Below are 72,089 nucleotides of genomic sequence, written 5' to 3'. Positions count from 1 at the left end.
CACTGTTGGGGAGTATGGCGCTCGGCAGCTTCCTGTGAATATAGACGTATATAGTGTACGCTTTCCTTCAGAAAGAAAATTTTATCATAGTAGTAGTCGCGCTCTCTTCACTGAATTTCAGAGGATAATGCGATCAAATAATGTTGTAGATATTGCAACCGATACAGAGTGGGTTTCCAAGCGGTGAGTATAAAGCATCTCCAATTAAAGTTGGTGCCGTGAAAGTCCCCGCAGATGAGAAATTAGAAATACAGAAAACGTTTTGTCCCGTTTTTGATCTGATGTTAGAGAAACAATGAAGCGGCACCGAAACAGCCTTAACATACGAAATGTGCCTGCAAAAGAAAAGTGTATAAAAAAACAACAAAAAAAGCCACACGAGCTGTCTTCTTGGGCCCGAAGCCATGCACCAGAGTATGAAAGGAGGCCAGGGTGGGAAGGAAGTACAACTATAACCCTTCTAAAGTAAATGATTAATTGTGCGGTTTAACGCGCCGACGCAACGCAGGCGATGAGGCGCGCCGTAGTGGAGGGCTCCGGATTAATTTTGACCACCTGTGTATCTCTAACGTGCGACGAAATCTCGTACACACAGGCGTTTTTGCTTTTCGCCTCCATCAGAAAAGCGGCCGTCGCGGCCGGGAATCGAACCCGCGACCTCGTGCTCAGCAGCACAACGCCCTAGCCACTGAGCCACCGCGGCGGGTCCTTTTTAACTAAATGAAAATACAAGTAAAGCAAGAAGTTAGAGCACAGTGGTTTGATTGCTCGTAGTTCATATGGTGCAAGATATATAATTACTGACTACAACCATAGTAACTATTTTTCGCGGGCATGCGCATTCGAGGGGAAAAGTAAGTTCATTGTACCTCTTAGAGAGCCGCTGCGTGAAGCTAATAACCGCAGATCAGTTAGGATGGATACTGGAGAAGATAAACACCTTATTCAACTTTTAGTCCACAATTTTTAGACTGCCCATCATGGCTAGTGAGTGTGGTCTGTTGTTTCATGGAAGCTCTTTGTGATCCTATTATATACCAGTTGCAAGCAAAGGGCATTGGCTGAAATATTTCTTTCAAACATTTTAACTTTCAAAATGGTGTACGTCAATTTTATAACAATAATGTGCATACTCACCGTCCGGTCGATGCAAACTGTGCGCGAGAGTATCCCCCTGGCTTTGTTCCAACAGTGAACAGTTTGCGTGGGGTTAGCATTTGGCCTTCTATCTTGCTTAGCAAATTTACCCTTTTTTCCTCTTACAGTGACATGGAGAAGACAGCTTCTTTTCTTAAGTTCTACCCCATACCACAGGCGCAACCAAGAAATTATTCTAGCGTATAAATGGACGTCATTACACCCAATATAAAAAAAACGCGACAAATGATTATGAGAAGCAAATCCTAGTATGCATGCAGCGTTCGTTGGATGGCTAGCCCCAGCCGAGCGTTCACATGACAAGATCTTGTATTGCCGACGAGCACGGGACAAGTCTAGGAAACCTTGACGTAATCCTTGTATGAGGTTTATACAGCAATTTCTACTGTGGCCTAGTGCTCAACCGAGTGCACATTTGTGTCTACTATAGTGCCTTGCGTGGCCGCTTTGCCTCTTCCGGGTAATGAAGCGACAGGCTGTCGTTCACACTAAACTTTTTTGCACCCTTTTAGCCAGAAAGGGTGTAGCATAAGTGGAAAAAAGGGTGTTGGGAGGTCTTTACACCCTTTTTCTTGAGTCTCAACACCCTTTTCCTAGCTCTACGCCCTTTTTGTTTGAAAAAAAGGGTGTTGATCAACTTCAACACCCTTGGTTTTTCTTAGGGTGTTGAAAGGGTGTGGAAAAGGTGTTCAGCTGTTCATTGAATAAGGCCATGTTCGGATGCATAATAGCGCAGTAAAGAAGAAGACATCCCCTCATATACTCCTCTACTCGCAAGGAATTTTCAAATGCAAAAAAAATTGCTCTTATGCAATGATCGCTCGTTTCCTTATTCGGTGCACCACATGCCCCAAGTTTAGCTTTGGCACGTGAAACACCAATTTGAACCTTGAAAATTAAGAAGACTGTAGTCGTGTGGCGAAAAGGATGTTTACCAACTGCAACACGCTTGGCTTTCTGTAGGCTGTTGAAACGGTGTGAAATAGGTGTTCAGTTGCAAAAAAAAAAGCAATGGGGAGCTGGGGGCCGACCTAGTTTCTTCCGGTGTTGCTAAGTTTTGTTATGTTTGCTAAGTTTTACAATGTTCTTGCTAAGCCAGGATGACCGCTCAGGAATGAGGCCAAATTTAACCGGATTTTACAAGGCTGTTCCGGTGTGCCCCCCTCCCCCCCCTCCCCATTTCCAGGAGATCCAAGAGGGAAACAAGGTAGGTCGGCCCCAAGCGTTGCTGTTTCTCCAGCCTTGCACCACTATTGCAAGCTGCGCGAATTTTTTTACCTTTTAGTATCCAAAAGACTAGTAACTTTGAAATGGTAGAGTAAGAGGTGCGGATACGCATACGCCCCTTGTGCTCACACTCTAACAAGCTCGAAAGCTGACTTCACTGTTATAATACCCTATCTGCGGCGGTGCACCCTTTACAGGTGCCCCAGTTCTTTTTCTTTGTATTTTTTTGCTAATGCCACCGAAACTACCTCCTGAAGCTTAAAGAGCTTCACTGGTAATAAATTATGCCAATTCATATTGCTGTAAACATCGTGAGGTACAACCCCCCCCCCGGCCCGTTTGTAGAGAATGTTCAGTCCACCCGTGTAAACAGGTACAAAATGCCTCCAAAATTGGAGGTCTCTCCACCTTTTTTCTTCGTTGGCGGTCTTTTCTTACACCCTTTTTTCCTTTACGCCCTTTTTCTTAGTTTCGAACACCCTAATTTGTAGCTTTACACCTTTCTGGGAAAAAGGGTGTTGAAATAAGGGTGTTGAGGTGTTGAAGGGTGTTGAGGTGGCGGGGAAGATTTTTATGGTATTTAATAAAATTCTATAAGTTACGGATCAGAAAAACTACCGCGTAATTAAAAAGTTTTTGCAAATCCGCGTTTTGATTTGTACATTCTTGTAGTAAAATCCATACTTCGAAAATTCGCGCTAAATATTAGTTTTTTGCGACAAGCCCACCGATTCCATCTGGGGACTTTCCTCTGCTGGGTATAAAAGCAAGAACAGCACATGTATTGCTAAGTAAGTATGCACTCCCTGTACCGCTTGCATCCCGTGTTCCCACTGTAACTTGTACGTATTGGCTGTTTCTGTTGAATGCTGCGCGCTCCGCCGTTTGACATTGCCTCTGCGCATGCCATCAACTCAAAAAAAGGGTGTGAGACTCAACACCTTTTTTTAGGGTGTTGAGCATCCTCAACACCCTTTTTAAAGGTGTTGAGCTCAACACCCTTTTTTCATCCATACACCCTTTTTTGCCAAAACACCTTTTAAGGGTGTTAGCCATGGGACAAGATTTTGACACCCTTTTCGGCCAAAAAGGGTGTAAAAAGTTTAGTGTGTTCTTGAGGCGGTAATGCGCTAACCCGTCGCTGTATACACTATATACCTTGGCATTTTCTCCACTTCGATCAGCTGCGAGACGTCGCTGCCATTTTCTAGTGTACAAAACTACCGTCCAGTTAGAGGAAAAAATGAGCGGAACATGAATGTTCTGTTCCTCGGCGTTGCAGAGAGATCGCCTGTTTTTGTCCACGGCAGGTATTGTTCTGCCAAATTCTGTCAGTTTACGGCTACGATGGAACAGTACATGTTCTGTTTGTCAAAGCTACCGCCAATGTACAGTTCGAGACCCATAAAGGTCACTGATCTGTGAAATTCTGACAACTTACGGCAAAGAAACATACGCAACGGCACCAATGCCGTTAGCTGCCCTGACGGACAATCGGCAGTCGGTGTTGCAAAACGGAGACTGTTCTGAAACATCCCCAACAATTTACGGCAAAATGCAATGGAATAACTTCCGTGCGCTAGAATTCCGACGATGCGGATCCCATTTGTGTTCGAAGCGGTCACTTCTCAGGTTGAATTGATCCTGTAAGTATACTTGTTTGTGTGTGCGCGCTTCGTTGAGAATTCCTTGAGATGATTCGTTGAGAATTTCACGAAAGGAGGTCCAGTTCGTCAATCCTAACGTTTTTGTCATCCGGATTCGCTTACCACGAAGGGAAATTGATATTGGAAAGTGATAACTGCCCCAAGTGGTGTCGAATGTTTTCCACGTAGTTACTAGCCCCGGGGACGCAAAGGTGAGGTGTCTTTCTGGGAAGCGTGTAATCCTATACTCGCTGCTTCGAAGGGGTCATTTAACAGCATCAGATTGTTCGTCTCCATCGTATCTTAAATGCCAGCGTGCAGTTATTACCACAATACCTATGATTTTATTGCTGCCCTCTAAGCCTCACTCCTGCCCATATTGCTTCACGGTAGCGCAAAATTGAGATTTTGAATATATATGATGTCTTTTTTAGGGCACAGCCCTCTGGCGGCCGTCTCTGGGCTGAGCCGCGTCGTCGTCGTAATCGAGTGAACGATGGCAAGATCGAACAGTGAAAATACCGGGTGAAAGATGGCAAGACCGAATAGTGAAAGAAAGCAGAGAGGGAGACTCGCGAAATTGTGAAGGGAGTGCGGTTCGCCGTGGCGGCGCCAGCGCCACCAGCGGCCACCATCTTCTGCGACTCCCGGCCGGCGCTACTTCACCTGAGGAAGGCATTTGCATCACGGGGGCGAGGTGGCTGCCTCGAGTTGCCAAGCTGCGCGACCTGCAGGGACAAGGCTGCAACACCCCACTGCAGTGGCTTCTTGCCCTCGTTGGTATACCGGGGAACGAGGCCGCAGACGATTTAGCGAAAGCAGCCCGCCACTCCTAAATGGCTCCAGTTTCCGCGTCCCTGGTGCGCTATCAGGCGAGAGGTGGCCGCCCGCCACCCCTGCAAACGAGTGGCCACCGGTGAGGCCCGGCCGCTCCTTCCCACCAGTGGGATATCCCAAACAGAGCGGTCCCTCCTCCTCCGGCTCCGCACCGGCTGCTACAGCACAGCAGCACGCCTCCACAGGCCTGGTCGCAACGCCACACCCACCTGTGCCCACTGCCCCGACCCCGAGACATTGGATTACGTCCTCTGCTCCTGCCCTGCGTACGCTGGTGCTCGGAACAAACTAGTGGCTGGGTACCGGCGGCTGGGGCTACCCTCAAGCACTGCAGAGGGCATCCTGCGTCCTCGGGAACCCTTCATGCTGCACCGAAAGGCCTTCAGGATGCTCCTCTCGTACCTCGACGAGTCGGGCCTCAATACCCGCCCATGAACTGTCGAAGCCAGACCCCACCCACTATCCACCCCCTGTTAACAATTTTGTGTGCGTGTGTGTGTATGTAAATAGTCTATATATAACCTGCGTATGTATTTATATAGTCTGTACATAGCCTTTTAATAGCCTGTTGTCATATTTAATTTCCATTGCCCTTTCACTGCCTTTTTTTCCTTCTTCAATGGTATTTTCTCCCCCGGCGCGACCTGTGCTCTCTGTCGAAAGGCAAAACTTCGCCTTGTAAATATTTTCAGTTTAATAAACACTTTCTCTCGAAAGTGTGCGGTTGGGGAGGGGGGGAGGGCAGTATGCTGTGCCTGCACGAGACGCTCGTCTGCGCGACGCTGGCGAAAACGTGAGGGGGCGTTCGCGTGACGATGGCGTGTGTTTCCTGCCTAAAGGCTCATTCCCTCTGGCGATTTGCCTCGTCGCGCGACGGCGCGCGTCGCGCGATGAGATCATGAGGCGGTGTTCGCACTTGCGATGAGCGATGATGCGACTGCCTTCAGCGCAGCTGCTTCCCGACTTGTACGACATCCTTGGTGCGTCAACCATTCGCAGTCAAAGGAAATTATGTTACACGAGCGCGACAAAAGCAGGTAGAAATCAAACTAAAACCCATGCTACTAACCTGGAACAATGCCGAAAGCATTGCGGGTTGCGGGAGGAGCAGAAAAAAAAACTCAAGAAGGCTCTTTTCAACACATTATTGCACGAAGAAATGCACACGCTTGCTTTTCTCTTGCTCTTGTTTGCACGAAGAAATGCACACGCTCACGGGGGTATAAAACCCGCCCGGAGGCACAGCGAGCACGGCACTCATCGGCGGCACTTTTCGGATGCACCGATTGGCCCTGTGCCTCTGTGCGAGCCATGCAACGCTTTTATTGCCCTTGTACATACTGTGTATAAATGTTGCTTCAACTTTTCGTCGGCTAGAGAACTTCGTCGCTCTGCTCTGCCCCGCGTTGATAGCGGACAGAGCAAGGCAATGGCAGCGTCGGGATGGCTGATTTTCAACAGTGGTGACAGCGCTGGGAAGGCCAGTCCCAACAAACTACTATTGCGGCTTCCTTACGCATATTTAAATGAACAAAAAAAAATGAACACGCCGATTTATGCGCTCGCTAGATGTATACCCGACGACAGTATCACCTCCCTGTTTTCAGCTCTGGTATGCCGTGTTGAGTGCACAGTTAAACGAAACGAAGATGGCAAAAATTCGCAATTTTTCGTTACATCCAGGTTTTCGTTGCATGGAGGTTTTCGTTGCATGCAGGTTTCGAGTTTAGGCTCACATGAAGGAAACAGAAACAAAACCAAAATGTTACTCATCAGTGACGGTTAACTCACCCTTCAAGGATTTATTTCACAGTAAAAAACTGCGGGATTTGCACCTGCTTTTTTTCCGCGAGCTAAGTCACTACGCCGCACTCCAAAAAAGCAATGATACCCAGCCCCGTATTCAAACTCGTAACCTAAGTATCACTTTTGCATTTTGGCACTCTTTGGTGCCTTAACGCGTTTCAAGTACCAGACTTATGCTGAAAGGGCGCCTGAACTTGCTGTTCCTTTCCGCGCAGAAAATTGGTCAGAGCGTGCTGAAATACTGTACCGGGCGGCGATGTTCTTCTTTCTCGCCGGAGGAAACGGTACGTATTTAAAATATCGAGCTTTTCTTGCAAAGACGACACTTTTCGTTTCTGGCAACAAAAGCCACCACCGACGAAATGACACCACAGATAGCAGTGGAGACACGCGACTACACGCTGACAGGCCGGCCTAGCACCTAACCGACACCACACTCGCACGTGGAAATGCACGGTAGTTTGCGATGCCGACAAAATTCGTAGAATTTGTGGACTTCTCCAGACGATTTTTCAGAAAAAGTGTAAAAAACAACGGCTCGTTAGCGCGGAGAATTCATTACATCAAGGTTAACCGTCGCAACGCCTTCGTTACACATAGATGGCGCAAACACATGGGTTTCAACGAGGCTGCAATGAAGAATAAACAAACTCTGTTAAATCAAGGTCATTCGCTACATAGAGGTTCGTTGCATCCAAATTTAACTGTACACTTATTTAACGAGAGAGGAGGAAGTGCTAAAATACCGCCTCGAGGTTCCATTCGTCGTTTTCGGTCAAACAAGTGGGCAAGCCACCCGCTAGCTCAGTGGCTAAAGCGTCGTGCTGCTGATCCCCAAGGACGTGGGTTCGACCTGACGCGGGACCTGACGGCCGTGCTTCTGACGGAGGCGAAAAACTAGACCGACCAGATGTCAAGATCTCGGGAGCAGTAAAGGACCCAAGGCTGCATAAATTAATCCGTATCCCTTTATTACTGTAGAAGAAGTGACAACTGGGCTACTTGGTATTGGATTTGGAACACCTTGAAGGTAGCGCACTTACACACGGACACTAAGAAAAGAGACGACAAACCACAGCGCTGACTCACAACTAGTTTTTATTAGAACAGACACACATTTAAATACCACAACCTACATGAGGCGCGCCGTAGTGGAAGTCCCCGGATTAATTTTGACCACCTGGGGATCTTTAATGTGCCCCGAAATCTCGTACACACGGGCGTTTTTGCTTTTCGCCTCCATCAGAAGAGCGGCCGCCGCTGCCGGGAATCGAAGCCGCGTCCTCGTGCTCAGCAGCACAACGCCTTAGCCACTGAGCCACCACGGCGGGTACTACAACCTAAACCCCTGTGACCACATGATACGTACGTAAAATCCATCGTAATATTTCCAAAACGTGACAGGCAACAAACTGGGTGGATGAATGAGCGCGTTTTATATTTACGCCAGAGAGCGATTTAAAAATTCAAACTCACTATAATGTAAATGAATCGAAGGCACACTAAAGCACCACACCCCCGTATTTCATATATGCCTCAATAATCTCGCGGGTAAACTTGTCCCTGTGCAAGTTAGTATGATTGTTTCCTGGAACGCAGGCACGCATTTATACTCTACTCCCTCCATTTTTGTTTTGATTTTGTTTTGCCTTTCAGGGCAGGGTGCATGTTTTTTTTACTTGACGCAGCAAACAAGCTTCGCTGTAGAAGTTTGCAAACGCGTGTTTCTGACGACAAAAGAGGACAGGAAGGGAGCCCTTGTACAACCGCACTTGCGCCGCAATGGCGCTTTTCGGCGCGTAGCTCCGTGCAATCCCCGTAAAGGGGAGAAGCTATTTGCACCCTACGTGCGTGCCAAGGAGCGATGCCGCCGGACAGCCTTGCCCGTCGTCGCCAGTTCGCTAGCGGCGAGACGAAAAAGGTGTGGGCAGGTTGGGGGTCCACAGCCGCCAGGCTGACGAGTTCTCCCCCAACCGCTTTCAAGGCTGGAAGCAACACCAGCCGGGAAGCAAGGAGGCGGCGGCTGCGCTCCCCGCAACTGCCACCGAGACGTCTCAGCATTACACGAACGGCTGAAGAATGACCTCGCTGCTTGCCGTAATCGGTCAGTCCTAGAGTATATACAGGAACTCTAGTCAGTCCCAACGCGTATCTTTTCTCCCCTGGCCGTGTTTGGCGCGTCCTGTGAGTGTTCTCGTGAGCTGCAGAAATACGGGCGACCTGCGCAGACATTACCGGTCGAGTGTTGTGCAACATGCTACCTCGGCATCTACCGTATAAACCGGATTATAGGTCGACCCGGTATATAGGTCGACCCTACCTACCCTACCCTAGGTCCCTACCTTGAGGTGGGAAAAGTTGACAAAAAAATAATTTGGCACTAGAAGCGCACTCACAATGTCTATATTTATTTTCGACGCCCGTCTGTCACTGCCACTCACTATGCCTGCCGAAGTCACTCGTCCGAGCTCTCAGAGTCGTCCGAGGATGACTGCTTCGCACTGTCATCTTCCATGCCATCAGGCGCGTTGCTGATGGAGCACTTCCTGAACGCTCGTGTACCCATGTCGTCGGGCAGCGACTGCCCAGAGAAGGACACCCAGCTTGACACGGTCGCAACCGGCCCGTATAAGTCTTTTTGTTGTCGCCGGCTACCCACTCATTTTACAGTTCGCGTAGCCGATCCGCGCATGGCCTCCGAAGCGATCGTGAGCGAAGTTCCCGGACGAAGTCCGCCACTTTGTTCTCTAACTCGGGGTGCACCGCTTGACGTCCACAGAACGATCGGTTTCGGGGGTTGCACGCGCACAGCTTAGCTTTCTGGCTCCGCCAGGAGCGCACACTTTTCTCTGAAACGCCTAACTGGCGTTACGCCGCCATATTCCCATTCTGCTCGGTGACGCATTCGCCGTTAGCTTAAACACCGCGGTGAACTGGTGTCGACTGCCGCCACTCATCTCGGAACAGAGACGTACAGAAATGTACGCACGCACGCGTAATAGACGAGTAAAAGACGAAAAACTAGAGAAAAGTGAAATCAAATAAAGGCCTGATAGAGCGAGAGAGCAGTCCGACACGAATGGCGATTGGCGACGGACTACGCTTGCACATTGTAGCCAGACAACGATTTACATTCTGCCAATGACCGCTATATAAGACGAGGGGTGACTTTTGTGTGGATTTTTTTGGAAAAAAACTCGACCTATATTCCGGTTTATACGGTACTCTGTGGATACTGAAGTCAATGAGTTCAAGTTGCCGGCGAATGAAAAACTGCTCGACGATTGGATACACGCCGTGCCGCGGGAAAACCTTGTCGGCACAGATAAATCCAGGGTAAGGTTTTCTTTGTTGGTTTGTTTAGAATGCCTGTTAGCACTGTAAGGGCAAATCCAATTATCTCATATTTTTGCAGAATAGTTTCGGCTGACGTACACGCGCAATTGTTGTGGGAATGAAAGGCCGCAGACTTGCGCCACTGCTTGGGCCTGTCTTGGTTATTTTTAATTAATTCGGTAATTTAATATTGCAGTCACTGGCCATGAATTGCATGACACTCAAATGCGTGGCGACATGCCGCCGATGTCACTTAGCAGAGAATAATTCGCCGGTCGTGTCCTTCTCCCCCGGAAAAGCAAACTCCCTCTCCACACACCCTATCCGATAAAACAGTAGTGGTTCAAATCTTCCGACCTACGGAGGCGTGCCCTGTCCAGCTTATGCTTGTCCGAGCAGCTTCAACTGGTGGAGCGGGCTGTAGCGGCTTTTGGCAAGCACCCGTGGCAAGCACCAAGCGGCAAGCACCCGTGGCTTTTGGGGAAGTCATGCTCGCATTAAAGGAGTACTGACACGAAATTTCAAAGCTGAGATAACTATGTAAAACGCTTCCTTTTTATCAGGAGATATCTCCCAGCAAGTTTCAACAGCAACCGTTCAGCGAAACATATTTAAAATCCATTTTAATCTTCGCCCGCACGAGAAAGACCAGAGCGGGCCGACGTGACATCATCTGCTACGTGCCCCAAACTGCCGACGTCGGGGCTCCCGTGACGAAGCCGACGCGCTGGCTGTGGTTGGCGCGCGCTGCTCGGGCGTGTGTACACGTCATGGTTTTGGGACTGACGTCATGCTGCCCGGGCCTGTGGGGACGGCGAAGACCTCGGCCGGTCTGGGCGCGCGCGTGCGCTCGCTCGCGCGCGCTTCCAGAGAGGCAGCGATACGGCAAGAATGGTGACGCCATGTCATACATGCTGTCATGGCGGCCGCTCGGCGTTTTTTTGTCGAAACCGAAACTGGCACGAATAAACGACGCCGTAAATGAATGTTTACGCTGCGCTCGACCGTCTAATCTGTCAATCTATGATTAGTGGGCTGATAGGCACGCATAGCAGCGAAAAAAACGTAACATAAAAATTTCGTGTCAGTACTCCTTTAAGTACCAACACACAAACGAGGCCTCGAATTAAAGGGACCATGCAACACTTACCATCGACTACTAGGAATGTATTTTGGGGTATAGTCTATTTTCCCAGCAATCGCCACCCGCAAGAATTATGAAAATCCGTTCACTATCACCGAAACTATGCGCGATGAGAAATCGCGCATAAGTGTTCCCTCTCAACTCCATCGCGGACAACGCGTCGAAAGCTGCGCGCTCTCTCCCGTAGGGGCGTTCTCTTCGGTGTCCTTCGATATATCACATGCCGGGGAGTTTTCTCCCCAACGTGGAGGGGTCAATTCGCGGTCTGGTGGCACAAAAAAACAGGTGTGGCTGCCTGCTCGCAAGTGCTCGCTCAGGTTGTTTGGGCGTTTTTGAAGCAATCAAGTTTGTTGTCGAGTGGCCTCGTTGAAAGGAGTACTGAGTACGTCACTCAAACTCCGCGCGCACTCAAAACACAAAATAAACACCAAACTATGCATACAGGTTCAGGCATAGAAGAGGGTGGAACACAGCGCCGACGACGGCGGATTGTCACAGGAAATGCGAGAAATAGGCCGCGAAGTCGACCAGTGACAGCCAATAGGACAGCCATGCCCAGAAGTGACGTCGTTTAGGCCATGACAGCGGTGCATAATGAGGAGAATTGAAGAGAGCGCGGTTGGTTTTTCTGCGTCTTTCACAGCGATTCGCGCGCTCACCGCTTCACGTGCACGTGTAATATTTGGCTCAGGTATTCCTCGCAGTGTAATCTAAACATCGCGGAGGCTTACTTGCACTGCACAAAAATGTTGCAGGGTCCCTTTAATATTATCTTTGCATGATCGCAGACGTCTTTGACGATGGAGGTTGCAATTGGCCTTACCGGTGTGGATCATTTTTAAAATTCTCTGATATTATATGACCATTTTCTGGAATTCAAACGAACTCATTATCTGCGACACCGAAAATTTGTATTTCGCTTAATTTTTTGAATGCAATATCACGTTGAATAAACATAAACGCTCAAACAGCTACAGTCACCGATACCATCACCGTCGGCGACGAGTCTCCGCTCTTCGAAAAAATATATTCAACGGTTGATAGAGTGCCCATAACGAAGCATGATGATGATTGTAGGGTTTAACGCGCCGACGCAACGCAGGCGATGAGGCGCGCCGTAGTGGAGGGCTCCGGATTAATTTCGACCACCTGGGGATCTTTAACGTGCGCCGAAATCTCGTACACACGGGCGTTTTTGCTTTTCGCCTCCATCAGAACCCATAACGAAGCAGATAGGTATACTTTGGTTACGAAACCATACGTACAAAACGTATAGACATTTGAATATTTTACGGCGTGCGAAGTTGGAGTTAAATGAAGAGTTAAAAATATAGTTCTTGCTGCACTTCTATAGTTGGCTTTACAGGCACGCTACCCCACGCAAGGCAGGGGCTGCCGCGTCGTGTTTCCCGTTATCATGGCTTTTCTTAGTACGTTTCATGACAACGCTTGCAAGCATTGCAACACTTTATTTTGATGTTATCACAGCAGCATGCGCAAGTGAAGAATTATCGTACTGGTGCTGTGAGGAAACGAACGTGCCTTTCCGGCAGATTTTAAAGCAAAGCTTTTTACCTCTACCCCCCAAGGGTTCTTTCACGACCGTTGGTGTCAACAGCAAACTCCCGCGAACAACTAAAAGAATTTCCTGGCGCCGGCAGGAATCGAACCTGGAACTAATAGAGTATCAAAGCGAGAGCCTGTTGTCCTACCGATTTACCTACGAGTCCACGCGGAGACGGGGAAAGCAGGTGGTGTACTTACCGAGTGCATATACGGGTTTACCTCTTGCATTCTCGCTGAATACCCGCCGCGGTGGCTCAGTGGCTAAGGCGTTGCGCTGCTGAGCACGAGGTCGCGGGTTCGATTCCCGGCCGCGGCGGCCGCTTTTCTGATGGAGGCGAAAAGCAAAAACGCCCGTGTGTACGGGATTTCGGCGCACGATAAAGATCCCCAGGTGGTCAAAATTAATCCGGAGCCCTCCACTACGGCGCGCCTCATCGTCTGCGTTGCGTCGGCGCGTTAAACCCCACAATCAATCAATCAATCAATCGCTGAATGCCACGTGATGGCGTCACGTGACCTCTCGCGCCGCTGTGCGCTCCGCCCACGGCCCGTCTAGCGGCCCGGCGCGCGCCTTGCGGATATGCTAGAAATTACAAAATAAAGGACACTCACACCAACGCATGTCATCTCACTTCTAGTACGCCAATGTCCTAAAGCCTGTGGCCTCCAGTGTTCACGCAAGAAATCACCGCTCCTTGTCATCCGCCCTCACACCAAACGACACACCAAGTAACGCATTCAAATACTCATTTATGGCCAGCTAAGAATGTAACTCCGCTTGATGTACTCCCGGACTCTTGGCGACAAGAACTAAAGATTCTCCCTTTGCCCCAAAATGGAGTACGCCGCAGCAGTTTGGGACCCACACCAGAACTACCTCATCCAAAACCTAGAAGCCATCCAAAACCGCGCTGCCAGAGTCGCCTTTTCCGATTACTCATCGTTCACCAGTGTAACAGACTTAAAGAAACGTGCCGCACTCATTCCTCTTAGTCACCGCCGAAAAACTGCGCGACTCGCATTATTCCACAAATTCTATCACGCATCCCCAACGAGCATTTACGTCACCCAACGCCCCCATTTCTCTGATCGTTGTTGCAACACTATGCAAGTTCATTACCCTCGCCCCAAAACTACCACATTTGCAGAATCTTTCTTTATTCGCACAGCTAAGGAATGGAAGCCCTACCAGATACCATTGTTAGCATTCAGGATGCAGAAGCCTTTAAAAATGCCCTGACGACGATCATTGAACCGTAATAAATTGCCTGGTAACTTTCTAACGTGCTCAACTTTTTTTTTCGTGTGACCTCCCATGATATTTCTTGCGTAATGGTTCCTGGTGTCATTTTCCTCGTACGGCGTGTATATATGTGTATGTATATGTGTATATGTAAGTATATATGTGTATACATTCAGAAGAACTGCGAGCTGGGCGTGTTGGTACATGTTCATGTTCATTGTTACTGTAGCGCTTTTCCCACAATGAATGTGTATAGATATGTGTATATGTGTATATATATATATTGTACTTGACAATGTTTTGTACCTTTTAGGTGGTATCTTTTGCCACTGCAAATTGTTTTCATCCACAGTCCACAAACAACTGTACCTGTTCCCTCCCCCTCCTCTCTTTTTTGTTGTTGTCTGTTTCTGCCGCTTCAGCTATATCCTAAAATGTTTTGTTGTTTTATTGTGTGGCACATCCAATTTTGCCTTCAGCAATGCCTTGTATACCCACCCCTCATGTAATGTCCCTTCTGTTAGGGACCCTTGAGGAAAATAAAATAAAATAAATAAATAAATAAATAAAAATACGAACCCCTCACACGACGGGGGTCGCCGACAAGGACGGGCTCAAGTCATCGACTCCATCCTCGGTGGGGATTATGAAGTCGTCTACACATACGCCTCCCAACATCGAGAGCAGCAGTACGCAATCATCATGGCTACCTCCAGAACTAACCTCCTTGCGTGTGCCTCACTCAAGACCCAAGAAAAGACGGCAGAAGAAGAGGCAGCCATCGCCTTGGCTCTCACTCAACCAGGGGTTCGGAAGGCAGTCACCTCTTCCCAAAGCCTACCAAAATTACCAGTCGGGTTGGGTGTCCCGACCTGCACTGCGCGTGCTAGAAAAACACTCTCCAAACGGCTCCATTCAGCTCATCTGGACACCAGCTCACGCTTCAATGGAGGTCACCGAACACGCCCACCAACAAGCCTGCGCTTTTACCCCCCCCCCCTCCCCGGCTATGGAGCTGCACGAGGAGTCACCCGCTCGTCTCGTTCAGGGACATAACCCAGCATTATCGCCTTCATAGACAGACCCTACCTTCGCCTTACCCTGACCTCTCTAGAGAACAACGAACTACCCTACGGCTCATACAATCCGGGTCCTTCCCACATCCGACGTGTCTTCCCTTACTGCACTCGAATCGCCACGACGCTGAATGTAAACTTTGCTTAGAAGTAGGAACACTCCGCCACATAAGCGGGGGGTGCGACTTTAGCCCTGAGCACCCCCCTCTGTTTCCGTCAACTACCCAAAAAGCGATGGGAGATCCTGCTGTCCAGCCCCTCTCCGCCTACCCAGCTTCAGCTGGTGGACAGGCGGCGCGCACTGCATATGGGCTCCAGTGGAGGAGGAACCTCTCCCCTGGGCCGCACTCTGGGCCGTTCAGAAATCTGAATAGAGGTATTTCTTCCTCCTCATCCTGCTCGTTTTTCCTTCTATGCCACCGTTCTCGTCGCCTCCGTCCGCGGCGGCAGAAACGGAGAAGTGAGATCGTTTAACATCGGGTTTGAGCTTCCTTTAATTTTGTAAAAAAAGAGTTTCCACTCATGTGCTACGCCAATACAACTCAACCAACCACCGTTCATACATCATGCAATGATTTATTACTTACCAAGAATATCGCTTTAAAGTAACACGGGTGTGGTTTAGTGCATTTCACTTTTCTTTGGCTTCACTATTTTTACAGCGACGTGAGGTAATTTAAGTGACGCCTCATGGGTGATCGTTGTGGGTGCCGTTTACAGCTTTGCTTTCCAACCAAATTCACATGGTATATTGGCCTGAATTTTTTCTTCAGCTCTTTTTTGCACTCTTTGAAGTTTTTTGGGCGCGAAAGTATCGTTCTTTCAATGCTCAGACAATCTGGCACGACAAATAAATGAGGCGATGCTGGTGCCCTCTCAAGGGCACTAGCATCGCCTCATTTATTTTTACAATGCCAAAGCATCAGCCCGGACCGGCCGACCAAGCTTTCTCCTTCCACTCCCGCCACTCTCCCCCGATCGCTAGCCTTCCCAGCGCTTTAGTCACGTGACCGGTTCATATTGGGCGACGCGTGGTGGAAAGCGGCAACGTTAGCAAAACGTGCTCCGCCGTGAGTCTGAGTTTTCTAACGCTGGCGGGGGCGCTCCTCCTTCGGCAATCTGAAACATCGGTTGCCTTGGCAACCAGGCACAAGCCGCTCTCGAATTCAGTTACGGTCGGGTGATCCCGGTTCAGCTCGTGGCCCCACCTGGCGACATATGGGCACTGCAGGCGTACCGCTCACTCCCATTGGGAAGCGGGCGATGCGTTTGGCGTTGTAAAATACAGGAGGCGATGGCACTAGACAGCTCCGACCTCCCCTCCCCCACCCGGTTTCCCCCATAATGGGTCCCTGCTTAGATACACAACTGTTACTAATATACTCCACGGCGTTTTCTGTGTCACACGGAGAAATCTTTGGTCAGCATTACCCAAGTAACAAGAATTACCAAGCGATTATCACCGTAAACAACTTTGTATTTTAGCCAATCTCGCATGTCTAACTTATAGCACTTTCCATTGGGTGAACAGGAGCACTTCTAACTGCACCCAAAGTGCTCTCGCGAGTTCTGGCGTCTTCCAGTGGTCGGGCAGGAGCAGGGGCGTTGTGTTTCATTGGTCGAGGAGGAGCACTTTTTTGGCGCCGAGAGCAGTTCTCGGTGCTCAGTCGCCAGCGGCGGAGTAACAGGGAACACCGAGGAAGTCACATGACCTCTTTTACTTCATTTATATAGTACACTATACTTCATTTCTGGTTTTATCACCGGGTGGCGGAGGAAAAATGGCGGAATCCAGCAGCCGCGATAGTCACTCAGTGCGTACGGCAGAAGCTAAGCGCGGCCGTCTGGACGATGCTGCTACTTTTAGATGATGAAAGCACCACAGATTCAAGCGCAAACTCATCATCGGACAGCAGCAGCGACGACGACGACGATTTAACATTGCATGAGTTTATGTTCGAGCACCACCCCGCCGGAGCAGCGACCGAAGGTAGAGTCGTATCTGGAAAAGACGGCGGATGCTGTTATCGTTCGCAGCTAATTTTAGGGAGATACGATGGTGACCCTATCATGGACATGAACATCCGCTCGGCTTCTTCATTCGTCGCCATGCGGAAGGCAGACACAAAGCCACCGGCACGTATCTGGCAAAACTGGCGAGGAACAGCGTGCGAACAACACGAGCGCGCGAAATGCTCCGGGAAGCGAGAGCGGGAAAAGTTTGGTCACATGACTCTTGACATCACGCCCTCCCCCTCTTTTCAGTGCTCCCGGAGCAGCGCGAATGTTGCATTCGCGGAACGAAAGCACACGTCCCCGTTACTCCCATGTGCTGCTCTGGCTGCTCGCTCCTCTTGCTCCTGTTCTCCCAATGAAATGCGCCATTAGCTTAGCCTGAAACTATGCTTCAGTTCGAACATAAACGGACAGTTTCCTCCTAAAATACTGTAGATTGCAGCATTTAAGTATGCGGGCCATGCCATTATGCATGTTTTCATGATGCACTGCGGGGAACAAAACGTGGGTGGACTTGATTCGATCATCGACGAACGCCGGAAGCTCGTGCTGGCTATGCTCCGTTTTCTGGTGCACCAAAGAACTTCCCAAGTAATTGAGATTTCTCGCCTCCCTAACGAAATTAACAAGGTTTCTATGAGCCGTACATGCACTAAAAGAATTGCACACAAGTTTAAACGCTGCCGAGAGTTTCATAACTGTTTAGCTTTAAAAACGGTACCGGCTACCGGAGGGAAGCTCAATCGAGGTTTAATCGAGAAGCCCAATCGAGGTTTAAAAACGGTACAGGCTACCGGACAGAAGCCCAATCGAGGCACGCGAACTAGGGCGGCTGCTGCATTTTTGTTTGTCCAACACGTACTTCACATTCAACGAGAGGTTATTCAAGCAAGCTCACGGAGTGGTGATGGGTGCATCTATTTCCGTGACAGTCGCCAACCTGACGATGGAGGCACTCGAGGAGCGTGCCCTCGCCTCTTCTGCACCGCGACCGAGGACGCTCCTGCGTTACGTCGATGACTGCTTCTGTGTGCTACCAAAAGACTCGCTAGTCTTTCACAGCTAACCTCAATGGAATGGAACCGGCCATCCAATTCACGACTAAGGATGAGCCCGATGGGCGTCTGGCATTCCTAGACGTACTGGTGAAGCGTGATTGTGTGGGGCTGTCCTTTACGCTGTTCAGAAAGAAGACTCACACCGGCCGGTCCCTACACTTTGTTTCGGTGCATCCGGCAGCACAGAAGCGGTCTGTGGTCGCCTCCCTTCTCCGCAGAGCCGACAGGATCTGCAGCAAGGCAGAGGACCGGGTGGCGGACAATACGAGAGTACTCTACGAACTTTCATCGTGCGGTCACTCATAGGCCTTCATCAACTCTGTTCAGCGGCAGGGCACTCGCCCTGCGCACGTTGTCGACGTCGGACTTCAAAAACCCGTGGCAATTCCCCACGTGCCCGGCATCAGCCAGGCTCTGTCACGCATACTCCGCTCGTAGAACGTGAAAACTGCGCATGTGGCGTCTCGCAAACTAAGGCATGAACTTGTGAACGTGAAGGACAAATTGCAAAAAGTGGTATCCAGGAGTTGTCTACGTCATTCATTGTGAAGATTGCCAGTACGTGTATATTGGTGAGTCAGGAAACTTTGCAAAGCGCCTGCAGCAACACCGCCACGATGTAAGCAAGAGCCACGTGTCGACAAGCGCCCTCGCCGAGCACTGCGATACCAGATCGCACACAATCAACTGGTCTGCTACACGCGTCCTCGCAAAAGAAAGGAATGCTACCTCACGCCTGTTGCTGGAATCACTTCACATACAGACGACGGAACACACGCTGAATCACAACTCCGGAAACCAGCTGCCGCCACTCTACGCAAGTTGCCTACGTAGCGTTGCGAAACGTATAAAAGGGGTTTATTTCCCATGGAGATTTTAATGTGACCAAGGCTTCCGTGCGGGAGCCAAAACGTTATTTTCCTTTAAACTGAACTAACTTGTGGCCGGCATCCTTGTCTTTCTTCATCAAAATTCATCCCGAGCAGACGGGCTTCCTTCACATCCTTGACTTCAAAACGGTATATCTATAGTGTGTACAGGACTGAATAATGGCAGCGCACGCGTCCGTTAAAAATACATCCGTTCCCAATGTTTGAAACCAAAATAATTGTACTCATAAGTGCCTTCTCCAGGATCCGACAAGAAAATTTCAAACCTGGCAAGAGTTTGCTTAACTTGCACAGAACATTACTACCCGCCACAGCATGATCAGATGCAGCCGTCTTTGAATTATAACAGTAAAAGCTCGCTGATTCGAACATTCAGTTAACTCGAACTGACGCGCGGGTCCTGGCACAACACTGTGTAAATTAAACGCAATAAAACTCCCGCTAATTCGGTCGCGTCGGTGTTCACAGCGGTTACTTCAAACTAGCAGCTCCGGCTTACACAGCCCCTCGAAAGTGGAAGCCGGCCCATAGTGAATGGAATGCGCTGCAAAACCAAACCAGAAACTCAAAACGACAAACGCCAGCGCACGGTGCCTGCACAGCAGGCGCCGCCGGCACCGGCAATGCTCCGGCGCAAGTCGTTGCAAGGCGCTATTTTCTTTATTCTCGAAATCACCTCCGCATCAGGCGATATTAGCGATAACAAGTCCAGTTGTTTCTCTGGGGCAACGCCGCCTGTATTAACATTGCCTGACGCGTCGCGCGCTTTTCAATGGGAAGGGTAGGGCACGGCCTCCGCGATCGGCTGCCGGCGGCGCGATCCGCTATGTGGCGCGTGCCGGCGGACATCTCGCCTTACGTCACTGCTCGCGACCGCAGCACCCACTTCTACGACGTGTGTCTGTCAGCTTGCCTGTTGGGCTTCAAGGGCCGTTTCGCTTACATGTTAGCCGCGACGAGGCGCTAGTTCTGTGGCGCACTGGGGATCTCGTTCAACGTGTCGCTCGCTTCATACTTGCTGCATTTTTCCAAAGATAAAGACGGAGGCGGACTGAAATAGTGTAAGAACATACTGATTGTCGGGTAGACATAAAGCTAACAGAAAAACAATATTTTTGGATGGGGCAGCCATTATTTTACTGATATTTTTCTTTCTGGAGTATTTAGAGAAGAAAAAATTGCGTGCACGTTTTTTGTTCAGGCGCTCACTTCTGCGATTACTTTCCAATAATATAACGTGCTTGTAAACTTCAGAAAATTATAGGAAACAAAAGGATAAGCAGCTGGGATCCCGCTACGCTGTCCGGGCGCTTCTACAGTACAGTCCTCAATTTTAGAAGTGCGTACCGATGCGGAGTGCAAACAGCGCGGTCAAAACAATACCTAAATGCGGAGGGGATAGAGGTGGGATGCCCCACTCAGAAAATTTCAGGGCCTGTGATCCGAGTAGATAAGCGCAGCGCGCAAAGCCAGCATCAGCCTGCTGCAGCGCAAGGGATTTTGCTTCGTGACAAAGGAAGTTTTATCAGTGACAGACCAAGGGCCCTATTCTCGACTGCACAAATTGACGGCATTTCGCCCATGTTTTTTTGCGTAAGAACGACGTAAGCAATCAGTGACGTGCTGCACCTATAGCTATGACGACATGCAGTGTAATTTGACGAGTCACTCATAAAGATCGCTACCAAGGTATCAAATATTGTGCAAGAAAGATATAAAAACACTTGGCATGTACTATAAAAATTAAAACGGTAGCTGAGGCTGACAAGAAAAACATTTCTGGAGGTTAAATTTGGCGTCAACACCACAAGGCAATCGAGTAACGTTGATCCAAAAGCGAGCGAAAGGCGGATGTCGAGCTCAAGAACATCACACAATTTTTTCACCGAATTTATTTATTTGTTTCAATCGCTTTTAGTAACATAGCTGGGCTCTCTGCTTCAATGCAAGCTTTGTTGCGTTATCACCTTCCCTGCCGCCACCGCCGCCACGCCATCGCCTGCTGCTATGTTACAAGTTTATGGCGTGATCACAGAAAAAGACGGCCGATACCATCGCTTGTATAACACATAAGAGCAACAAAGCGCTACGCCTGATAACCGCGGAGCGCACCCATGTCGCCGATACACTCATTCGTCAAGCTCGACTTCAATCAGCGCTGTAATGAACCAAATAGTCACTTTTCTTTGTATTTTTCTCTTGAGTTCGATCTTGTGACCCAACAGCTTACTAGGACGGGTATGGACAAATGCCATGCATTGGGTTCCCTTCGTCATGGAGAGGCTTGTACTGCCCTCTTATGTTGCGGTTACGCCAAACAAATAATTTTTATTTTATTTCCAAACATAAAAGCAAAATACTGCACGTTATTTGTATGCTACATGATCGCTGACTTGGAAGCAGTTGAAACTATAATTTGTTTCGGTAGAAAACATGCTTTAAACAGTGCGCATGCGAAACTGCGCCTGCTGCAAATTGCCGCACATTTCGCGGCGCCGTAAGCCGGGGCGATTTTTTGCCCTATTTTGCTTGTATTTTGTAAAAAAAAACAGCCGCCATTTTCAAGCTGTTACGTAGCATTACGTCACTTTTACGCAGTTGAAGTTGCCAACGCATGACGTAATCGTTCCCGCCAACTGTTTAAATTACGTCACGCCTTCTCAGCCAATCACAGAGGGGGTGTGTATTACAAGCAGTATTGTTGTTGAATAGCAAAGACAGGCTTACGTTGTCATGTCCGCTGCATTTAGTCTAGTTTTTCACTGCCGGCCAAGAATTATGCGCCTTTAGTAACGAGAAATAAGGCAAACTTTAGAACTGGTGTCCGTAAACGACATGAAACGTCAAAATGACGACAGCACACGCAACCGCTTTGTCAACCGGAAGCACGTGACCAAAATTGAAAGCCAATCAGAAAAGACTTCCGGCAAATTGCCTGAATTGCCGGCAATTTGTGCAGTCGAGAATAGGGGCCCAAGACAGACAGGCATGGTGAAAAACAAGAAGGCGTAGGAGCGCCGCCTCGGGAACACTAAACAAACTTTCCACTATTTTGCATAGTTTCCGAGAAGCGGCGCTGGCTGGCGGACACGAAAGCACGCTGGAAGGCTACGGAGCGGGGAAGGGTAGGAGAGAGCAATAGGAGAGGGGCTGTTTAGCCCCTGAAGCCCGCCGATTCGAACTCCGCTTTATTCGAACTAAGTTAAGATTCTCTTCTAGTTCGAATTAACCTGCCATGACTATCTTTTTTGCTAAAATAAAGTTCTACATGCATTTAACAGCGAACATTGCCGTGACTTACTCTACCCTATCAAGGAATGCGACCTAGGCCTAGAGAGGTCGCTCGGCCCAGACATGTTACAAAATAGTACACTCCTTCAGTCAGACCAAGGGCCTTTATGCACCAAGCATGGTAAACCTGGCAGAGAATAATGTAACTATTTCAGAATACCAAAGCGGAACTCATTACAGTAAACTGGACATTGGGGCTGTACCGAAATGTTAGCCAAATAAATATTACTGTGGATGCTGTGGTTAGTAGCCAGGCAATTTCATGAATTCAACAGCCCCAGAACTATGTCAAAAAAGGCTATGCAAGCTCGAATGCTTTGGCAGATCATTACCTGGCTACTAACCACGCCATCGATTGGGATTCCGCAAGCATAATCGCATCAGAGAAGCGCATGTCGTCACGATTACTTTTAGAATCAGTACATATTCAAACAACTGAAAATACGATTAACCGGTCGCGGGGTAATCTCCCCGAGATATACATGTACATTCTGCGCCACCGAACTTACAACTATGTGCGCCCTTTAATAGCCCTCTTCATTGTGACAAAGGGACCCGTAGGGGCCCCGAAACCTCTTTATTGGTTTTCTTTTGACAATTGGCGAGTGCGTGTTTGTATTTCATCTATGAATCACCATCGCCTGACGAGTTTTGGTCGAACCTTGGACTCATATATATATATATAAGCAGTAGAAGAAACTTCTCGAGGAGCCAGAAGAAATAATTGAGAAAATGGTAGACGCAGGATTAAAAACAACAACAGTGGTTTAATGACGTTTAGACTGGTGGACCAGTCTTCATCTTTAGTGTATATATATATATATATATATATATATATATATATATATATATATATATATATATATATATATATATATATACACCACTGGATAGATTCCTCACCGTACCCCTGCCCCCGCCGGTAAAGGAAAACTACCCCTATGCCAAAAACATTGTATGGCTGGCGAATCTTCTGCATAATTCAGCCACACGTCACACCTAGAAAATCGAAGCAATACCCCATGGATATCAATAAACAACACGTAAAAGCGAAACAAATATTGAGAGTACAAAGAAAATACAAAAAAAATGCGTCCTAGCACAGGTTGAAAAGCGAAGTTCAGCTCGGCCGTCGCGCAGGTTATTCCAACTTCTTGTGACGCGGAAAGAAAGCGGCCAGCTGCTACGTAAATGGTTTTCGGGGCTTGTTTCGTGTTTATAAGCATTCAAAGGCGTCACTATACAGAACTGCTCTACGGAACGCCCTAAAGCCGAACCAGTTCGTCAAAGAAGCATTTAAGCACATTCAGCATACAAAATTTGCAAGCGTTCCTCTCGTGAAAAAAAAAGAAGAGCAACCGCTCACAAAACCGATACCGAAGCGAAATTTCCGTCTGTGCGTCCGCAGGCATCAATCGGCTCATGAGATATTGTCGATAAGTAGCCTAACATGCCGACAAGATTACTGAAAAATGTGTTCTACCAAACAAAAAGAAATTCCCTCTAAAGCAACAGCGGGTGATTTTTCTGTTCGACATGCAGCTTTTTTACAAGGATTTGCTTCTTCATAACTTCGACTGAATAAAAAGTGTGCTTATCTGCCGTCCGCAGGGAAGCCGAAGAATTTCGCTGTGCTATTCCTCCCCGAGTTGTCGCACCACACACCAGCGCAGGACGCCTTGTGTCCTTTTCTTGGTTTCACTGACATTTTGTGTTCACACTCACAGACACCAAAATTTCCACCTACAAGGGATACTACAAAACTTCTACGCGCGCACACAATGAAAGCGGGTGGAGCAGAAGAACAGGATGGCAGCAGAAGAGATAAGAGCGAAAGTGCCGCCCATCGGCGCAACCATAGAGTTTCATACTAATATATGCTATGTAGAGGGAAATCTGTCGCTGCAGTCGCGGGCCGCCGTGGGCGGCGCCATTGCTGCTAGCGACGTTCCTCGCCTGCTTGGCCTAGCTAGCCATACGGCTTCTTTTTTGTCTCGAAGCTAAAATCAACAAAAAAAAAGTAATATTTTTTTTGTTCATCGTACATTAAGCTTCTAAAAAACTACTGACATTTTGGAGGTTCAATTATATAATAACAAAACAAATTTCATGAACCATCTACGGTAAAATTGTTGCTTTTTTGCAGCCATAGCCAACGGTTCAGCCTGTTCATGAGCCATGCCAAGGACAAGTGGAACGTACCTGCCGGGTACATGACGGAACGCTCGCTGAAGCGCGGCTCCCCTAGACAGTGGTGCCAGATTTCCCTCTAGTATATATTAGTATGAAACTCTATGGGCGCAACGAATGAAGCAACTAAATAAATAAATAGGCTGTCAAAAAAAGAAACCAGCCAAGACCATATTTTATTTCTGCACATAATAGAATCACTTTACTTTATTGCGGCGTAAATTGAAAAGACAGCCTCATATGCAAAAGTTGCTGCATTTTCGTTTGGCTACCCGCGTCATGGCGACACTTTATTTCCAACACCTAAGATACCCGAAGCACCCTTCAATTCAGGTGAGGGCATCGGCGCAGGCCGATGTCCCAGATTCCAGAAATAGTGTGAATGAATGACGAACGCGGCTATAAGCGTCCCGGCTGCATCAGCGTCATGATTAAGATCACCTTTAATCATCTGAAATGTCTGTGAACAGGCTTAGAAACATCTGCACGAAAATGTTAACTTTCTTGCCAGCGGAGCACCGCGAACTCGCTGTGTATGCCTGAAGTACTTGACCGTGCCGCCCACGTGACAGTAAAAATACCCGTCAAACGTGAAATATTGTTTTTTACTAATTTTTGGCGCAAAAAAGTTTATTCGATCCATCTCCTTTTTTCTCCATAACCAACGCAGCCGATTAATCGGGTTAAATTTTTAAACCGAAGCCCAGCCCTAACTGTATTTTGACGACCACCTCGTTTCGCACAGCATGGGAATGTTGGGCACCAATTTACTTGGGAGCACGCTTTCACGGAAGAAGTTCACGGTTTGTTTGATGACTCCTACGGTATTTAGATTTCGGACATGTCGTTCGGATCGTTTATAACAACATTTCATTTGTTAATTGTGATACATTGTGTTCCTGTTGTGATACATTTCTAAGCACTGTGTATCCCACATATCTACATTAAACAAAACTGGCCTTATTTATCACACGTAATGAATATGTGCCGCGCAGTTCTATCTGTCATAAATTTTGGTGCAACTCTCCTGTTTCTAAGAAACTGGCGTCACACTAGACAGGCCGTTCTGGTAGGTAGAACAAACGGGCTTTCAGTGTAGGCGATGTTGTTGTGTCTCTAAAGGAGGTCTACATTCCCTTGGAAACGTAGTGAATTAGCGTTTTGGTGAGAGGATCAGTAGAAGCAGCTGTGTATTGTGAGAGCCAAAATAATAGTGTATTGCTTCCATCTTTTTTAATATCGTTTATGTTATGTAGGTTTCGTTGGTGGTGTGGGCCTGGATTCACACGAAACTTCCTTAATGGGGGTGAGGTATTTTTCAGGATTTCTTGTTTACTGTGAGCACACTTATTTAGTCATGTGGATATTGCGAACTTTGGTCGTGCTTATGCCGAGGTCATATACGTGTGGGCTGTACCTTATTGTACTCATGTAAACGTGTGAACCTTTTTTTTTCAACAAATTGGCCCGCTAGACGCCTCAATTTCTTTTTTTCAGATTTTCCTGATGATAACAACGTGCTGAACTTGCTTGGGATATTGTTTTGCGTGTTTTTTAGCCAATGAATGCCCTTAAAGAAATGAAATATTGCCGCGAACCATACATTGGGTTTGTTTATTTGTGTTTTGCTTTTACCGCCCGGCTGCGCCGGTCTGCGTTAACTCTGCGCCAGGGAAAGCGCGTGTTCCATTCTTTCTTTTTGTGCCGCATGTGTTATCTGTTGTGATAGGGAGAGCATTCCGATCTAACGTGAACAGCCCAGAATAATCTTCTTGGATCTACTATGTTCTCGATGCGAATCGACGTTTCGAGAACCACGCGCGCCGAAATATAAAAAGCCTGCAGTGCGGACGCCGGGGCATTCGATTCGACGACACTCGCCTGTGCCAGTCACTTTGTTGACCGCTGCTTCGCCGCCTCTGTATTCTTTTGAGTTGTTAGGGGAGCACAAGTTCGCTCCAATAAACGTGTTTCTGATTCAAGGCAACTGCATCGTCCTTGTCTTCGTGACATCTGGTGGAGGTGCTGGGTACGCACCCTTCATGCCCACTACAACCTCGAGAAGCCGCCAAGCCAGTCCAACAAGAGCCAGCCCCCGCCTGCAAGATTTACCACCCGAGTTCGGTTTGATGCCAGAAGGGCCCAAGAAAAGGAACGCTGCAACCAACACCATGGTGCAAGAAACAACGTCGCCAATCGTCCTGCAGCAGCCCCGGGAACCGCCATCGTTCCGGGGAGCCCCCGCTGAAGACCCCGAAGAATGGTTGGAGAAGCTGGAGCGCGTCCGCATCTTCAACAGGTGGGACGACGAAGAAACTTTCCGGCATGTCTTCTTTTACTTAGAAGACGCTGCTCGAACTTGGTTCGAGAACCATGAGAGTTCTTTGACCGACTGGACTCACTTCAAAAGGGAGTTCCTGAAGACATTCACTACCGTTGTGAGAAAAGAGCGAGCTTCACTTTTGCTTGAAACTCGGACACAACACCCCAACGAAGGGGTCGTGATCTTCGTTGAGGAGATGAAGCAACTATTTCGCCGCGCGGACCCCGAAATGGCGGAAGAAAAGAAGTTACGCTTCTTGATGCGCGGTGTGAAGGAGGAGCTGCTTGCTGGACTTGTCCGCAACCCGCCCAAAACCATCGCTGAATTCGTGACCGAAGCCAGCACGATTGAGAAGGCTCTCGAAATGCGTGCTAAGCAGTATGACCGGAACTTTGTTGGCGCGGCCAGTGCGAACTACGTCGACAACATGCGGATTCCGGCTGATAGCCTACGCGAGACCATCCGCGCAGTAGTAAGAGAGGAGCTGCGGAAACTTTTCCCGACGACTCCGCAACCCCAAGTCGCTTGCCTAACTGACGTGATCCGGGAAGAAGTTCAAAACGCTTTGGGAACTTCTGTGGCATCCGAAGTACACTGCGAGCCCCAAGCTATGACGTACTCCGCGGCTGTTCACCGACCCCGCCCTGCTCCAACACGTCGTCAAGAGGCACGTCGTCAAGAGGCCCCGCCCTACCGCCGCCCACTGTCGCCCGCCCGACCCCCGGTAGCACAAACCCAGACGCCGAGGAAGACTGACGTATGGCGAACACCGGATAATCGTCCTCTGTGCTACCACTGCGGAGAGGCAGACCACATCTACCGTCGCTGCCCATACAAGAGACTCGGACTACGTGGTTTCTCCGTCGACGCACCACGCCCCCGACCCGGCCAGCACCCATCTGAGATTGAAGAATACCTGTCGAACACCAGCCGTGGACCAGCCCGTTTCAACCGTTCGCCGTCGCCCTACCCGTACAAGTCGCCGGACCGCCGTAGCAGTGCTGCCTTCGCACGTGGAAGGTCTCCCAGCCCACGCGGGGGAAACTAAAGGCAGCAACTTCTGGAGGTGAAGTTGCACAACGGCGGAAAAATGAAAACCCTCCAACGACGCAGCGACTCGCTGAAGACCATCATTCACGACATGCCCTCAACCCGACGACCCGACCTAGCCCTAACGAGACTCCTAAACACGACGACAGCTACACGGCGCGACGCGTACCCGACCTGACCGAGACGTCCGTTGAGAAGACGACGACAACGACGATGCACAGTGCCCGACCGTCAACACGTACAAGCAGAGATACGACGCCCCGACGAACCCGGAACTCGAGGAAGACTGCATCTGACGTCAAGGTGTCCATCGACGGCTTTGACGTAGTCGCCCTCGTAGACACGGGAGCTGACTATTCGGTAATGAGCGGACCATTTGCGTCTAAACTGAAGAAAGTTATGACCAGATGGGACGGTCCGCACATACGCACAGCAGGAGGCCACCTCGTGACGCCAAGTGGAACGTGCACATCGCGCGTCACCATAGACGGCACAACGTACCCTGCGGCGTTCGTCATTCTGCCTAACTGCTCCCGCGACGTAATTCTTGGAATGGACTTTTTGATGGACAACGGTGCAATAATCGATCTGCAGACCAAGTCAATAACTTTTTCCCCCAATCACTCCATGACGCCGGAACCGAACCCCGAACGACGTGCTGCTGTAAGGATTGCCGATGATCATGTCACCCTGCCACCCCGCGCAAGCTTGATGGTCGCAGTCTACTGTGAAGATGCTGCTCCTGACGTCGACGCTATCGTAGACACCGATCAAAGGGTGCTTCTCAACCGTGGTGTGTCGGTCGCAAGAGGCATTGCGCGCTTCAAGGAACACCAATCCCACATTTTGGTTACGAATTTCACCGAGGAGTACCAGCATTTAAACAAGGGCGCGGCAATTGCATTCCTCGAAGAAGCGCAAGAAGCAAGTGACGTGATCGCGGTCGCCGACTTTGAACGCACACCCGTAGAAACCTTCAAGCTCCCGCAGCCTTTCGACGTGAATCCGGCGCTACCGCAAGAACAACGGAACAAGTTATTGGCTTTGCTGCGTCGCTATAGCGAATGTTTTTCGTCGAGCGCTAAACTACGTCAGACCCCTCTAGCGAAGCACCGAATAATAACCGAAGATGGAGCCCGACCCACCCGACAGTCACCGTACCGCGTCTCTTCGCACGAACGGGAAGCCATCCGGACTCAAGTTGACGACATGCTCAGCGACGACATTATACAGCCCTCGAAAAGCCCCTGGGCTGCGCCCGTCGTACTCGTGAAGAAAAAAGACGGCACATTAAGGTTTTGTGTTGACTACCGGCGACTGAACAAAATCACGAAAAAGGACGTGTACCCCCTCCCCCGAATCGACGACGCCCTCGACCACCTCTGCCACGCGAAGTACTTCTCATCGATGGACCTGAAGACCGGCTACTGGCAAATTGAAGTGGACGAGAGAGACCGAGAGAAGACTGCATTTATAACCCCAGACGGCCTATACGAGTTCAATGTGATGCCGTTTGGGCTGTGCACAGCACCAGCGACGTTTCAAAGAGTCATGGACACTGTGCTAGCTGGCCTTAAGTGGCACACCTGCCTCGTATACCTCGATGACGTAGTGGTATTCGCCCGGACTTTCGACGAACACCTTGCAAGGTTGGAGTCTGTACTCGAGGCCATTCGTACGTCGGGGTTGACGCTGAAGCCTGAAAAGTGCCGTTTCGCATACGGGGAACTCAAGTTCTTGGGCCACGTCGTCAACGCCGCGGGAGTCCTACCTGACCCGGCAAAAACTTCAGCCATTGCGAACTTCCCAAGGCCGAAAGACAAGAAGGGCGTGCGAAGATTTCTCGGGCTGTGCGCATACTACCGGCGCTTCGTCGCAAACTTCGCACGCATTGCAGAGCCACTCACGCGCTTGACGAAAGATAGCACCCCTTTCAGCTGGGAAAACGACCAAGAAGAAGCATTCTGCGAGCTGCAAAAACGCCTGCAAAGACCGCCCGTGCTCGCTCATTTCGACGAAAATGCCGAAACGGAAATGCACACGGACGCCAGTGATATAGGCTTGGGTGCTGTCCTTGTCCAAAAGCAAAGCGGCTGCGAAAAGGTAATCGCCTATGCCAGCCGTGGTCTGTCGAAGGAGGAGAAAAACTATTCTGCCTCTGAGAAAGAGTGCCTGGCTATTATATGGGCGATTTCAAAATTTCGCCCATACGTGTATGGAAGGCCATTCAAGGTTGTAACAGACCACCATGCGCTGTGTTGGCTAGCCAATTTGAAGGACCCCTCTGGCCGTCTTGGGCGGTGGAGCTTGCGCCTGCAGGAGTTCGACGTTACAGTCGTTTATAAATCCGGCAGGAAACACTCCGACGCCGACTGCCTGTCCCGCGCCCCCGTCGACCCACCACCACAAGACGCTGACGAAGACAGCGCGTTCTTCGGGATCGTGACGGAGAGCGACCTAGCCGCCCAGCAGCGTGCCGACCCCGACTTACGCGTCATAATCGAGTACCTCGAGGGATGCAACGTTGCCGTTCCTAGGACCTTCAAACGCAGCTTACCGGCATTCAGCCTGAGAAACTCCGTCCTCGTGAAAAAGAATTTCAGCCCCGGAACAAGAGCGAATTACCTTCTCGTCATCCCCGCGGACCTTCGTGACGAAATTTTGGAAGCGTGCCACGACGACCCGTCTTCCGGACATCTCGGCACAGCGCGCACTATTGCAAAAATCAAGGCGAGGTACTACTGGCCTGGCCTTACCTCTGACGTCACCCACTACGTCCGGAGCTGCCGTGACTGCCAGCGACGAAAAAAGCCGCCGACAAGACCCGCCGGACTTCTGCAACCGATCGCCGTCCCATCGAGACCATTTCAACAGATTGGAATGGACCTTTTAGGCCCGTTCCCTACGTCGCGATCACAGAACAAGTGGATTGTCGTAGCGACAGACTACATGACGCGCTACGCAGAGACCGCCGCTCTTCTGAGGGGGACTGCACAAGAAGTGGCAAGGTTCTTTATAAGCCAAGTTGTGCTGCGACATGGAGCCCCGGAAGTCCTAATCACCGACCGCGGAACGGCATTTACTGCGGAGCTGATGCAAGGAGTATTACGCTACAGCAACACGGATCACCGAAGAACGACGGCGTACCACCCCCAAACGAACGGACTTACAGAACGTCTGAACAAGACAATCGCAGATATGCTGTCAATGTACGTAGACGTTGAACATAAGACTTGGGACGAAGTGCTCCCGTATGTCACGTTTGCGTACAACACGGCTATCCAGGAGACGACGCAGCTGACGCCGTTCGAGCTTGTCTACGGTAGAAGGCCAACTACGATGCTCGACGCCATGCTTCCGCACGTAGAAGACGACGACCTCAACGCCGACGTCCACGGATATCTTCAACGTGCGGAGGAGGCCCGCCAGCTCGCTCGAGTTCGTATAACGGACCAGCAGCTGGCGGATGCGGGCCGCTACAACCTCCGACGCCGAGACGCCGAGTACCAACCAGGGGATCGTGTGTGGGTTTGGACTCCCATCCGACGACGCGGACTCAGTGAGAAGCTCCTGCGACGGTATTTCGGACCCTACGAGATTCTACGACGTGTCGGCCAACTTACCTACGAGGTGATCCCCGATGGTGATTCCGGAACATCACGACGACGCACGCGGCCCGAAGTCGTTCACGTGGTTCGCTTAAAACCTTTCTACGGACGATAACGAATTTTATTTTTATTTTCGGACTGTCGCTTATGTTAGCATCGGGTCGATGCACTCTTAGAGGGGGGTAATGCCGCGAACCATACATTGGGTTTGTTTATTTGTGTTTTGCTTTTACCGCCCGGCTGCGCCGGTCTGCGTTAACTCTGCGCCAGGGAAAGCGCGTGTTCCATTCTTTCTTTTTGTGCCGCATGTGTTATCTGTTGTGATAGGGAGAGCATTCCGATCTAACGTGAACAGCCCAGAATAATCTTCTTGGATCTACTATGTTCTCGATGCGAATCGACGTTTCGAGAACCACGCGCGCCGAAATATAAAAAGCCTGCAGTGCGGACGCCGGGGCATTCGATTCGACGACACTCGCCTGTGCCAGTCACTTTGTTGACCGCTGCTTCGCCGCCTCTGTATTCTTTTGAGTTGTTAGGGGAGCACAAGTTCGCTCCAATAAACGTGTTTCTGATTCAAGGCAACTGCATCGTCCTTGTCTTCGTGACAATATACAAATAATTGTCTCTTGTCAAATCGCCCTCTCCTGATATCAATTAAATTAAATGAACAATTTTATCCTTGATGCCTTTTTTTCTGTTTTGACATTTCAGGATACATGAAACGGTACACACTATATAGGCTTTGTTTGAGATTTGGATAACCTGAATCCTACCCTAAACGTGCGAAATGAGAAAAAATGAAATTGGGTAATCATCAATTGCATGACATCTGATCTTTGAAATTCAGTATTAGACGCCACATAACAGGCTTGTGCAAATACATTTTTTTTTAAATAAACGGGTAGTTCATGAATCCTGTGCTATAACCAGCCATCATTTGTCATTCAAGCATTTTGTTATTGATTAGCATAATCCAGCGCAGTCAATGTGTGCCTGAACCAAAAAGAAATGCTTGAGACCCCTCACTGTTTTGTTTACAGTAGCAGCACGTATATTAGTTTTTATGACTGCAGTGCTTTTCGTAACTTCAAATTTACGACGTAAAAGCGCGTTGTGGGGATGCGCCTGCTTGAGAGCGTTCCTGTTAATTGGTTCCGCATGCTTCTTGGTGTGTTTTATGAAGGAGTGGAAGAACAATCGCGTGATGAAGCCTATCTTGCCAACAACAAAATTATTTCGCTTCCCACAAGCATCTTTCCTGGCCGAATGAAAAAAAAAAAAAAGAATGCGCGCATGGCGAGAAACGCGCGCAAGGTCTTGAACCCTGCAGTAGCAGGTATACGCTTGCTTTTTCATTCGGGTGTTGTGTTTCATGTATTTATTATGGTTGTGCAGCTTTTCTTCCTTGCCTCCGCCACCTCCAAGGATGGAAAATAAAGGAAATATTATTATTTATCAGTCTATCTATCTATTTTATTTATTTGTTTATTTCGTTTTATTCATTTGTTCGTTTGTTTGTACAGCAGACCACTATTTAGGCCCAGAAAGGAGGGGCAACAACAAAAAAAAACTAAGCAACACGAGACTAGCATCGATCGCTTCCGACAAAGCAGGAAGCACATAAGTACGTCAGAATACGTACATCAAAGTAAATCATTTCCATACACAACATCATGATTGCATAGCGGAGTAAGTTTCTGAAGCACGCGCTACAACGATATGGTGCACAGCCGAAGGCGTCAATGGTATCACGCGACCATTGCTATGAAAGCCTATGCTAGCGCCGTTTAGCCTATCTACAGCCTTCCCATATCGAAATACGACACGAATAGTCAGATCAGCTGTTCGTCGCTAGGCTGAGGAAAAGGCGGCGCCAAATGCCTGGCGCTGCACGTTCGAACTTTTTTTTTTTATCTCGATCGGGTATGCGGTGGCAATGCTATTCGCTGTCGACGGCGCGTTCGGACGAGCGGCGTGCCGCCGTTCCGCGTCCACGCGTTTGGCTTCGGGGCCCCGGCGCGCGGAGTAGCGGCCTGGAAGCAGACGACGAGCATGCGCCGCCATTTTCTAACGATCGGGGTGCCACCTGGGGGGAATTTCTTGGGGACTCTGGGGCGAGGAAACGATGACGCAGTGCCAGGCTATTGCTTCGTGCCGTGCGTGGTTATCAGACGTCCTGGCGGCCTCGAAAATTGGTAAGCGCCATTTATTCGGTATGTCATCTGCGACAGGTGTAACAGTGCTTTAAGGAGAACGTTCAAAGCCTCCGAGAGCTGTCAGGTTCGCCCATAAATAGACCCTTTGCAAAATGGCCAAATCGTTGGCGGAAAAGTAGCAAGCCACTCTGGCAACACTGTGCACCAGCTGCGCCGCGATTAGAAAGGAAGCGAAAAGGCTGCGAGCACAGAGTTTCTATGGCGTAGCTACCGTTTACCGTCCACGTAATTGCATACGCGTCTTGGGGCAACAGACTCGTGAATCCGTGGGCGAAAATGTGCAACCGCAACGGCGTTGCTACGACCTGCTTCCTTTCTAATGGCGTCGTCGCGTTCACCACCAGTGTTACCACCGCTGAATTCTCAGTGTTGTCCGCCTTTTTCCAAAGGGTCTATTCCGTTCCCAACAAGCTAAGGCGCCGGTCCACCCACACGCGCTTTGTCCTGACGGAGATTGTCTGTGAGGCTACGTTTCGCCGTGCCAGCAGAACGCCCAACTTTTCATCCCCAATTGATACATTCTGATTTTCTGAATTCTGGGTGGGTTGACGTCATTGCCTTTACTTGGCGATGTACCGAAGCTACTCGTCCGCGCGTGGTTACGCCGTTGTTGGCTACACCAACAATCAGCATAAGCGCAGAGTGCTCATGCAAAAAAAAAACGTGTGAAGTGCATCAACGACCAAAGAAGTGTCTGCGTGTGCGGAGTCTATTCGCTGCACAAATTTCCTGCGTCCCTTGAGTGCCGCCGCGAATGGGTCGTCGCGCTGAATCGATAATACTTCGAACCAAAACGTTGCTTCGAACTCAACAAATTTGCCAGAATAAGTACGGTCGTACTTATTCTACTTCCGGCCATGAGATCCCAAGGGGCGGCCATTGCGGCGCAGCCTATCCGAGGAAACAGCATGGAAGTTAGCGATAAGTAAGAGTACAGTCGCGTGTGACTTGAAGGTATAATGGCGCGAGCTTAGACCGATGAACGACGGCGCGTCTGGGACCTAGTTTATGCTTTCTACTCTCCTTCGGTCGCTGTTCCTTCAGACAGTCATCACTCCCACGGCTAGTGAACCACCTTTTCCGATTTGTGGTGATTTTGTGCGGTTGTAATTACGTGTGCGCTTTCTTCTTGGCTATTGTGAGCTGCGATAGCACCCAGTGTTGTAAATGCCCAGTATTTCCGGACGATCCGTTTGCGCGCACCTTTTCGAGAAGTGGTGTCACTTGTATCGCCTCATTGCTTTCTTGCACGACTTTAGATAAAATTTTATTACCATCTCGTTTTCTTGCGACGAGTGGTGCGCCGTCGCTGCGTGCGCGATTAAAAAAAAGAGGAAGGGGTTACTTGTTTTGCCGCTGGAGTGATGGCTGCTTGAAAAAACGAACGCCATCTCGCCCTGCGAAAGTGGATTTCCAGCAAAGCAGTTGTAAACCACTACACATGCTGACGGGGGAGGGTACGAAATGTTTCTCGTTGTCTCGGCGGGCTTGTCGCTTGGACTAGGCTACTCTGGCGGCAAATGCTGCACAGTAAATGAAAACAAACCGGATGGGGAGTTTCATTAGGTTTATGCTCCGATAAATCCTCCACCAGTACAACGCTTACTCCGTACTGCGGAGTGTATAAAGCACTATACGCCTAAACACTCCGTCAACCAAGTGACGGTGTAAATACGAAGCGATAACATGCCATTGCTCCGGCCGAAGACGGAGTTAGGCACATAACCTCCAAAAAAACTCCGGCTTGGGAGATTCACGCCCAGAAAAGCTCCGTCCTTGAGCGGAGTGTCAGGATGAGCCTCTCCGAGATCTCGACGCAAACGCGAGGGCAGTCGTCAAGATGCCCGCTGTTCCCGGTGGACGTGCAGCGAGACACCGAGCCCCGATATAGAAAGCGTGGCATGCCGCGTGGAGTTTCCAAAAAGTGGTAACCTTGCCGCTTAAAGGGCTGGTGAAGAGCTTTTCAAAAAAATGTTGTTGGGGGCATTACATTATGGTTTTCCTGACTCTGAATTCGAAAAACATGTTTTATTTTATTTGTAAATACACCCAAACCATCTTTTTTTTTGTCAAAACAAACGACCCCTGCCCGCGGGCGCGGTGAGAGCCCTGGCTGCCTTTAGCGATTGGCTGGCGGCAGATGACGTCATATTCGGAAGTGCCGGCGCTGCGGGGACCGCTCGGCCTGAAGATCTCATTCTGTTCCCGTTCAGATACGGGCCAAAAGGTCCTCTGGTGAATGGAGGGCTCACACAATCTTTCCTTAGAATAGGAGAGTCCGAGGGAAGTATAAACGCAACAAGCTCGGTCGCGGCGAGCTTTAGAAAGGGGTTCTCTCCCGACGACTCACGGCCGACTTGTTTCTCGGGTGCAGGGAAGCTGCGCAGATATTGGTTCGCCGCTTTCATTACCAGCGCTAGTCACAATTTTTCAACCCACCATTATCCCCATCCTCGAATGTGGAACTTTGTTTTTACATTTAGACAGGCGGCAACACGCTCTGTGCAGCGGCCTGCGATGCGCACAGGCAGCGTGGCCGCCGCCGGTCGCCGCGTCACGCAGAGGTGCTGGTACCGGGTCGCTGCTCGGCTGGTCAGCGGAACGTAGAATTGCTGCACATACGCATGTTTTAGAATATGGGAGCCGAACGTTGGTCGCCCCCCAAAAGGTAGAGGGACCCAAGCGCAGCACGCTGGTCCCCGACGAACTTTAGAACGTCTTCCCCAACAGCTCCAGCCGGCTCAGGTTGCACGGATCACCGCTGATGTTGGGAACTTTAGGCTTAGCACCAAAAGAGATAGTTGATCGCCGCTATCTCTACAATTGCGAATGACTATCCTTAACACAGTTTTTCATCACACTATCATCCCCTTTCTCGCATGTGGAACCTTATTCCTACGTTGATGGTCATTCTAGCGATCGGTACTGTGCTCGTTCGTGCGCGCAAGTAACGCCAACCGTCGGCCTCTCGCCGCATCTCGTGTTCGGGCAGGTTCGTTTGCTGCCGACGACGAGCCTGCGCGACAGGTCGGCGCTCCGCATTGCGATACAAATTCGATCACCTCTTTCGAAATCACCTTGGATAACAATCCCTAGCACAATTTTTCACCACACTGTCATCCTCTCTTGCACGTTTACCTTGCTTTTCGCGACGGCCTTGATTGTGGACGGCAGCGAAGAGCGGTCGCTGGCGCGGCATGTGTGGTGCGAGCCGTTTCATGCGCCGTACGGGCATGCACGACCGGCGAGTGTGCGGAGCGCTTCCGCGCGCAGAAAACGCATCATGCTTTCAGCTTGCTTGATTTCTTCTTAATATCTAGCTATTCAGCTAAGCTGTCGTCACAGCCAACAACGTTGATCGGGAAAACGAGCAAAAAGTTTGGGAAGCCCAGAGCGCTGTGGTCCCACAAATTTTCTATAATGGATCAGGAACTTGGGGTACCTCCGTATTTGTTTGAGCCCGTCGCTTCGCGTATGAAGCACAGAGCACCCGACGACACGGCCGGCCCCGCAACAACTCGTGAAGGCAATGCAGTAGCCACGGGCGCTAGGGTAGGAAATCTGTGGTATCTAGGAGTCGCTTTAGGAATAATGCAGTAGCATTACTGTTAAAAATCGACGCGGAAGCAACTCTAGACAATGATGACTAATAAAGTGCAGATTACACGCCTGCTTAATTCGGAACTTCGCCCAGAAAACTGGGACACAGCGAAGCGGCGGCGCACGTCGCTGGCCGTCTTCCGAATATGACAATACTTCCGGTCGCTGCCTCTCGGTTTTCGCTCTTCCGGCGATGCGGCAGGGAGCAGTGGGCGGGGCGTAGGGTCAACTTTAGTGACGAATACCGCTGTCCCCAAGCTAAAAATGCCGAAAAAAATTTACAGGCATAAACTGACCAATGTAATAATTGTAAAAAGTAGAGTCTTGCCTGATTTTAAAAGCGCTTCAGTAGCCCTTTAAACGGCACGCGAGGAAGGAATGTATCAGCAAGATCAATCAAGACTGTTCCGACGTATTGTGTGGTGCGCGAGTTCGCTTCGCGGTGGTAGAATGTGGCGGTGGGTGCGTGCGGGAGCACGAACAGGATACTTCAAGTGGCGATCGGATCAAAAAGCGTAGGACTCGTCGAGGCATAACATTGTTGCGCTGTAAAAGCAACCAATCTTCCTACACAGCAAGGTGGATGTCGCAAACGGTAGGGAGGCTTTCTGGCCTATACTTTGTCATTCGGTAGGTGCATACTCGCAAACACCGTGATGTTTGTCAAAGCCTGGAATTTCAATTTTGCTTGAAAGATGCTACCATCGCGGGCTGTGACGCGGTGGTTGTGACGTAAGCGCTGGACACATGTACGATTGGCACAAGCGATTCGCATGCGACTGATCGTTACGATTGATCGTTAGGACCTGTTTTGGCGTCGATCGCTGGTCGGAGTAGGCTCACGACGTGCGACTGGCCGGCCAGATGCAGTCGTGCCATGGTCGCGATCATCGTGGGGCCCCAGCCAATGAGAGCCCGAAGGTGTTGTCATAAGCTGTCGTCATAACGACGTCAGTTTACGCGGGAGCGAAGGTGTGCAGTTCCCTGAGCGGCTCCCGGCATCTTCCCTCTTTGTTCATCAACGACCGAAGATGGACGCACAAGCGGCACGAGCGCAAGAAAACGAGTCTTTGATTGCCCTGATATACAGGGAGCCCGCAATTTGGGACCTGAGGTGCGCGGAATGCAAGATGCTGGACTTAAGAACGTCAAGTTGGAAACGTGTCGCCAGGGGCATGGGGCTTAAAGGAACGAAAGGTGCGTCTACCATTTTATCGCTGTACCAACGACTAGTGTGAAAAGCCTTCCTCACTATTACGTTGTTTCGTGGTATTTCGTAGTTCAGGCGCAGATGTTATTAGCGGATGACATTACAGCCAAGATGGACGTAGCTCGCGTTTACAAAATCCGCTACTTCTAGTGAGATCATAGTGAATGGATGTAAACACAGGGGCTTTTCAACTTGCCGGGCCGGTTTGAATAAGCGAATAAACTATGACCAAGCTTGGTACCTCAAATAAGCGTGCGATCATCATGCCCAGCGCAGTGGCTTGCGCACGACTGCGCTGGGCCCGGGCTGCGTATTCCCAAACCATATCCCGTAGGGGATGTTACGAATCGGCCAACGCCACGTGTTTTCCGGCATCAGCTTCCACGTGCGAAGCCACGACGTTCGCCACACCCTTCAGGCACCTGCGCGTCGGTGAGTCACGCATCGACATACCCGGCTCAGACGTTTCGCTATCGGCGCGATCAACCTTCGATAGCGCGACCCCGGCACCTTTCAAGGACACTCTCTCCCCTCTCTCGGACGCCACGTGGGGCGAAGCCATCAATGACTCACGAACTATGGAAAGAGCGTGTGTGTGTCTGTGATGTTCGTGGCGTGTTACTCTTGGGGGCGTTTGACCTATTGTTGCTTTTGGGTATAAATAGAAGCAGCACAAACGCTGATAATCATTCCTGTCTGAGCAGCGAATCCATGCGGTCGCTGTGCTCGAGTCCTGTATTGTAACCTCGCCCGTCAGGGCATTGTATGTTTTTTTTTGGCTTCGGCTCACCTCTCGCTATGAAGTACACAGTTATGTTATCCTACTGCTCTGGACTTCTCTTCGGCTGCAACAGCGGCTGGCCGCTCGCATCATACACGCTACCCATCGTATGTTGGAGGCCACGGAACTCGGATCGGGTGCCCCCGCCCGGTCGCAACAGGGACCAGGCCGACCACACCCCCTAAGCAGGGGCGCAGCCAATGAGGTTAAAAAAATTGGAATTTTTTAACCTCCTTGGACGCAGCACCGTGACGTCTCTACCTATATGTGCGCGACTTCATGCGAGGTGGATTTTTTTCTTTTTTTCCCCTCCCCTCGTTTCGGCTGCTTGGCAGGCGGCCGACAGTTTCGCTCCGTGGGCGGGGCTGGCCTGCGGTGCTGGGGAAGCTGACGCACATGTGGCAGAAGCTAACCTTTTGTACCTGAGCCCCTGATCTCTCCGCACTCTTCTTGCGCACCTGCAAGTTGACGCTGACCTCCGATCGCGTTCCTAGATAAACGATCGACTCGGTGCTCGAAGTGCGCGAGCGCTGATGGACGCTTTCACGCTCATATGGCAATTATACACGTTCCGGAAAGCAAACACCCTCATGGAAAGCTCATCCTACAGCACACAGAAGGGTATACAATTGAGTTGGGTGCTCTTTCACTATATACACACCTCAAAACACGCTTCGGTGCTGCAGGTAAGGATTACAGGAAAGGCAGCCAATTACCCATGACTACATTTACAAACTGTCCTACTCTTGCGAAATATTACAGCTGCATGAGCTGCTACATTTTGGCACTTTCATAAGAACTATTACATTGAATTTTGTTAACATTAACTTCATTGCAATATTCTTTATCAGGAACAGTGCAACTAAGGAAAACATTGACATTTTGTTGACAGTAATGGAAGGTGTGAATCGTTCTTGCAAAGGTGATACGTTGATAAGAAAGACACCAGCTCAAACGTACACGTTTTACACTGGGTCATAAATTCTCCAAAATTTGCACTGCTGGTCATAACAATTTAGAAAAACAATATCGAAAATATATACCAACCAAGGGCAAAGTAATAGTTGGATTGTACAGCTACTGAAGTACTCGAGGAGTTTGATATATGTCTTCTGTACAGGGCTATTGACCACAGTCTGTTCACTGAAGCCATCAGGTCGAGTTTGATATCAGTAATCATGCGTGCTACCACTCACACAGTTGCCAATGTCGATTAGTTATTTTTAGCAATTTGTGCTTCATGCACACAGAGATTTTGCTGCATAAGATACGTTATTTATAAATAGACCGCTCCAGCAGGATCCGAATGGCGCTGATGCCCCCCCTGTAATCGGGAAGGCCCACCAAATCGTTACCACTTAATTTGGCTCTGTCCATTATTCGACCGTAATCGCCACCACCTTTTAACTCTAGCTCCCGCCCCTGCGACTGAACAGGAACATGTTAGTCGGGTCCGTGACGATCACACCGCACTAAAAGCAATTTCCGAGTACGCCGTTGAAAACAGACTCTACAAATTGGTGTAGCAGCCTGGCCGACTTCCCCGTTCTGTCTACAATGTGAACTGTCTGCAGCATGCACTGTTTTCAATGTGAACCGCATTGTCTACAGTGTGAACTGTACATTTAAGTGTGAACTGTGCGTTTTGCTGCCACTGACTGAGTTTAATGTGTTCATTTTGCGATTAGGACCCCAAGACTGCAACTGTGTTCATTGTGCGAGTTGTGACCTTCCCCTTTTCTCCTCATCCTTGCTCCCCCAGGGGCCATGGCCACTCATTTAATACAGTGTTACACTCAATCAGATACGTATATTCTTTTCCCTGGGACTAATGAGTAGTTGCCCGTGAGCTTGAAGTAGTCGCAGCAGAGATAAAACTAAGTAAAAAAGTTATCTCCTTGGCGCACTATTTTTGCGATAGTGATCTCGGAGTCAAAATAGCGGCAAAAAATTGCCACTTTTAGAGATCCACTGATGGGTATAGATGAGCAGTTTGTGTCTGTTTCCTGCGACGCATTTTTAGCTACCACATATATAGATTTCTGTAGTGTCTGGCCTTTTAATTCGCCAGCATTGTGTCACAGCTCGCGCCTCAACTGTAAGCCACACACACAAAAAAAAGTATACAAATGTATAAACAAGAAATAGCAGGAATAAAAATATAAATAGTACAACACAAGTTGCAAAACGCCGCCTCGCGTACTACAACGCTTCGTTTCGAAAAACATACCTTTCGCCCTATTTCTGGACCTTTTGGACAATCCAGGTTGTGTTGGTGCACCCGCTCTACGTGTCCATGAAGGCGTTGACTGCTACTTCGTCAGACAGGTTCGCGCGGAACACAGAATCATGATTTGTTGACGCGAGGTCATCTCTGACAAGGTCGCGGGTTCGATTCCCGGCCGCGGCGGCCGCTTTTCTGATGGAGGCGAAAAGCAAAAACGCCCGTGTGTACGAGATTTCGGCGCACGTTAAAGATCCCCAGGTGGTCAAAATTAATCCGGAGCCCTCCACTACGGCGCGCCTCATCGCCTGCGTTGCGTCGGCGCGTTAAACCCTACAATCAATCAATCATCTCTGACGACCTCGAGCGGCTGCTCGTGCTTATTCATGAAGCAGAAATTATAAGCTTCGCGACCATCGCGTGAATGCGAGGGGGACGCGCGTGGCGCACACAATTATGATTGATTGATTGTGGGGTTTTAACGCGCGGACGCAACGCAGGCGATGAGGCGCGCCGTAGTGGAGGGCTCCGGATTAATTTTGACCACCTGGGGATCTTTATCGTGCGCCGAAATCTCGTACACACGGGCGTTTTTGCTTTTCGCCTCCATCAGAAAAGCGGCCGCCGCGGCCGGGAATCGAACCCGCGACCTCGTGCTCAGCAGCGCAACGCCTTAGCCACTGAGCCACCGCGGCGGGTCGCACACAATTATGAGAACGGACCCTGTGATGGGCAGTTCTGCGCCAGTGCGAGGCACAGACGAGTATGGCGAATAACACGCTGGCTGATGTTCGCAGCAGACCAGCGACCGACGTACGCGTGTGCTTTCGACCGAATCAGAGCAAACGTTCTGCGCTTCGGTAGGGAGTCCAAAGGACCACCCAAGACAAAAAAAAAAACATTTTTGCCTTCACTTTATTGGGAGTGCTTGCCTTCCGGAACGTAAACAATAACTACATATGTACGCGCAAAAGCATCCATCCGCGCGCGCACTTTGAGCAACGCGCCGAGCGCTAGCTTAACTAGGAACAGCATGGGAGACGAGCGACTGACGGCGCACAAGAGAGCGCGGAGAGCGAGCTTCATCTTCCCAGCGCGTACGCCAGGCTTGTGCTAGGAGCGAAACCATCGGCCGCCGCGAAGCAGCGCGATCACAAAAGATCTTTTCTCTTCATTTTTATGAGAGTGTTTACTTTCCGGGACTTGTATAATTGCCACATGTACGTGAAAGCGTCCATCCGCGCGCGCGCACTTCGAGCACCGAGCCGAGCGCTTATCTAGGAACACGATCGGACGTCAGCGTCAACTTGCAGGCGCGCAAGAAGAGCGCGGAGAGATCAGGGGCTCAGGTACAAAAGGTTAACTTTTATCACATCTGCCTCAGCTTCCCCAGCGCCGCAGGCCAGTCCCGCCCACAGAGCGAAACCATCGGCCGCTCGCAAAGCAGCCGAAACGAAGGGAGAGGGAAAAAAGAAAAAATCCACATGGCATGTAGCCGCGCACATATAGGTAGAGACGTCACGGTGCTGCGTCCAAGGAGGTTAAAAAATTGCAATGTTTTTAACCTCATTGCCTGCGCCCCTGCTTAGGGGGTGTGGTCGGCCTGGGCCCCTACGGGATATGGTTTGGGAATACGCGCCCGGGCTACCCGCGAACGCGACGTCACGTCTAGCGGTGGACTCGCGCTGTTTTATTTCACTTTGTCAACTGTACACCAAGGCCAAATTTACGCCGTTGTTGGTTTTCCAAACAGTGTTGCAATAACACTTTAAAGCAATTACCGCCTGCGTTAGTCAATAGGGGATATTCAAAAAGAGGCGCCATCTATCGAACGAAATGCAAACTATGCGCCGCCATTTTGAGAGCGGCGCCGCTCGACGCGGAGTTCTTCATTCCGTACACCTTCGTACGGAAGCGAGCTCAATCGCTCGACAATTACAATGCCTTCGCACTGCTGCGTGCCTCTGTGCACTCAGCGAGGTACCAGAAACGGCACAGGAGACCAGGTAAGCCCTTATTTTTATTACCAATCTTGTTTAACTTAATGAAAACAAGAGCGAATGAAGGAACCAAAATACAGCATAGGGGATCGCGCGCAGGCTGATCCGAACGGCTTCCGCTGGCGTCAATGTTGCGGCGTGAAAACTAAACACGTAGTAACTCAACAGTAATACAAGTTACGAGTATGTATTGCTACGCATGCATTCCTAACAGCACATGAGTGCGGCGAATGATAGCTAGCTCACGGGCAGGGACGGCTAAATTATAGCCCGGAGCATTGAAATTTCCTCTGTCGCGGCGTAAGGAAATGGCGTTGTTCTGGTTCTTCAGGTTCGCGGGCAGGTGTGTAAATATTTGGGCATGCCAACTGTGCTCTTTCGTAGCGTAACGAAATGTGCGCTTCGTGCGTGCGGTGCAATGCCTCGGCAAGCACGAAACGCACATTTCGCACACACGCCCATCCTTTGGCATTCGTAATGCGAGAGCGTACGTTCCGTTCCCCAGGCATTTTTTAAGTCTACATTTTATTTATCATTGTAGTCCTTCCGAGTAGGTCAAGGTAGGATTGCCGGATTACATCGATGGGTGCGCCCTACCTACATTTAAACACAGCATCTCTTTTCATCTGAGCTCGTGCCGGGCAAAACTAGTGGTGTCGACGGAGCAGGTTTGTTCATTCGTTTTGCGTTTTTAGGTTTTTCGCAAACTTATAACGGGTGTTGTTACGCACATCCGGCGTTATGAAAAAAAAAGGGCAAAAGACGCATTTCCAAATACTAGCCAGTTGCCGGGCTCTCAACGAAAAAAAAAAATGTTAGACACGGCAGTGTAGACTGTTATAAAAAAGACAGTGGCAATGAAGCATACTGCTTTGGTGTTGACAATGCTATCTTCTAGAGCAGCTCATTCGCCAGCATTCGAGAAAGTTCCGACAGACGATGATTTTGGTTTATTTAGCCCTGTGTTCCTATGCGGGTTAAGAGAGTTGCAATGTCAGAGCTTTGTAAACAATATTAATTTGTGTCTGCTTTACACTCCAGGTCTCGTACCACCGTTTTCCACAAGCCTCTTCACTTCGAAAAAGCTGGATAATTGCCATCAAGCGGGACGAGGGCCCATTGTTCACGATAAAGAGCAACACAAAGGTCTGCAGTTCCCACTTCAAGCCAACAGACTTCATCCCTGGAGTGGCAAGCGGAAGGAGGATTCTTCGTGAAACAGCAGTGCCTTCAGTGTTTGTGTTTTCCAAGCCCAAAAAAGAAAGGAAGGCACCGAAGGTGCGTACCCCCTGGCCCCAGCAGAAAAATGCCCAATCCTTTGCTACACTAAACTTGCCCTCGCCTGACAGGGATGCAACTGAGGAGTCTGGAGGGAAAGATCAGGTGGAAGAGGTGGATACAGCCATCGATATGCAAGACAGTGATGAGGTGGAAACACTAAAGGTTGTTGTGCAGAAGCAGGCTGAGCAAATCGAACTGTTAAAAGAGCAGTGCAGTGGCCTGAAAAGGAAACTTGAAGAAGCGCAAAGCCGAGAAGCTCTTCAAGAAAAGAAGCAAGCCGGAGATCTCTCAAAGCTACAGAAACAGTGTGATGGTTTGACGGAAGAGTTGTTGCAAGCAAAGGCTGCTGCCTACAAAGCGGAGGGAGACCTCCTTGTGATTCAGCAGCAACTGGAAGAAGAAAAGTTGAAGAATGCACCTTTTTGCATTGACCGTTTCAAAGGCTCCAGTGAACAAATGATGTTCTACACTGGACTCCCCGACTATGACACCTTTGTTGCGGTGGCAGAACTAGCAGATCCAGGAAGCAACAGCCAGGGAAGGAAACGGAAGCTGGACCGAGAAAATGAACTGTTTCTCGTGTTAGTGAGGTTGCGGCTTGGCCTGTTTGAGCAAGACCTGGCGGATAGATTTGCCATTTCGCAGCCCACTGTGTCGAGAATTTGCTGTGAATGGGTCAACCTTCTTTATGCTAAGGTGATAAAGATGCATATCTGGCCATCCAGGGAAGCTGTGAATGATACAATGCCTGCTTCGTTCACTGAAAAGTGCAAGAAAACCAGGGTGATTTTGGATGCCACAGAGATCAGGTGCGCAGTCCCCAGCTCCCTTGCATTACAGTCAAGCACATACTCCCAGTACAAGTCTGCAAACACCTTCAAGGGACTCATTGGAATAATGCCGAGTGGTCAACTCTCATTCGTTTCCGAGTTATACACAGGCTGCATGTCGGACCGTGAATGTGTAATTCAGAGTGGGTTCTTGGACCTTAGCTTTGACGAAGGTGATGTTGTGATGGCAGACAAGGGGTTCAAAATTGCCGACCTTCTTGAAGAGAAAGGTGTCAGCCTGAACATTCCTCCTTTCCTGCAAAATGGGAAGCTGTCTGAACAAGAAGTGAGAGAGACACAGGAAATTGCCTCCCTGAGAATTCACGTGGAGAGGAGGATACAGCGAATCAAAGCGTTTCACATCTTCGATCGCCCAGTTCCCCTCACACTGGCACCTGTGGTGACTCAAATATGGACTGTAGTCGCCGTGCTAACTAACCTTCAGTCAGACCTGATTGCGAACCCCGGTGTGGTCTAGTCCAATGTTAGCATGAAAACAGATGTGGGTAGTTTAGAGAGCTGAATAATCATAAGACATGTACAGTGAAAGCTCGTTACTTCGAACTTCAATAATCCAAATTTATGGTTATTTCAAATTGTACGATTTGGTCCTAACAAGGCTCCATAGAAGTCTACGTATAAAGAAGCCCGTTAATTCAAACCCCAGTAGGCGCTGCTGCCACGGATAACTCAAACTATGTGCCGGCGCTTCGCACATGGCCAGAGAAACGCACCCAGTGCTTGCACACACTGCTCCATAGAATACAAGATATGCTAAAATCAATCTATATCCCACATGATGGAAGTTTTGGAAGACGCATTCATTGCGAACTACGTGAGGATGCTGTGGTGTGTTGTCCACTGACAGATGAGGGCATCATATGTCAGGTCAGAAGCACTGGCTTTGTGCACGTGTTTATTTCGTTATGCCTGCATTTCCTTGTGTGTGCATTATCTGTGAACCAGCAATCTATTTAAAATGTAACTTTATATTCCTTGTATAAACATAGTGTAGCGACTGTTGATATTTATTGCTCATCTGTTCTTTTTTTTCTTCTTCTTTTGTAATCATCAGAATAGCGTGCAGTGGTATGGGCACGTCGTGTAGTGTTTGTGTTTTTGTGCATCAGATAAAGGTCACCATGCATGATATTTTTATTTTTACTTTTTTTTACAAGTTTCTGAAGGAATATGTTTGCTTCATGGGGCATTTTCAAATCTTCCAAGCGTCCATGTATTTATATTATCCTTTTTCACGTGGTGCTGTCATGTATGCGGCCCTCAGGCACCTTCAAGCGGTAGCTAGCCGCTTTTCCCCTAAGGGACCCCCAACACTGTTGTTGGAAATAAACTGATTTGATTTTGATTTGAACCTGTCGCTGCCAACAACAGCAAGGAGGAGAAAAAACAAAGCATAGTGCGGCCGTCCGCTATGAAGTCATGGCCGTATGGAATGCCGCCCATCTCTTCTGTGGATTTCGAGAAGGCAGAGATAAGGTTTTGGCTACATTTGGTAGAGTAAAAAGTGCCAACTGTCAGGGACAAAAGTCAAGCGGCAATCACAGGCTTTTTCAAGCGTCAAAGTGTTGACATGCCCTACTGCTTCCCCACTGTCATTATTGTTCCTTATTTAGTTTTCATTAATTCGAACTGAAATGGTGTTCCCTTGCAATTCAATTAATGAGCTTTCACTGTACTAACAAATCTGCATTTGGACCTGATTTCAAGCCCAGATGTCCAGTCAGTTGTTGACGGATCGCAGATGTGACTGGTACACAGGGCTGAATTATGTCCAGACATGTTACTCTTGTGTAAATATATTGTGTGAATAAAATGTTTGTCATAAAAGAATGCAACTGAACACCTTTCTTTGATCAGTCATTCTACTTGATGGTAATGCTGACAGGTTGGTTGGTATATTCGCATGAGTTAAAGGGGTAACAGTTTTGTTTCTGGCAGAATAGACGCTGACATGCTGGCTCGCAGGTATGCACACAAGTTGGAGTCTGAAGTTTTGCCCGTGGCAGTAACAAAAACAGTACACGTTTTATTGGAGCACACAAATACGTACCAGATATTTATAGGGCTTGTTTAATGCAATCATTCCTGAACATGTTTTCCTTAAAGAGGCAAATGCAAAGATTCAGACAGTTATTCACTAGCAACATTAAACTTTAGCAGCTCCATTCATGTTAAAAAAAAAGACAGCACACTTCCAAGGTGCTCCTACGTTTCACAGAAGTAACGCAGCATATCGTTGAAAAAAAAAAAATCAAGCCGAGCCTTCATTGCCTCCCACTCAGAGTTTTCAAAGCGTATTCTTTCAATCGCAATCCACTTCTCAGAGAAAACAGCAAAGTCTCCCCACTGACAACCCGTTAATGCCATCTGGCCTACTACTTGCTGGTAGTACTCATGGTCGCGCAGCAGACGGGGTTCACTGCCATTAGTGAACTGCATATAGAAGTTCTCGTTGTCAGGCACGGTTTTTGGGTCAGAACCCGTCAACGAATACGGACACTTCACCTCCAGCACCCCAAACGTGCCTTCTTCAGGGTCGAAAACAAGCCTGTCGGGTGTTGCCCCCAACCACGGAGAGGCAGGGTCGACGAAAAGTCCACAGTGCTCCACAGTGACGTCGTGGCCCAGCTTCCGGAGAACGTTTGTGTAGCGATGGGTTGCAGCAGCTTCATTCCTCCTACCATACTGTATGGGCCGCACCCGCGACAGGTCCTTGGGGTCAAGCAAGTGGTGCAGGCCTTTTTGGGTCCAGCTTTGCCTCATCAGCACCTTGCCAAAGGCCGACGCAGTAAGACGGTGTCTGCGAGCACGAACCCATGTCTCGCTTTGGCTCTGCTGTCGTGTATTCTTTTCCAGGTCACGTGCCTCCTGGATGGATACGGATATGTCCTGAAAAAAATTAAGCCTGCTAGTCAACCATGCTAAAGAATGCTTTATTTCAGTTTTTAAAAATTAAAAGAAAGTTAAAGTTCATGTGCAGCCAGAAAACTCGCTGGGGGAAAAAGTCCCACGGATGAAGTTCTACGACGGAAAAATGAAGGCGCACTGCAGTGCCTACATCAAAGTTAACTACAATATTGGGAGCTTTAAAGTATGCTGACGTTTAAACGCTTTAAAGTATGCTGACCTAACACCCCGGATAGGTGCCATGAAATTAAGTTAAAAAAATTCCACCTTCAACTGACCAACTTCCATGTTTTGTTAGAAAAATCGGTTTTAGGTACTCACATCAAGAATGGCTTTCTCCCGGCTTGAGAAGTCTCCTTGAAATTCATGCTGCACACTGTCCTCGAAGAAGTCCAGTCTTGGCAGAGGGAGTGACAGGCTCTTTCCAGGGCTCAAGTTCCCAAGCCAGGTGGTGAAGCCGGATGGTTGGTGGCCCTGGTGGTAGGTTGCAGGCGAGCCAGACGGTGCAAGACCGAATTTGTTGACACCATGGCTCCAGGATCGCTCAACAGGACAGCTGCAAAAGATGTCTTCCCCAGAGCCATTAACCTCTCGCCAAAGTTCTTGCAAGATTGAAGCACTCGCTCGTCATCCTTGCTTTGGGCACCACACAGATTCACTGACTTCGGGACTTCACGTCCACCCTCATGCACCCTCCGCCAATCCACAGACTGGACACTTGTGGGCTTGATTCCTTCGTGTCGGGGGCGCCTCCACCGCTGGGGCAACTCCGTGCAAGAAAGCACTGGTGGTGGCTCTTTGTAACCATGTTGTTGGAGGAGGACCAGCAAACGCAAAAGTGCAAGCACGTGGCTGCATGCACCCCCACTACCAGCTGGACACTGGCACGTTGTGGCCTTGACGACACCCGAGCTTCTGTCCAGGGTTACTTGAACTTGGTAGGGCGCACCTGCCTTCTTTTGGCTCCTGAAGCATGTGCCTCGAGCGTGGACAAGACCACAGCTAAAAAAAAAAAGCAACAAGGAAGCTTTAAGTTTACTACATACCTTAGAAGAACCCTCAGTTCAATGTCCAGTTCAATGTTTCTTTTACATAAACGGGTGAAGTTTGTACACAATGTGCCTTGTGCTGACAAAAAATACATAAACCATCCATTTGTTCTACACTGACACTTGCTGGGAAACGTACTTGCTGGCAATGTAAAACCCCCGCTACAAGCACGCACGCGCGCGCACTCACACGCCCGCCGCTTACTGCTTTTATGCTAAAACTTCATTTTCCTCTCTTTTATGCCCTCAAACCAGCGCACTTTGTTAAGCAACACCCCCCTTTATGTCTGCCGTTTGATGTCATTACAGAGCCGATAGATGCACGGCAGATGCATTGAAGTTCGCCAAATGTACGAGTTACGTATAAAAAGCACTTCGCATCTTCAAAAATAACATCTTATGCGTCCAAAAACCCTTCTGTAACCCTACAAACCTCTGTTGACGCCGTCGACGACCTCGGTCTAAGCGCTAGAATATGTTTACGAAAACACTAAACACTACGGTATGCTGTATGCTGGAATGTCCTCGGGCGGGTGCGCGAACCATGAAAATGTGTGGTGTAAAGCTTTTGCAGTTTTCGTACGAGCACGAAAATCTATACTTTACGCTCAGTAGTTCGAGCGCTTGCTTCTACCGTGTTGCACTGCAGGTAGCTTCGTAAACAGAACATCCGCAGGTATGGGAACGATCGCCAAGCGGTAGACAAGCAGCGAAACTAACGAATTAACACTACTTATGACATAATCCACAGTAGCACACAAGAAATAGCACTCACCTTACGTCAGGCATACAAGTAGCTACCGAAGACGGCTCGGCGTACGCCTCCACCGTGAAGTTGTACGCTCGCCGCTGCTGCCGTAGGGATGCGTCGTTTTCGGTGCAGAAGTTCGTTACCGTTGCATCGCTTAGTGTAGGAAGGACGCTTAGATCACGGACCCACCGAGAACTTGCCATAGCTAGAATCCACAGCCCGTTAAAACATCGAAAAACACCCGTAGAGCAAGTATTACAGCTAACACACAGCAGGCCGCAAGGTCAAACGACGGCGCCGACGCCGCTCTCAAAATGGCTGCGCGCACAGTGTTGCCAGACCACCTAGCGTTTTGAATATCCCCTATTGAACACATGCCGGACCGAAAGGGCCACTACGTACATTGTGTTGGCCATTTGCGCTCTGGCTTTGCAGCTGTGCATGTCAGGATATAACGAGCGCACGCCTGTGTGTTTGGACGCACGTGAACGGTGCTAAGGTAGTCAAAAGTAATAATCCCGAGCGCTCCACTATGGCGCGCCTAATTAATTGGTGCTCTTAGTTCTACTGCTACAAAAAAAACTTTGCATGCTTGAACAACTGACATATCTAGCTGCTGTTGACATAAATATCCTTCCAAAATAACCCTTTGCCGTAAGTGACTTAAGTGCTGTAACTGTGTGAATGTTTACGCAGTCGACATTAAAGAAGTTGGCAAGCGGTGGAGGAACCTACGAGATACGTTCGCCCGCAAGCTGAAGGAAGCAAAGAAAGCAAGCGGTGCACCCGCTGACGAGCCGGAGCAGCTTTCATCGTCGTGGGCCCACTTCAAGCAGCTCCTTTTCCTGAAGGATGTTATTGAACCAAGGAAGTATGAGAAACCTTTATTTCGCTTTTATTTCGGGGCTGGAACAAGGTGTGTGTATGGCACATACGAAACCTTTCTGGACATTAGAGGTGTAACTAGGCAGCCAGAAACTTGCCAATCTATTGTAGTCGTAGTGAGGCCATTCACATTACATGACGCTAGCCAGCAAGAAAGGCAGTGGCAAAGCATGCGATTTCAAAGCAACATACAGAGCTGCAGAGCAAGTTTGTGACCCTTAGTTGCACTTTTGTAAACGTTGCCTTTTTGAGAGAAGACTACGATTTCAAAGCAGGTAGAGCAACAAGATTTTGTTGCATCTTAATACAGATAAAAGTGTACCAACAGACTTGTAGAGAAAATAACTGTTCATAGCATTCATTTACACATGCGTGAAAAATACAGCATTTTATGTGTAGAATGTCTGAAACAGTTGCCATTTTACATTCTGTGGCCAAGCGGAACAGGTAGCTCTGTAAAATGCCTAGTGGACCAATTCTGTGCACTTAAAGCAGATTTGTAGCTGGGACTGCCTATGTCATACGCCAACAGGCATGCACAAGTGGCATCACGGCTGGCCTGCTGCAGCACCAGTCAAACACCCGTGTGGTCATGTGCTCCATGCATTTCCACTGAGGGCCTGGCCAGCTGGGCTCACTTGTAGCATTTGCTTGGCTGGCTGCAAAGTCACCTCCACATTGCTTAATGGCTGCTCTTTTCGCAACATTTCTTTCAGAATGGCCAATTTTCGACAATCGTTTGCAGAGTTGCATGTTTCCGGCATCACATTCTGGATTTTTTAACCACACTCTAGAAACTTTTCCGAAGGTCACAATTTTCACCCCAGTCGGCCTATACCCTTGAATCTGCTGCCCTTTCTCAGGACCACAAGCAATATGGACCCCGACTTGGCTGCCTCCTCCAACTCTGTGGACGAGGTGCTGCAGGTCCACATAATACAGAGGAGGATGAAGACCGTGTTACGGTGGACGGGCTGCTGCTGCAATGGTACAGGACCACAGCGACAGCAGTTGCCCATCTCCGCCCCCTAGCAGCTTCCCGTCTCCCCCTAGCAGCTTCTCGTCTACAACATTTCGCCGTCCTTCAGCTGCCAACTTTCCCGCTTCTGCCCCAGCTTCCTTCCCCTCTTCTTCCAACGCTTCTCTCTGCAACTCCTTGCCTTCGCCTAACGAGATTTCTTCCGTTCTTTCCAAGAACGCTAACTCCCCCGCGACACCTTTCCGCAGAGCACGCAGGACAAAGAGAACGAGGGGGGAGTCTGAAGAAGACTTTATAATTCAGCAAATCAATGAGCAGCTAGGCGAAAGGCTCACGTCGAGGCAGCACTTCCTGCTCTCTCTAGATGGACCGATGAACAAAGTGCCCGAGCACCTCCAGGGATGCTGCGAGATGCACCTGCGCGATGTCGTTCGCCTCTACGCAAAAGGGCGGGTGCCAACCATGCTCACCCCCATCCCAGACTATGATGACATGGAACGTCAAATAATGTTCCATGCCATTGTTATCAACAGATGGGTGAACGTACTATCTTAATCACAGTTAAAGGGAGCATGGGAGCACATGGCTTCAGGTACTATAAGAACAGATGCAGCAGCAAGATGTCTTTATCGGGGAAGTAGTGCGATGAAAATATCTTGCAGTGCTTCAACACTGAGACGCCGAGCTGATATGATAGTATAAGAAGACATGCAATTTCATGTTTTTTTAACCGTGATCAATAAGTACATGTCACGTGTAACCCCCACCTTTTTGCTGCCCATTCAATGGGGTTTAACATGCCAAGGCTACACTGGGCTATGATGCACGTCGTATTGGATGTAATTTCGACCATATTGACCATGACCATGTGCCGGGAATTTTGACCATGTGCCGAGATTAGGATCTTTAACGAGATCCTAATCTCGGCACATGGGCTTTTTTCAGCTTTAGCCTCCATTTGCAAAGAAGCCACTGCTACCAGCATCAAACCCATGACCTTGGGCTCAGCAGCACAACACCCTAGTCCCTGTGACAGGTTCTTTTTTAATGCCCAAAGCAAACCTTTTATTACACAATCGCTAGTGCATGCTCACATACTAATTTCATCTTTGTGCAATGCTTACTAACATAAATTTCGCACTATGCAAAGAATTGCCACTGCTTGCTTTTATGTTGAAGAGGTCGGGAAGGAATGTTCAGAAAAATTATGCTGTGGGGGTATTCAGGGCCATTGATGTGGGCCATTGATGTACAAACTGCACATACCCGTTTCGTTGTGATATCAGGTAAAACAAGTAAAAAAGTGCAATAACGCTTTCGCTGCTGTTTGCGAAGGGTCAGATAGAGGTAAAAAAGAAAAGAAACCATTTGTGGTTTTTCTGTTGTTTCAGTGGAGTTTAAAATACTTGGTTATGTACATATAAGCCAGTATTTTACATTCACTGTACATCATTTTCTGCATTCCACTTATAATTTTGTATGCAGAAACAGCATATCACTTTTTATATATGTGTGTGTTGCAAATATGGCCATTTTCATCTTTAGATGTGAAGATGCATGCTTTGAGAGTGACGTTTGAATTTTATGCAATAAAGACAAAAAATGTGCTTCTGTGGTCGAGTGGCTAAGGTAACTGCCTCCCAAGCAAGACAGCTTGGCAGCGGCAAGTTCAAATTGCATGCAGGGTCTTTTGTTCTTCCTTCCTTTCTTTTGTTTGTGAGGCTTAGTGTCATTGGTACAAAAGTAAGATTCTGAAGAGAATTTGCAAACGATCGTGAACTTCAGCATGAAAACTCTGTACAAACAGCCAGCAGGTCTGAGTTTTACAACAATGGTTGCCAGACTACTGAAGTGGTTGCACCACCAAACTGAGGAGAGAGAACTATGGCAACCAATAAAGGATGCTGTGACTATTCGTGGCTAGTCATCGCAACTCATGTTGCAGAAATGAGACAGGCGCTTGAGAAGTACTGCAAAGACAAGAGATGAACATTTATTGAAACGGGCGAGTTAACAAGATTGTCGATGCAGTGACAAGCAGAATGCAATCCTGAACTCTACTGTAAAGACAAGTTCTGTGAAGGTGAAAAGAAATAACAGTTCACAGTTCAGCCTGGAAACCTGGTCGTGATAGATTAAACGGCTAACGCACTCGATGCTGAGGCACTGAAACAGTCCTGGTTGTCAGCGGGCGCTGGTAGATTGGCACGGGAAACACCGCGTCACACAGCTTAAGCTAGCGATTCAATGTGCGGTCAACAATTAAGTAGCATTAATGGCTGGCACTGCAGCCTGGCTGGGTCTCCGGGTGTCCTACTGACGGCTACCGCATCTTTGCACGCAGCCTTCTGAACCATGGCTCCCCCCGATTCCACTATGCTGCGTCAGCTGCCATGGTCCAATCTTCGTTTTCCGTGACTTTTATAAGTCCCGGTATTCTGCCGGTTCACTTGTGGCGACATGTTCCCGGCACATAACCACAAATACTGATTGTACGGTGTTTCGGACAAGTCTAAACTGTCATTCTGCTTGTTGGTATTCTTGAACAAACTTGCCTACATCTGTCTCACGTAGCGTGTAATGAGAGTTGCGCGAATGTGAAACTTCTGAACTGACAATATGAATGACCGAAAGCTTAAAATGAGATTTAACTACATGAACACATTTATCGAAGGAACTTGGAGTAGTCTGAACTCGCAAAAACGAACCCATCATTTACTCATCAAGCACAAAAATAACTAGTGAGAAGCAGTGATACAACAACGGGTTGCCGAGTCCAAATTTTAGCCCCACCATCACGCAGTTCAATTGATTTCCTGTTTCCTCCAGTAAACAATGTTTTTAAAGTCATTTCATTGATTGGATATGCTCTCCTTTGGCTTACTCCAGAACCGTTCAACAGTGAGTAGGCGGTTAAAGCTGTGGGCCCATTACAATTTATGATAACACACCAGAGTGATGGGTTACAAATAGTGTAGCGCAGTGGGTAAAGTGTCCGACTTCAATGCAGGCTGGCCATAACAGTGGGCTGGGCCGGTGGCCGGAAGTTCAAATCGCACACGGGGCACATTCTTTTTTTTTGTTTTGTTTTAGCTTGAGCGGATTTATGCCCTTTCATACAAAAATGGTAAGATTCAGAAGATAATTCGGCAAAATAATGTGAACTTCAGCAGGGAAAGTAGCTACAAACCATACAAACAGGAGGTCTGAGTTCTGCTACAATGGTTGCCAGGCAACTGAAAGCGGTCGCGACACCGGGCACGTTGATAGAAAGCTGTTTATGGCAAAGAGAAAAGGATTTATTATTTTTTATATTGAGTTTGCAGCTGTACAGAACAATATACACAAAAAGCGTTTAACTCTCGAATGTTCTTAAAGTGACATCATTGCTAGTTGCGCTGGCAACCAATGATACGCGCATGGTTGCTTACGATGCGCCTAAAAATGAGAATTTCAAAGGCCTCTTCTAAATTCCACAGGCAAGGACTTGTGAAAATATTTGGGATTTACGTTACCAAAAGATCGTTCAAGCAGACAAAATTAAGCAAAGACAAATGCATTTTCTGTTCATGAGCCCTTAACTGTAATGTTCTTAACGTGACGTCACTGCTAGTTGCACTGCCGGAGGGTATCACATGGTTACTTGATGGGCGCCCAAAAATGAGCATTTCAAAGACCTCCCCTAAATTCCTGAAGGAATGAATTGTGAATACAGTTCGAATTTAAGTTATTCAAAGATTGTTCAACCAGACAAAATTAAGCAAGTACATTTCCTCTTCATGACCCCTTTAACATTCTCATCTTGCAAAGCTTGCTAACACAAATTCCTTAGCATGCATGCTATTGCTAAGAAAAGTAATAAATTAAAAAAATCATCTTGCAAAACTTGCTAACACAAATTGCACAGCATTATATACAATTGTCAAGAAAAGAAATACAAAGCACAAACATCAGCATCTTCCAAAGCTTACTAACACAAATTGCTCAGCATACATACCATTGCTGAGAAAAGTAATGCATACCAAATGAAAAAAAAAAGAAAACACTCCTAGTAGTAGCAGATTTTCTCTCAGGACTGCAGGACATTTCGCTGCCAAGCCACACTGCCTGCGGCACTCCAGAAATACTGTGTGAACAAGTCCCGCACATACCGTGCCATTTGTGCAAAGTTCCTGGCTTGTGTACGTGCCAGCTGCAAAGGCGGCTGGACAAGGTTTTGCCGCCACAAGGCGTTCCGCCTTTCACAGATCCCACTCACTGGGTCGGCATAGCCAGCACTGCAGTAGCCGACCTCATCATCAGCATGCTGCCTGATCATCAAAAAGTTGTGCAGCACGCAGAGCGCTTTCACCATCGCCTCGGCATTTTCTGGTCGTTCCCCAATTTTCCGCTCGAGGATTCGCCAGCCGGTGACAAGAATGCCAAAGGCATTTTCTGCGCACCTCCTGTTGGAAGCATTGAGGAGGGGGGGGAGGGGGTTAGTTCACTCTGAATAAATTGCATCGAATACCCACAACCACCTCATATATTTTTCGTCCACATACTGAACTGAAAAAGCGGTGTGGCTGAAAGTTGAAGCCAAACAGCCAAGTTTCAGAAGTGCACTGAAAGAGGGGGAGAAAGAAAAATGCCACATGTTCACCTGGCTCATTTCTTACTTGCATTTTCTTTTAAGTAGAGGTTTCCCATTCACTGATGCACTGATGGCCAAAGCCCTTTTTTTTCTTTTCTTTTGTGCACACTTAAAAGTGTTGTAACTACAAAACAACACATGCAGCAAGTAACAGGCTACAAAAGCAGGACAGGACGTGTTTCTTCTATTGCTACAAACAAAAATTCGGTCACCTTTGCAATCTAGATGTGAAGACTGAGGAAACAGTAGAGCTAGTTAAAAAGCGAAACTGTCCACATGCAAACTGAGTGAAAACGAAGTCCCCAATCCACCCTTTTCAACTCCAAAATCCAGACTGCCAAATTTAGAAGCCAAAGTCCACTTCAAGTCAACCGTAATCGGAAGCCAATGCCCGCACTATGAATCCGAAGAAAATATTGCGCACCCCGAATGTGGTGATAGCGAGATTGGATAGACGCCATTTTCATAACGCAAGGGACCCAGGTTCGATTCTGACCCCAGGAACCTTTTTTTTATTTCCAATTGGCTGCACAGGTTGTTGTTGCCCACCGCTGCTAACCCCTTACCAGCCAGGCCTTCGGTGTGGCCCACGTTAGGTTGGCAGTTTCATGGCTTAAAGGTCTCGGGTTCAATTGCAGGGACCTCCCTAACCCCATTCTTTTCTTGAGGCGCGCACTCCCCACACCTGTTGGTGGGCTCCTTGGCCGTTCGCCACTTTCCCTCACACTTATTGGCCTAGCATTTCCTCCCCTCTCGAGACACTTTGCCGATGATAGTTTTCTGTCAATGATCCTCACAGCCAGAACAAAGCTTGAACAGCTTGAATGCGATCATACAGCAGGATCACACCGAAAGGCTGCCCAATAGATTGGCATGAACACAAGTGGTATCCATAGATGTTGATTTGAAAATTTAAAAACCCTCAATAGTCCCTTCTTTTTTCGTATTCATCTCTCAACCACTTTCACCCAGAATTTGATCCAAATTGTGGAGCTGTTTTACCATTTGAAGAGTTCAAAGCTTTCGAATATTCAAAATTCACCTACAACAGAGCCCTAAAAATTGGCTGCTGCAAGACATACAAATTTTCAAGCTCCACTGCGCGGTGTGCCTCATGGGGTTGGCTTTTTTACGACACTGAAGCAGCGCAAAGAAGCCCAACACATGCAAACCTTGTGCGAAACAATTGCGTGTAATACCACTGCTACACTAGCGTTCGAATGTCATTTGAACCAAATGTCATTTGACTCAAATGCCAAGTTGTGCTGCTACACCAGGTTTTGAAACGCCATTCGGCTGAAATGACATTCGAGCCAAATGACCACCGAGGAAGACATTTGGGGTTTCAAATGCCATTTCTAGCTCTCTCGCACGCCGCGTCTTTGATCGGCAATAAAAATATATAACTTCCGTACGTAAAACAAACAAAATATTTTTGTTTGTGGTGCTTTGTTCACTGTTCATTTACTTAAAATATGAAAATCAACATATTTAATTTTCATACTCTCGAAACCAGTGCGTCAGTTGCAAAAAAAAAAAATAACACCACGCACACAGCCACCACGTTAGAGTCAAAACTGGTGTCTTTTCTAAGTTGATATCATTTTACTGCCTTTCACTGCTCCTAAATATGATTGTTGTGTTATCGTGAGAAAACGGAACGGTGCTACAACAGCGCCACTACAGCACGCGTCGAGCAATTGTGAAAGCTTTCAAATGCCATCGAAACTGTAGTGTAGCACGGCGGATTCTGAATGGCATTCGAAGCACCCCATTTTAGTCAAATGACATTTGGTTCAAATGACATTCAGACCCTAGTGTAGACGGGCTATAACTCTGATGCATGTTAGCTGAAGTTCAATGCTATTTGCATTAAATTTATAACCATACCTCTCATTCATTATAATGATATGAGTCATGAATCAAGAGTTATTACTTGTTGGAGCAGAAAACGCATGTTTTCTGCAATGCATGTGTAGCCAACCTATGTCTGGAGGAACTGCTTTGCACAGTGGCATAAAACCCACTAGTGCTAACGTTTTTGTTGTAACTCAAAAAGCTTCACAGTTCATTTGATGTTTGCAGGACTGTTGCGCTGATAGCATGTGTATAAAATGTATATCTTAAAATTTTTGTGCGCTTTTTCTGTGTGAAGCAACACCATTTTGCTTTTTTTGTGTGTGTCCGTTCGAAAACTTTCCTGTACAGCTTTTTTTTTTCTTCTTATTAGAATAAAAATCCCTGTTTGAAACAATTACCACTGCAAAGGAAATTTACTCTTCTACAATTCGATACCATACACTGATATACTGCATAATTTTTGCGACCGGAAAAAAACGTGTATGCTAGAGTACCCAAAGCCATTCACTTTCCTGTGGGCAGGAAAGTGTTTTATAGGTTTTGTTTTGAGATAAATAAGGTAACGATTAATGCAGTTCAAAGCAAAGATGAGATGACTTCACCTCGCCCTGCTGAGACGGTAGTTGAAGATCCTCTTGCAGTCGTCCAGCAGCCTTCCCGGGTATGGCCGCAAGAAGTCCGTTCTTAACTGAAACGCTTCATCGCCCACGAACACGCATGGGGCCAGGAGACTGGTGCCTGGCAGCGGCAGGTCTCGTGGGAGCTGAAGGCGGCCCTCGTCGAGGCGTTTCCCGAAACGGGAGTTTTGGAGCACCCCTCCATCGCTCTGCTTGCCGTATGCCCCGACATCTACAACGACAAACTTGTAGTCGCTGTCGACGACGGCAAGCAGCACAATGGAGTAGGTGCCCTGAAAACAAGGAAAAGGGGGCTATGGTAGATCAGTCTAAACAATGGGAATTCTGTTACACAATCACACTGAAAGACAAACACCACGAGTGACAAGTTACAAGTAACTGAAGTAACCGGTTGTGACACCAATAAAGGAAAGACTACATGCAACCCTCGCTTAGGTACTGGTATAGAGCAGTTTTTTTTATATGGTCTCCTTTGCTAGTTTTTTCACCGCAAAAGACATGTGTGGTGGGTTGAGGGGAGCCATGGCTCTTTCCAAATAACAAGCTGATGACTGAAGTTATGAGGAAGCAGCAAGTGGTTCAGTACTCTTTCTCAAAAATGTTTTTTGCTAATTTCTGTCATGTGGAAAAATGAATACTGCTTTTATGCTATGCCTGACGTTGCAATGAAAACCTGTACAGTAGAACCCCGCCCTTACGTCTGAGCACGAGGTCGCGGGTTCGATTCCCGACCGCGGCGGCCGCTTTTCTGATGGAGGCGAAAAGCAAAAACGCCCGTGTGTACGAGATTTCGGCGCACGTTAAAGATCCCCAAGTGGTCAAAATTAATCCGGAGCCCTCCCCTACGGCGCGCCTCATCGCCTGCGTTGCGTCGGCGCGTTAAACCCTACAATCAATCAATCAACCCCGCCCTTACGTTCCTCACTGCTGCGTTTTCCTGGCTGCTACATTGTATTTGTTTACTCCCGGTGCACTTCATCTAGAGTCCCATTAAAATCCTCACTGATAGTTCGTTGCCCAGAATATGTTCCCAGATCATTCGCCGCCATCTGACATTCCGAATCCACGCGGGCAACATGCGCGGGCCACCATTTTGACGTTTGATGAGAATTGGCCAGGGCTGGCTATGGAACTGACTGCATGACGCCACACACGGGTGCAATTTGTCACCCCTAGATGGCCCTATGTTACTCTATGCTATCACCGGCATCACTGCGCTTACAACGGAAGTTTCACTTCGGAATGCCGGAAGTGCGTGTTCGCCATAAAAGCATCATCGCAAGAATAGCACATGCTTTTGTCGTCATTGTGTGCTTCAAGCACTGAGAACAGGGCTAAACTTACAACCACGAACTTTGTCGTGCGTTGTAGGCTTCGCGAAAATGGGAAGCGCTTTCCCTTCAGGAAAAGCTTGACGTACTAAATGCAGGAGACAAGCAGCCAGCATAGAAGATAGTCAAAATCGGTAGGAACCTGACCTTGCATTGCCACGCGTGGTGTTTTTGAGAGATCCCAAAAAGCAGCAATCCTACGTTCTCGAGTTTTTTAAGGTTCGAAAGCCAAAGTAACAGAAATACATGGTTCCAAGTCAGAGCTACACTGTTGTCGTTCATTTTTGAAGGTTTCCTCGGTGCTCAGTTTTCCTGCTTGTTACGTTTTGTTTTCCCAGTCTAGTGAAAAACGTATGAACAGGGTTCCACTGTGGTTTTCACCGCAAGGTATGGCGGGGGACGGCTGCCATACGCAGGTTTGTGATTTGTTGGGCTTGTAAGCCACCCCGGTGGAGCTCCTTCAAACGTGACACCTGAGTTATGGTAAAAACGCCGCAGTCACTGAAAAGGTTGCCGTTGATTAGTGCTCCCTTTGCTGTAACAACACTGTTTCACCACAAGAATGACGGCGCTTCCACACACACAATGGCCCTGTTGGGGTGTTTATACAACTTTGAGCCTTCTCTGCGAATTCAGAAATAAAGCTCCTCAACGCAAAGTGAAAGTCGGCAAAGTTTCCGGATGTCTAAATAAAAGAAAAGGTTAAAAACAAAGAATGCCAGTCAGCAGGCACTCCTAGTAGCAGAGTGGTTTGATGATGTCTGCATAGCTACACAACGGTTCTAGACTTAACCGTGATTTCCCTTTTCTGGCCGGTATTATAGCTAGCGATCGGTACAATTGCAATTTATTAGTGCGACCGCTACTGCTCATGCGAAGTCGCTGGGCCCACAGCGAGCGAAATGAAGCTGGCAAGTTTCGGGATCAAACTTTGCTCAATCTGACGGAGCGCGCCGTTTCTGCATGGTAATGTTTTGGCACGCTGCCTCCCATTGTTGCTGGCTGCTCAGGGCAGCTCACTATCTATAAAGCCGGTCGTGCACTATATAGGTGTGATACCTATGCTTAGAGACAGAAGGAGTACAAAATCCATCTGTGGATCTTCAAGAATGTGTGACAGCAGCACCTCACCATCACGAACTTGACACTTGGCCAGCCCGATGCGTATGCCTTGTTCCAGCTTCTGAAGCCTAAAATGGTGTTTATTGTGACCAGTGTTGTACACGTTCCTCCAAAATAGGAACGAAAGCTCGTTCCTCGTTCCTTGCCAATTTTGAAACGAGTTCCCGTTACAAGTTCCTTTATTGCGAAAGGAACGCGTTCCAGTTCCACTTCGAAAATTGGAACGTGTCGTTACATTAACGTTACAATTAGGTTTTTAAATGTAAACATAGTGTCGGATAATCGGGGGTCGAAATTAAGTGAGACATTTAATACTCACATCGAACTACGTATATTATACGAATATTAACACCACCGGCAGCAGATTATCTGGAGATAACGATAATCAAAAGAAACGCTCCTAGGCGAATTTTTTCAGGGTCAGGGAGCGCCGGACAAACTCCAGACGGCTCGAGGACATTTCGGTGCAGGATATTTGAGTGCAGAAATTTCGGTGTACGGACACATCGTTGTACGGACATATCGGTGTACGGACATATCGGTGTACGGGCGTTTCGGTGCACGGACATTTCGGTGTACGGACATTTCGGCGACCAAATTATCCGGTGCTTGCCTCTTTGTGACAGCCGTTATATTTTTATTTCCGGTTAACGTGGGTTATGGACAACAATCTGGAGCAGTGAATTTATTTTTTGATTGATGCCATGTTCGATCTTTGCCAGGTATTTTTAGAAATTCTACATTTATATATTTTTGTTTAATACCTCTTCCTGGGGACACCTGTTATGCAGCCGATTGACTTCTTTAGCACACGTTTTTTTTTCATTTATGACAGGTTGTTAATTTATATTCGCTCTTTTTTAGCTAAGACAATTACCTGGTGTTTACGATGGTCTACCGCCACTTTTGTATTTTTTTTAAAGTACACACCCTCAACTTACAGAAATTACATGCACACTCTCAATATCCAAAAAGTAAGAAACATTAGCTAGCCCCCCAGAATGAAGAAAACCTTATGAAGAGTATTACGTAGGCTGGGCTGCCTTGCTAAAATAAATTCGCGAACACTGGTCTAGGATATTGTCGGGGAGGAAAAACGGGCCTTTTGGAAAACAGCCGCAGGTTCTAATGTCATAAATGCTGATTAAGCGCGTACCGGTTGTGCATACAAATTCCACCCATTTTGTTCGGGACAACGAACCTTCGTTTAATGTTTACAAGCCTACATTTACCACATTTTAATTCTTTGTCCTAGCAGCACCTACCCCCGACTTTACACTTGAATCTCGACCAGATTTCTTTTTCAGCCATATTATTTTCGGTTTCCCCTGAAAATCCTACTGGCGTGGTGAAGTTCACGGTCTCCGAAGCGTCACCGCAGTGATTTTTATTTTTTATTTAGAACATACCGCTAGCCTCTTAGTGGAGGCTTTTGCAGGAATTGGGTGATACACTGAGAGCAATGACATAGCACACTTCGCGTTTAAAACAGAGAAGAAGCTTTACATTCACCATGGGCGCACGTAACCTCTATAATGTGGCACAAAAATCCACCCAAAAAGCCGCTGAGAACACAATGGCCACCATCGTTTGCTGGCTACGTGCTACGCTCTCCCGCGCATCGCGGTCATACCGACGGCGCCCCCACTCCAGGAATCGCTCTTTCTGCGCCTTCAGTCGCCCCCTTGGGAATTAACTCATCAAGTCGCGCATATCATGGACACCCCGGGTATACATCGCTTCCTCCCATTATAAGGACCAAAAAAATGAATAGGCTAGTGTGACGAGAGCGGCAACAGTCGTCTTCAAGTTTTCGAAGTCCAGTCGACGCAATGGTGAAGCACAAGTGACACCCCTCTCTCTCTACTTAGGGGGATGATTGCCGGCGGGGCTGAGCTTTCCCCTCCCCTAAATAACACCACCGTAAGTGCCATCGTGGGTTTGTTAGTTTTAAGTTGAAGTGACACCGAATGCAACGAAGGCGAGATTTATTGAGAGAATAATTAAAACGAAATGCACACGCGCTAAATCGACCTCGTTATTCTGTTTTTTTTTTTGCGGTAGTTTAGCTGGGGTGGGGGGGGTTGGAATAGACTAAAAGCAGCAGCGTCTTGCACTGTTGGGTGAAGTGAAAGGAAAGCGCTTTGGTAACGCTTAAAGTATTAGGGTTGTTCACATGAATGTTAAAAGAACAAAAAAAATGGTTGAACGGATCCAAATTAACAACGTTAATTTTTACCATCTACTAAAGAAATTGGGTTTCACGTGGCAATGCTCCGCCAGGGTTTAGCGTTTGTTTTCACGAACGGCGGTGCAAGCACAAGTCTCGAACGTAAAATCATATCAAGTCACGAAATTACAATATTAAAGCTAAAATGTTCAAAGAATGCCTGGGACATCCCCTCATTCAAAATGTCTGGGGCAAGACGTTGTGCACGAAAATGTCCGGGCACAGAAATGTCCACACCGAAACGTCCTGGACCGAAATGTACGACACCGAAATGTCCGGATCCCGTTTAGCAGTCCGCCCGTTTCGTTGGCTACGTTGTTACCGGGCTGACCGGGACCGGTCTGCTCCTGAGCGCGCGGAAGGGCGAGTAGGAAGGGTGCGGAGGCGCGAACATGGCGAAGGCAGGCCCGCGGAACTAATCCCCCTACCGCGACGAATGCCCAAGCACCTAGCCGGGTCCTGGTCAACCCAGTAACAACGCACACGAAAGGACAGACGGACTGCTAAAACTCTCTATTCTTTCCCCGCCAGGAAACAATTCTATCGGCCAGACGCGCATTCTGACCTCCCCAGACAAACGATGAAGGGTGAAAAGCATTCTCGCGGCTAAGCTATTCACCCGTCGAACGCCGCGTAAGCAACCAGCATGAAAGCAAGCACAAGCTGCGGCCTGCTGCGTGAGTATTCTTCTGCCTTTGACCTTCGAGGAAGCACGTAGGGCTGAAGGGCGGGCAAACTGACCATCTTATAGGAAGAGAAACGCAGTAGCGTTTTGTGGATTTTTGTACTCGAGCCTTGGCATCAAAAACAGCCAAATCCTAGCGGTGTAACGGCAGGAACGCCGTTCCTGCCGTTCCTCCAAAAACGTAGCGAGTTACCGTTACAGTTCCACCGAGCCTTAATGGAACGGTGGCGTTCCTCCGTTCCTCCAAAAAGGAACTAGTTCCAGGAACGCCGTTCCTTGTAACGCCGTTCCGTACAACACTGATTGTGACCCCCCTCACAAACACCCTGCTATCGATTCTAACCCTCTGAGTGGTCACGTTCGCTCGCTGTAGCAGTGGCAAAGGCTGCCTATTGCTCAGTATCCAACATGTTGTTCCTGTACGCGCCGCGGTAGCTCCGTGGCTAAGACGTGCTGCTGAGCACGAGGTCGCGTGTTCGATTCCCGTCCGCGACAGCCCCTTTTCTGATGAAGGCGAAAAGCAAGAATGCCCGTGTGTACGTGATTTCGGCGCACCAGGTTAAATGGGTCCTGAAATACCTTCCGCCGATGCATGGATGTACATGTACCCAAATAAAGCAATGTATTTGCAATCACCTCCCGCAAGAATTTTGTTAAAGCGATGAGTATTAGCTGAGAAATCGTAAATCAAAAACCGCGCATTATCGTCGCTCCGCATTTCCTCCTCCTTTCGACTTACTCTCCGCTGTTGACGGCGCGCGAGCCTTGCCTCCCATGATGCTGCGCTCCGCAGCGGTGACGTACTTCCGCTATTGCGCTGCTCAGACTGTTGTCTGCTACGGGCAAGCTTTGTTGACACCATGAATCCCGCACTCCGCTCAAGGCTGGAAAAGCGAACGAAAAATCTGGCCGCATGTATGCGGCGGCCTGGCCTTGCCCTTTCGCGGTGTACGTTGCTGGCGGCACATGACTTTTTATCGGCGGCGAACTCGCAGCCGCACGGGGAGGGTCGTGCGCTCGTTCCCTTGATGCACCGCGCACTGTTTATCCAAAAAGCGCCGTATCAGATGTGGCCCCCCTGGTGCCAGGTCTTATTTTGTGGCGGTAGTAATTCCTGCCGGTGGCATGTGAAAAAGTCATATTAAACCGATACAGAACCCCTGCACAAAACGCTTCAATCATGTGACCAGTTCAGCTTGGGGCGACGCATGGTGGAGAGCGACAACATTGGCAAAACATGCTCCGCCGCGGCTCTGAGCTTTCTAGCGCTGGAGCGAGCGCCATTTCTTCGACAATCTCAAACATCGGTTGCCTTGGCAACAAGGCACAAACCGCTCCAGAAGTCAGTTACGGTTGCGTGATCCCGGTTCAGCTTGGGGCCCCACTTCGCGACATGTGGGCACTGCAGGCGTACCACTCACTCCCATTGGGAAGTGCGAGATGCGTTTGGCATTACAGGAGGCGATGGTGTGTGTGTTGTGGACGCCTTTGTTTCGCGATGAAATGCGACGTTGTGCTTCTGCGGGTGGATAGTGCTTCCCATGGTCTGGATTATCTTTCTCGAGCGACGTACGACTCAACCTCGCATGGGGTATGTGCAGTGTGCATGGCTAAAAGCCATCGGCTTGTGCGCCAGAGTTAAGTGACTTGCCGTTCGTCCCCGCAAAGCGCGCGCGAGGTGAGTACCGAATTTACGACGGGCAGGAGGCAACCCATCCTCTGTCAATCGTGGTTCAGACTTGCAACGCGTGTTGTGACGTTGTGTTCGTTAGAAACGCATCTCTGGATTGTTTTGAAGTTGAATAAAATGTATGCGTCAAACCCGGTCATTCGGCTCAGGGCGTTCTCTGCGATTGCACGAAAGAAGTTCCACGGGGCTTCAACGCTTTCTTTATGGAACGTACTCAGGTAACAAATATCCATGTCTTGTTATGGCCATGTTGCATTCAATACAAACGGTTAAGCGTTTGTTTTACACTTGTTTCGTTTGACGTAAAATGCCCAAGCACTCCGGCACACCGCTGGCAGATCAGCCGGCGAGGCGACGCTGAGCAGACGACTCATTTCTTTGCCGGAAGTGCGTGAAAAAGCCGCTCAATAGCAGGATGTCTAGCTCATGACGAACATCTGGGAATCGATGATGTAGACATGTGAAGATGGCGGCGTCCAAAAACACGAAGGGAAGGGTGAGAAAAAAACGACAAACTTTGCGACAAAAGTGTGAGCTTTCCGCTGCGCGTAAAAGAGTAATACTTGGCACACAGGACGTTGACGACCCAATCTAACGGTTGCGCTAGTTCATTTAGTGTGCTCAAAATGCCTTTCAGGGCCCCTTTAAAGACCCCCAGCTGTTCAAAATTAATCTGGAGCCCTACACTACGGCGCGCCTGATCACCTGCGTTGCGTCGGCGCCTTAAACCCTACAACCAATCAATCAATGTCGTTCCCGTGATAGCTATCCCTGCCTTGTTTGACCCCCTACACTAGTTGCACATGCAGTTTACAACACACACAAGCGGCAACGGGCATTGTGGTATTCGTCGATAGTGTGCGGCAGGTGTGTCAGCATAGGCATACACACCTATGCAGCATACATTTTTGATGACACGGCTCATATACTGCTGAAGCGACAATACCGAAAAATCAGTTGACTTTGAAAACATTACCTATGTAAAACTGAAACAAACCTTATAGTTGAAGTACATGCTGCCAGACTTTGCAGGGCGCCGGATCTGCACGTGCTTGCCATCAATGGCCCCAAGGCAGTTGGGGAACTGCCAAGCACGGCTGAAGCCCTCAGCCACCCGAAGCCAGGTAACAGTATCTGGGAACTGATCAAGAGCATGAAATACACAAACCTACAAACTGAGGACTCTCATCACCAGACTGTTGCGTTACAAATTTAGCACTCACATACCACATTTTGAGTCATTGCCACCTTTCCACTTTATCATTGTAAACTCCTGTGCACATGTAAAAAAGTGTGCCTCGACCAACATGCATGTCTTTCAACACAATAACATATGCCATATTATGGTGAAACCACAAATTTTTAAAAGATCGGCTTTCTTCAGCCACCCCATTCCACAGGGGTGATTTCCCTCACAAGCCCCTTCAACTACACTTGTACAAACACTGTGGTGAAATCGTTCATGTGGAGAAAAAAAAAAGTGGAAAGGACATTACAAAATCAAGTTTAAAATTTAATGATTTCATTAATTTATGTATGTAAAAGAAATACAGTGAACAATGCCTCTCCAGTGCAGCTGGATGCTGCATTTTAAGGTAGGCATTCTCAGATTTGGCCACCAATATGTTTGTATGAACATGACTAAATCATCAATTTGACGAATAAAAAAATATCACCACAGATTCTCACATTCAATTGAGCCAGTGAAACCTCAGAATCCGTGCAATATTTTGAGGTTAAATTACAGCACAGGTTCAATCATAATCAACCTTCCAACATAGTATTTTAGAAGAAAATATAACGCATTTGCTCTTTCAGAAAATAAAAATCCCTGCGTGTAAGCAGACAGGTAGAACAAAAGCTTTAAAATAATAAATCTCCAAACATTTCTTCAACCAAAGAGCATGGTTTCTAATAGCAGCTGACATAATTGCTTGCTGGAGTCATGTTTTTACAGTAAATATGTTTTTTTCTTATGTCAAGGACTTGGCATGAGGTTAGAAAAACCGTGCCTGCATCATTGGTAGCAGATTCACTTAACATTTCGTGTGTTGTGCAATGCAGCAAAAACGCAATTCGTTTGCGTTAATGTGCAGCTGCTCATTATTAAAGTGTATGCAGTCTTACGATACCCACCGGCATGTAAAGAGGCTGCAGTCGGGCCCAAAGAGCCCTGCACGTCACCCGAACTGCCAATCGGGCGGTGGAAATTCCTACACGGAATGCCAGGGCGATGTCCTGAAGAAGGTCCCCCGATGACAAGTACCTGCGCAAGGAAGATATAGATACACCTGAGAATTATCCAAATACATTAAAACATTGTGCCAGAGGCAACAGAGAGCACGGGCATAAATAGTATTAAAGATCACACTAAACATTCGAAAGCTGCTCTACAAGGTATGAAAATTGGCATTGATCCTTAAAAGGTGGCACATATTGCAGTCCACCCGCAAATAGCCATTCAGCAGACTCTGGGTGTATTGTGCATGGCAGTGCTGTGGAGTTACCGCTCTCGAATCGGACCCCGTATTCATGCCACCTTTTCGCGATACTGGAATGAATTGATGGGAATATAATGGCGACAATGCTTAAAGGATTTGAAATGGGATGGAATTAGGTGCGTTTGGTCCGGAATGCAATGGGCTAGATTTTTATACGAGCTGCGTCGATCTTCAGCAGGGGTCTACACCAGGCTGGCTCTTTAACCATCAGAGTGCTCAGCGCTCTACAAAGGTGAGGATTACGAGCGCATGCAGATGTGAGCCAGGTACAGACGAGGTGCCTGTGATTTAGCTACAGCAGTGCGATGGCGCTAGTGTGATGATGTGCGAAGCACATAGCCAGGTACTACGTTACAGGCTGTACAAAACAAAGAAAGCAGACAGCAACATATTTTCCCTCTAGTACTGCACAAGAGCAAGCCATTACAACACGCTGATCATGCAAATAGTATAGTAGGCATCAGAAATACTACCCGTTTGTGAATTTCACGGGTGGTAATTCTGCTTGAGAAGTCACCAAGCTGCTACCATCCCGCGACTTTGGCAACGTGCACACATACTTCTGCAGATCTCAATGTGTCTGATAACCACACCTCCATGTTGCATTTACAATAGCTTGATAAACCACTCAGCAGTAATTTACACGCTGAGGAACTAAAGAAATGGATTTGGACTTCCCGCCATTCCAGAAGTTGGAATGGGCAAAATTGTGGCATTCTGTGGAGTTCACGAATCGTATCACGGAAAGTTGCGATTCCTCAGAATAGAATCGGGCCACCCATTCCGCAGTGTTGGTGCATGGGTTATAGTTAGATTACTGCTCAGTAAATAAAGCTATGAGGGAAACAAACTGAAGCGTGAGCTGACAGTGACAGGAAAGGGAAATTAATGAAACATTATTGCAATTTGTGATAATCTCTGCAACAATGCTGTTTTCTGTTAATTGCCTGACATTACATAGTGCAAGAAGCACATTCAAGTTAACACAGTAAAATCATTGAACCTAGTTTTTGGTGTAGCTTCTACTCCAAGCACTTAACAATGGGAGTTCTTCCTTTACTTTAATTGGAAAAGCGGGGCTCACAGTAACAGAGTTGTAAGTGTGGAGTGGGCACAGGCAAATCATGCTGTGCCTGCATAAAAGGACAATGTTAGTGTTACAGTTCAGTTCGCAGGCCAAAAAAAACAGATAATGTACCACACAATGTTCCCCGAAACACCTGCCACTGCAATGTGCAGCTAGCCTCCAAAGCATTGCTAAAAAGAGCAAGTCCTTGAATCAGAGCAACGCACTGATTACATTCCTAAATTGTGCAGTCTGGTCAGTTATCACAAGGCTGAGTGGCAGTTAACCATATGTGAGGAGGCGCTGCTCACCGGACAGGGGTCGGCAGGTCGAAGCGAGAAAGACGAGGTGTGCGGAGGCGGAAGAAGGGCGCGAGAGAGAAGGAGGAGGAGGAAGAAGACGGTGGTGCCCCGGAGAAGCAGGAAGAACGAGGTTCGGGGAGCGACCTGCCGGACGCTAACGTTCGGGGAACCTCCGCCCCGAGCCGCGCCTTTCTCCTGGAGACTCTCTGCTGGGTGTGAACGCTCAGGAGATCTCCGCGCCGAGCTACACCAGGTCTCTTCGAGCCACCGAGTAGCAGCGTCAGAAAGGCTCTGGAACCCTTTAAGCAAGCAGCTTTTTTCATCGACCAGCAGCAGCGCTACCTACTAGGGCCTCGCGTCAGCACACCGCTCAAGCATACCGACCAGCGCACCGAGCCAAGTGCCCCTACCCAGCTCACAGACGTCAACGACTTCCACACGTGAGCGCGAACTATTTTTGGGCGCGAACTTTGTCGTGTAGGACATTAACTCTCGTAACTTGATTATGTTAATGCTCATTTATCTATTTTTTCAGTGATTTGTCCCGTAAATACACGTTGTCCTTGTCCGCAGCCAACAGCCTCGTCCTTCTCCGTCTGAACAGATTAACACCTCCTCATTCACAAAAACAACCTGCATCACACCATACCTTATGGTCATGGCCAGCTGTTCCGCTGGACAAATCGGCTCTCTCACCACGTACTGCCTCTCCAGGTCTTTCCTCACAAGACCCAGCAGAAAATCAAAATGGCGTGGTGACATCCTGTAAAACTTCTTAAAGTATTCTATGTCCCCAGCCCGAATTTTCTGCATCTGAAAAAAAGAAGGAATAGAAGCTTGCTACACACAAGAAATGCTAAGTACAAAAGGTTACCACAACAAGCAACGTAACAAAACAAAGTTTTTCTGGCAAACAGTCAGGGATGTGCATGTAGTCTAACATAGATGTCAGATTGCAACACAGAGCCTTTGACATTTTCAACTCACCCGCATAAACATTCAGATTAGTTTTGGGAGAACAACCATGCAACTGCTATGGAGCCTTGTTTATGCAATAGGGTGAATTGAGCTTGTACACCCTTCCCCTCATTTGTGGCATTCTATTTTGTTGCGCGCGTCTGTCTTGTGTGTGTGAGTTCATCCTTCTACAAGTAAGCAGTCTTTGAAAGTTTTTAGTACTTTTCCTTGTTTGGTTGTCTTGGCAGATTGATGCATTGCACAGTTTTGGGCTTCTAGCAAATAATGAACTTTGACCCTGTTGATCAGCCCTCCCCCCCTTTTCCCCCCTTAAATTCTATTTATTGTACGTTATATATATTCTGTTTCCTTTTTATGAGCGCGCAATTTGTGCATGCAAATATAACTAATTTCCCCCCTTCTTTTGGTTCATTTATCTACTTTTAAATTGCTGCACTGAGTTTGCGCTGTTGTTTTCGTGTCGTCAGGTGCATTAACTTGTTTTTTGTAATTCTGAGGTCTTTCTTGTCTCTGTAATTGCGTATGAGTACTAGTACCCTCCCACTCTATCAACCTGTTTTCTGACTACATCTCTAACCTTTTCACCATCTGGCTGTTCGTTACACGCCCAATGCCGGGGCAAAATTTGCTACCCTAGCTGCCGGGGAACTTTTCTTTTGACACAGCAGCGGCGCCGATGAAGGTACGCTCGTGCCGTCAAGATCATAGCACCTCAACTCCACTTCACAATGCAAAATTTGCCTAATATATGCCGGTACACGCAGCTATTTTGTTTTCTCGCGTGAGCGGAAAAAATCACTGCTTTTTTTTGCTTTTGTGCGAATGCGACGAAACAGCAATTAAAACGAGGT

At 48.3% G+C, this 72,089-nt stretch overlaps 1 protein-coding gene and 1 long non-coding RNA gene across 2 annotated transcripts; one reads left to right on the top strand and one right to left on the bottom strand.

The window, feature by feature from the left end:
* The first annotated feature begins 44,544 nt into the window (after positions 1-44,544).
* LOC144166904 (uncharacterized) lies at positions 44,545-46,088 on the top strand. The gene has a single exon (XM_077696355.1). It carries the CDS (start codon positions 44,910-44,912, stop codon positions 46,086-46,088), a length of 1,179 nt encoding a protein of 392 aa, XP_077552481.1. The 5' UTR covers positions 44,545-44,909.
* A 1,590-nt stretch (positions 46,089-47,678) lies between these two features.
* Positions 47,679-50,696, bottom strand: LOC144166912 (uncharacterized). Its single transcript, XR_013321788.1, has 3 exons — positions 50,363-50,696; positions 48,860-49,540; positions 47,679-48,520 (listed from the first exon to the last, which is right to left on the bottom strand). It is a non-coding gene; the product is annotated as an uncharacterized LOC144166912 (long non-coding RNA).
* Positions 50,697-72,089: the final 21,393 nt, after the last annotated feature.

Source organism: Haemaphysalis longicornis, unplaced genomic scaffold (assembly GCF_048455015.1).
Source record: "Haemaphysalis longicornis isolate Haplotype H1 unplaced genomic scaffold, Haemaphysalis longicornis Haplotype H1 scaffold_198, whole genome shotgun sequence".
Lineage (NCBI taxonomy): Eukaryota > Metazoa > Arthropoda > Arachnida > Ixodida > Ixodidae > Haemaphysalis > Haemaphysalis longicornis.
This window is presented reverse-complemented; position numbering and strand designations above follow the sequence as displayed.

Coding starts and splice junctions, on each gene's coding strand:
- LOC144166904 (XM_077696355.1), top strand. CDS start 44,910: ATGCAAGACAGTGATGAGGTGGAAACACTAAAGGTTGTTGTGCAGAAG.